The 72089-nt window shown below is 39.9% G+C and overlaps 1 pseudogene; it reads left to right on the top strand.

Annotated features, from left to right (window-relative positions):
* Window positions 1–42729: 42729 nt before the first annotated feature.
* LOC147438302 (uncharacterized) lies at window positions 42730–44969 on the top strand (annotated as a pseudogene).
* The last annotated feature ends 27120 nt before the right edge of the window (window positions 44970–72089 follow it).

The following is a 72089-nucleotide window of genomic DNA, read 5'->3' as shown; positions in this document are numbered from 1 at the left end:
TGGGGAAGAAAAGCACTTACAAAAATAAGAATGAAAGTGCAACTTGCAAAAGGGTACGTAGAGAGACTAGTGGGTATGCTAGAACAAATTATAGTCTCCTCGTGTGGAATAGAGTAGGAGCATACATTTGCAATAGTGGATTTTAAAAAAAACGACAACTTTGGTTTCATATTGGGGAGACCATTTATACATCAACTTAAGATGGTGCAAGATTGGGGCTATGACCATATTGAGTTTTACCAAACACCGAGCAAGTTTTTTTTATCAAAACAAAATCCAAGCGAATTCCACCAAAAGAAAGGCACGCAGCCAAAAGAATTACAAATAAAAGAAACATCTTAAAATGTCAACATCTTGAGCAATGTTCTTGTTGAAAATAATAAGATAGAAGATTTTCTACATGAATAATATAAATCTACTACTTATCCAATATGCTGCAATTTGCACATACCACCCAAAACATCAATGCTATGTGTTGCTCGCTTTACTTTACCATTGACTAGGACCTCTTAGTTAAATTTCATTGGACATCTTTGTGTGACAGTGTTATTTTACCTTCAATGTGTATCAATGCTTACAAGACACTAATCTATAGGATATTTTGACTAATTTAAAATCCAAATATTGTGCCAGATTACAATGTTGCCTTGAAAAAAAATCGGTAGAAAAAAATGCCCATGGGTTTCACTATATTAAGAGCCCTTCTGTAGATAGCATGTATTTGAATGGAATAAAAGATTGAAAAATATTAACAAAAGAGTATCAAAGATTTCAAATTTTTTGATGCCCTTTTCCTCGATAGTTGAAAGGTAGTGGTACTACATATTTGTGTATCAGTCAAAGAAAACTTCTCTCTCTCCCTCTCTCTCTCTCTCTCTCTCTCTCTCTCTCTCTCTCTCTCTCGTTGCTCTTTCTCTTGATATTTGAAAAATAATGGTGCTACATATTTGTGTATCAATCAAAACAAGCTTCTCTCTATCTCTCTCTCTTTCTATGTGTGTGTGTGTGTGTGTGTGTGTGTGTGTGTGTGTGTGTGTGTGTGTGTATATATATATATATATATATATATATATGGGAAAATTATCAAAATACCCCTCTAATTTGTTGAAATTCCCAAAATACCCCTCGAATTTCAAAAATTCCCAAAATACCCTTGTATCTATTTTGGTTGGATTGTTCAAGATTTTTTAATCTTTATTCCTTTTTGACAATTGAGATATGTTTTTGCGTGCTTAGCATGTAATTTGTCACAAATTACCTTGCAAAAAAAGGCAATTATGTCTAAAGATAATGAAGCAATTAATCTCCAAAGCCTACATAATCAACTCAAATTCTGGATTTAGTATCTTATATTGATAAGCAATGAGTCTCCTTATGAAAAGCTACAAACTTTTTAATCTTTGGAGAAATTTAATTTCACAGCTAGGGGTATTTTGGGAATTTTGGAAAATTTGAAGGGCATTTTGGGAATTTATGACAAAATATTTGGGGTATTCTTGGAATTTTTGAAATTTGAGGGGTATTTTGGGAATTTCCACAAATTAGAGGGGTATTTTGGTAATTTTCCCTATATATATATATATAGATAGATAGATAGATAGATAGATAGATAGATAGATATATGTCATGAGCTATCAAGACCAGAGATATCTTGGATTGTATCTACTTGACTTACATAGACACACAGATAGTTTTCTCACAAGATATCTATCGAGACAATCCAGAGACAGATTACAAATTTCTTCACACCCGACCCTGGATAGGTAGTGGAGCATCCACCACTATAAAACTCAGCTGATACTCACACCCATGGTACTCTCATTGACCAAGTATTGGAGCTAGGGGCATCAAGACGCCCACAACGAGCTTCACAGCATTGACGAACAATACAATAGAGGATTTGAGCCATACTATTCTTACATCTAGAGTACATCTGAGGATGGATTAATCACCCGGAGTATAAAATTCTAAAAATTTTCCAAACAAGGGTGGATGCTCTTAGTTTTAGCTTATTGAACTAAAAGGAGAATGTAGTTTGGACACGACAAAAATGTCGGAGCAAGGGCAACCATGCTAGACTGCTACGTGGGTGCCTTGCCTTCGGGACGACAAACTGAGGTAATGCGAGAGTGTGTGGGTGTCTATGATTGAGGATCCATAGTCCAAAAGCATGTAGAGTATGAACAATTGAGAGGTGCACACACAACATAGAGTTATTTTTTTCTCTTTGTAAAGATGTCCATGCTCATTGACATACACTTTTTGAGTGGGTGAGATACATTACCGGACAAGAATTCAACTGCTATGTGAGCACACGTATTTTATATGGTTGCAACGATGGGAAGTTGGTGAGATCTGATGAGATTCCACCTAACGAGCAAAGTTTTGGATCCCAAGCATCTTTTCATATGGCCTCTTAAGTCAAATCTCAAAATGGATCTAAACAGTCCGCGGCGCCATGGATTGTTTTGATGAGATTTTGGAACCCAAAGCGCCTTCCAGATGGTGGCCTTTTGGAAACTCCTCCACATAAGAACATTGACCCTGCTGCTACTCGTCTCTTAGTTACCCGATAGTGCAGGTTTTGTTTTGACCTGCCAACGGCAAGGCCCTATTTTCTCTTATGGAGACTTATTATTATTGCTCATTGGCTATGGTGTGGTGCATGGTGAGAGAGCCACCATCCCTGGCACCCATATTGCACATCCATCGCCAAGTTTCTGAAGCAGCTGGTACAGGTGCAGGAGAGGAGGATTGTGGCAGTGCTACATTACTACAATTTGGCATGCAATCTGGTTTTCGTCGATGCTGTAGCCTTTCTCTCTCCATTGTTCAAAAAATTGGCAGACCCAACAAGTCTGCTGAGAGATGTGCTGAGTCACACTGAGTATGAGATGCCAAACATTTCATGGCTCGCTCATCTAGCGCCCATGATGGCTTCACTAAGAGACTCTTTGGTTTACCTCATCCTAGGTGTACCATGGATTCAAACTTACAAAGCAGTTCTGGTTGGAAAGAGGACACATTAAATCTTACACTTAATAACACCTCCTATGTCACTCCTTTGGTACAAAGTCATCATATTTGGGAAGTGCATCCCATTTCCATATAACCAAAGTTGGTAATAAATCCTAAGCCTACATAACAATACAATGGACAAAGCACAAGGAAGGTCTAGGTAAAGAAATCCATCATGGAAAACAAACCAAAGTAGGTATGGTTACCCAAGCCAACCAATCCAATCGTGGTTAACCAAACAAAGTAGTAGAAGCCACCACCCAAATCTCAAAAACCTCAATGTAGTTATACTTGGAAATGGCAGCCAAAACATTTGCCAACACCTGAAACATGGAAACCCAGGTATCAATTGATACAAAGCACCTACAGTTTGATCAATCAAGAGAACCTGTCAATGGAGACCAATGCAACCACCTAAACAATCAACAGATGTCAAATTATAAATGGGTACCAAGGACAACACCAACCATAAAAGTCAAGCTTATGGTACTCACCTAACCAACAATCAAAGAAAGAGCGTGCCATCTTCAAACGATTTTGTTTGTTCCACGTAGTATAGATGGAGCCTCGCCAACAAAAGCCACTAAAGAATCTGTTCAGTACTCGTCTCTTGCACAACATATTGTTACCCCATGCATCTCTTCCATTGACATAATAGGTCCACATTACATGGTCTTGCATAGACACGATGTTCCGCCCATACATGTTGCATGAACCTTCATTTGGGATGCCTCAAAATGGAAAGAGGGGAGTAGCAATAATTGTAGCAGTCTATTGCAAGATCATAACCTACAAGATACTTAAGAAATCATGTGTATAGTGTATAAAATGTAATTTTTTGCTTAAATTTTTTCTTTTTATTTGTTTTAATAAGGTTTTACCTCTTATCACGCATAATAATAAGCCTTATTGAAGAGTTTTTGACAAACATGATGCCTAAAGTGAGAGTATGTATATATGAGCAAGTGGAATAATTCTTGCTAATTTTTAGTAATTTTTTAAATTTTTATCTAATAGTGATAAAAAATTTAAGAAAATGATCAAGAAAGCAATCAAGTTTTGAAAGAAAATACCAGATTAACAAAGCAAGAGCTTCAAGCATGTCATGTTTGGAAAGATTTGGCACAAGTCAAATTTTGGGCCAACTAACGATGAGCCAAAATTCTAAAATTGAGGGTGATCAGTGAGATTGAGCATCCAAATAAAGATCCATCTAAGCTACAAGTGATATACCATGGGAAATCAGGCCAATCAAGGTAAATATGCACTTGGGACTTTGGGTAAGTCGAGCACATACATGAAAATTATGGAAACACTAGGCTCATTTTTACTTACTAGAGAGAGAGAGAGAGAGAGAGAGAGAGAGAGAGAGAGAGAGAGAGAGAGAGAGAGAGAGAGAGGGGCTTCTATGTGACCTAGAGCATGTTGTTGTGTTTTTTCTTGCTATGGGAATTCAAAGCTGCCACAAACCACCAAATTTGACAGGTATGCTCCTAACCAATGTAAGTAGATCATGCTACACAAAAACAACAAAATGACTACATGAATCAAGTCAATGATTGGGATTGAGTAAACTATTAGAGGCCATGAGGGGGTGTAAATCAAGCCAAAATCCAAAACATTTTCTCTACTAGGCTCTCCAAGCAAGATGAAACCAGCCATGGAATCAAATTCATGTTTGAGGGTGGGACATGATTGAAATTCATGTTCCCCCACCTCAAACTCGAGAAATATTTCACTTGCTTACTCCACTCCACAATGTTTATCCACTGTAGTGATCACACCTAAAAAATGTTGCTAAACATGGATCAAAATCCATGTACCCAACTATGTCAGACTCTTACTTACAGTTAGGTCACATCATAGGGGAGATACATTGCAAATTCTAGTAAAAAAAGTTACTTCTCTACACCTAAAATTCCTTTAATCTTGAGATTTTAGTCTATAAGTGGTCATGTTGACTCATGCAATGAAAATATAATCCAAACATCAAAAGATTGTGGCCAATAGATTACGAGACTTGTTTAGAACCTTCCCCTCAAGTTTGGTGCAATTTGGACCCAAAAAAAGGATTGTGATCCATGTACCCTGGGAGTATATTTGGCCAGTTTAAAGTCCACAATGTGTATAGGTGAAAAAGTCAACAACAACTGGTCACAAAAATGATGCAAAATTGTTAGAATTTCATGAGTTGGGAAATTTCAGAGACTTAAAGTGCAAGTTAGGGTTTTTCAAAGAGCAAAGGCTTCAAGTGAAAAAGTGAACTAATGATGTGCGTAAACGTTTTAATGAGAAGCCAAACATTGCTTACCAAAAGTGAAAATCTTGTTAGGTACACCAAGGTCAATCATACTCATATTGAAGAGGAATTTGATAGACAGGTAGACATCTGGGTGAAAACCAGTCTCAAAGTACCAGATCAACAAAAATCAACACACATTAGCCATAGGGTAGAATCAAACTAAGATCCAAAAACCAACATGGCAGAACTCAGAAAAACTGGGCCATAAATTGAGAATTTGGGTAAACGTAGGAAAATGAGATCCAAATTTTAAAAGATTCCACCAGTGTGCTAGGATAAGCTATAAGAAATGTTTCCCAAGTTTTATCTCAAACGATCCATGTACCTTTTCACATGTTAGGATCAAACCTTGCCATCAGGTCCCATATGCTATCTAAATCCTAGGCCTGAAGTTTCCAGTCGTTTGAAAACCAAAACACTTGTGAAAGTACCAAAATTCCCTAAGTCTACGGAAAATTTCCAAATTTTCTCTTAGATCCCAAACCAAAGATCCAAATTCCAAGAGTCTTCACCCATATCATCTCTATAGCATGCTAAATAAAATGGTGAAGATAGCACCTCAAACTGTTTTCCAACACGGATCGTGATCTATTTATCTTTGACCCAAAATTGACATGAATAAGTTTGACCAAGTGGTTGTATTGTCCTTGTCACACTGGTGAAGTTTGCTCAAATTTGGAGTTGTTTTGCTCAAGTTATGCTCATTTTCATTTTATAGTCAAGCTTGTACTATTTTGACTTTTCGACAACTTTTGAACCAATTTTTGGGCCTTTGGTAGCAAGATGTCACGCCAACAAGCTCAAAAGGTTTGAGAAGCCAAACCCTACAATGTTTTAGACATCTCCTCCAACGAGAAAGATCATGTGAAAAATGAGGAGCTTACCTAGATCCCATAAAACATTTTCATTGGAAATTTCCAAGAGAGAGACGGCCCGAACAAAGATCGAAGTAACTTTTTTTGTAAAGGAGATTTGGAAATTTCCTCAAAGATGGAGCCATGGTTAGAATGAAGATCACAGGTGAGCTCATAAACAAAGCTCTCCATTTTCTTTCAAGAAGCCATAACATTCTCCGCAAAACAAAGGCTATCAATAGTGATAAGGCATTTATCAAACAATAGGGGCATAAAGTCAATTACAAAGACCTTATCTACTCCAAGACAAGATTGCCCCTAGGATTAATTTCTCAGCACTTAAAGGTCCAAAACCCATAACATTCTCCGTAAAACAAAGGCTATCAATAGTGATAAGGCATTTATAAAACAGCAGGGGCATAAAATCAATTATAAAGACCTTATCTACTCCAAGACAAGATTTCCCCTAAGATTAATCTTGGCACTTAAAGGTTCAGAAGCCACCAAGGTACACCGAGCCCATCCTCCATGTTGTAGTAGTGATGGCCATCCATTTGGTAGAGAGAAGAGTAAAAAATGTGATCTATGAAGCTACATCATAGAAAACCTAGTGGAAGCTAGCTTGAAGGGCAAGGACCGTAACAAGATATACATAAGTGCATGGTCAATGCTAACAAGGATTGGATACCAATCATTGGGGATTATTGAAGATTTTCCTCATGCGGATTCTCACCTTAACCTATTACATAAAGCCACTCATGCAATGAGGATGGTGGGAATATCATCCACCACTACTACAAAAAGAATAACAAGGGGCCAAAGCTCATGAGCACGCACATCATATAGTGAAGCTTTCCAACTCTGACTTTGATTTAGGTGGGGAGATCAAGAAAAAGGAAGATATCCCCTTAGAGTACGTGTTAACAAAAGAGGAAAGACTAGTTAAGATAGTTAAGGTACCACTCAACAAAAAGAGCACAACCAATTGACCAAATCCCCAAGTCTCAAGCACAATGGTCCATAAAAGAAGCACAGAGGCTCCAAAATGAGAGACTAGCCAAGGTAGTGAAAGAAGAGAAGAAGATGAAGCTAAACAAAATCCAACTTCCTCCAAGGAGGATGAAGTTGATGTTGAGCTTGTTAGGAAACTAGAGAAGATCAAAAAAGAAAGATTCCAAAAAGCGACAACAGATGTTAAATTGGTGGGGTCTTTTTACCAAAAAATCCACGAGGTTCTAAAAAGAAGTACTGGTCAAAGGGAGGAGGAGGACAAAGGAAGACATAAGACGATGGAACTTGAATTCCACACTCACTCTCCTTGAAGCCAAAAGTACGTTCAAGAAGAAATTGAGAAGGATATGACTACACCAACAAAGGATGAGAAAAATAGAAACAAATGGACCACATGTCTCTCCTAGATAGCCATCCCCTCCCCTGGTAGACCAAAATCAAGAGAAGACTAGAGATAAAGTGAAGAAGAAAGAGTCTGAGATTGGAAAAAAAAATCAAGACTACATTGAAGTTAACCAAGGACAACCTACGAAGAAAGGTAAAGAAGAACATCCCAAAATTAGTCAAGCAATTGAGACCTCACAACAACACGTGTCACAAGTACAATGAGAGGTACCACCTCTCTCACAAGAGAATGCAGCTACAGAAAAAGGAATCCTTTTGGATTTTGATCTTAAGGAGCACCTCAAAATCATTGAGATCCCATTTTGGATGCCAAAAGGTGATCTCCCAACTATGAGAATAAGATGAAAAGGATGCCAAGTCCGAGACACTAAAACACAATCAAGAGATAGAGAGACTTAAGCAATAGGTAGATACTCTGCAAGTAGACAAGATACTGCTAGAAGTAGATCTAAAGAGAAAAAGAAAAAAATTTCCAACATCTAATGTGATCCTAAAAGAAAAATAAAGTATAGCATCGAGATGCAAGTGAAACAAGAAGCCCTAGAAGAGGCTTCAAAGGGGGAGAAAAGAAAGTACTCCAAGAGGTGGTAAAGCACACCCTCTTCACCGTCTTAGAAATCCAATAAGTGCCTTCACTTGCATCTACCTCTCAAGCACATACTACAACTACATAAGAAATCAAATTCTTGAAGATGGATCTAGAGAAGGAGAAGTTGCAACAAAAACTTGTAATGATAGGATGCTAGCAACTAAGTCACATAGAGAAGAAAAGATCAAAGATCTCAAAGAATAGTTGGGCATAGCACAAGCTGGTCTCACAATCCAAGAAGAGATTCACGCAAAGGAACTACAAGCAAAAGATTTGGAATTTGGTGTTTTGCAGTCAAAATCTATTATTCCCATCACTAAAACATAGAACTTGGTGGAGTTTGAAAGCAAAGACTTAAACTAGTGGACCTTCGAAGTTTTGTATCTAGGGGAGATATGTACGATGTTGAAGAAGAATGAGAATCTATTGATGTGAGAGATGAGATTTTGAGGGGTTTACTATGATCAAAAAATTTATACCACGTGGGTTCAACATTAGGGGATTACTTTACATTTTATCACATCTTTACATACAAAAGGGTGTTTAAAAGTGGATCTTGGAAAAAAATTACAAATTGAATAAGAAAGGGTCCCTTCTATTGGTGAAAACTTCATAGCTAAGGGGTTTTATAAATACTCCTTGAATGCACATGATATAAATATTTTACATATATTAATTCCCCCATCCCCCGAGGATGAGATCAAGAGTTGGATCTAAGACATGCCATAGCATTTCTCCTAATGGGAGTAAAACATTTTTTTTTTTTGACATTCTCATCCTTTGTTCCAGGGTTTTTTGTGGCACGAAATCCCATTCAGCTAGAGAATTTTTAGTCTGACAAGCTATTTGACATTTTTTCTTTTAGCATGACATCTGATTCGGCTAGAGATTTTATAGCTTGACAACCACATCACTTAAGGTCTTAACATTTTATGGCTACTTAACCTAATTAATGTGAATTAACATGGTCATATCTCATTTGGCTAGAGGATAAATAGCTAGACATCTCATTTGGCTAGAGAAGAAATGTCTTGTTGCTCTTTCTACTAGAGAATAAACAATGGGAAACGTTTTAAAAATGATTACTATTAACTATGGGTTACTCTTATTCTTTTATCCCAAAGGATTTTTATATTAAGAGGTTTAAACGCTACAACTACTACTACTATTACTATTAATATTACTATTGCTATTACAGTTGTATTGAATCACGGCCCATTTATCAACACTTTCTTTGTTGATTTTTCATAGCTATTTCCTACATCTTACTGAAACATATTACTCTAACTCTAACTTAAGTGTTTTTAAAGCTTATAATTGTTCAAAAATACATAAAATAAATAAAATAAAAGTGTTTACTAACGATTTTATATAGATTCAATCTCGGAGTAAAACATATGATATTCAATATGATCATAAATTACCTATTTATTCAATAAACAATATGGTAAGATTGACAAGCATTCCTTCAAGATTTTAAAGAGCCACGATCAAGGGCAAGAAAAGGGATTTTTGGGAGAAAGCCCAAGCAATCAAAGCCAATACAAGTAAACCAACTAAAGTTATCAACACACTCAACATTATAAAGTAAAGTCATAAAACCGGTTGTTTGCATGGTAATATATGGTGCTTAAATGACTTTTCTTTCTTTCTTTCTATTCGTGTTTGGCAAGCCAGTCTTTCCAATTTGAAGCTCTATAGGTTGCTTTTTCATTATTTCACTAAAGTTTTTAGAGTTAGTGCATTCTTTTGTTAAGTGCCCTTGGTCTTCTTTGTTAGGCAAGTGCTTGCCTTCTTTTAACTTACTAGTTTGAAGCCTAAGCTCTATAGATTTAAGACTTTGATTAAGATTTTCACGTGATTTTAGTTCAATTTGTAGCTATTTTTTTGGGAATCGTTTGAAGGTTAGGGTGACAGGGAGTTTATTACAGAGATGGAAACAACTATATCAAGGCATACTAACCTTATTCCTTCCCTTGTTGGGACACTCTAATGCAAGGCAGCTAATGAGAGATTTCTCATTTATGAATACATGGAGGATGGAAGCTTGGACCATTGGCTTCATTCTATAGCAGCAAGATAAACCATCATAGTCACAATGAGCAACCTATAGCTACCTATGATGGAGCTTAGTCAGGAAATTCAAAAGCTATCTACTTTTAACACAACCAATCCAAGGGTTTGTGATTCTTACGGAAGTGTTTTCCCAAATTTTCTATCAGAACCTTAAAACATCAAATGTGCAATGAGAAGCTATCCATAGAGATAGAAGATGTAAAACGGTATAATGTCTGCATAAAAATGCATACAATTACACATCTACTCTAGAAGTTTGGAATTCTGCTTAGATTTGAGGGGTGTACTTCTCATGGTAAGCATCGAACCCAAGCCATACTATGTGAATGCATTTCTACTTAGGTATTTGACCTTTAACCTACTAGAGTTATTATGCACCTGCTCTTTTATATACATGCCACTAGTTCTCCCTCAAGCATTGTGAAGTGGTTTTCTTGTATCCAACATTTCTCCCACCTTGCCTTCTATTACATGTTTCTTCACCCATCCAACTAAATCCACTCTGTAACATTTAATGGCCTAAATACTTGTGTGTAGCGGAAATTAACATGAACATAGTGGGCATTTCATAAAAATAGATTCCTAATGAGAATTACAAGAGTGCTTGGGTGGAGAGAGCAACAAAAAGCATAACACCTAGTTAGATAGCATGAACAATACTTTCAAAAGAGAGAGAAATTAAGCTATTGACAACAGTTGAGGACCGGATTTACATGGAGCCGACCCCCCTTCAAAAATATTTGTATTATGGTTTCTCCCATCAAGAGGAGAGACATTGTACAATACAATTCTTTGTGTTCCTTCAAGACTAGCTAGTGCAATGAAGATGAAAGCTTCATGCACTAAGCAAAACACTTATCAAACACAACATCAATTATCTCCGGTCTCAGACCCAAGACCTCACACACCTTCGAAGATGGTGAGAGCTAGCGGGGTATGAGAGTAGATTGAGAGGAAGAAGGAGTATTCTTACGAGAAAGATGTACATCTCCTCACATAATCACTCATATTAGCATAGATTAGCTTAGTAATTAGCATGGTAGAGGAGATGAGAATGCATTGAAGCTTGGCTCTTGGTTGGATTTGCATCACAAAGCCAAGAGTTGTTGGTGTAGGCCTCCCTTCTCACAAGCTTGGAGTAGGTGATAAGCTTTCCATTAAAGCTTGAGAAGGAGAGAGAGTCTTCTTTACTTCACACATGAGATTGTGTGAGTGTGTGTGTGATAATGCCTTGCAAAAATCAGCCCCCTCTCTCTTGGTCTACCCCTCTTGCTAGTTGCTCATGCTACTGTCTCATGGGACCTCCCTAGGGCTAGCCAATGACAATTAAGCAACATAAGTGATAGCCTTCTGACATGTGTCCGTTCTTTTATTAAGTGTTTTTAAATTAATTAAACTAGATTTACTCTAGCCTAATTCTCATTGGTCCACCTCCAAGGCCATCCAATAGGAATTGGGTACACCTTGTGGGCATCTAGGCTAGGGAGCTGACATGTGTCCCTCATTCCCTTTGTGTAAAAGGGAGCTTGTGTGTGTGTGTGTGTGTGAGTTTATCTCTCATCCCCTACTCCCACGGCTCACCCCCTCCTATGTGGGGATTTGTAAAGACTTTTGGGACACACACACAAAGCATCCAATTCCCTCCATGGCTGACCTTTGGACACAACCTTTAAATTTTGGAACCTTAGCATTTTGGAAGTCTTAATGGGCTGAACCTTAGGGTCTTTTTAGCCCATTGTTGCACATGGCTCTTTTGTAGATAGCCCCCCCTTTGGATCCCTACTATGGCCAATATTCTAGCTTTTTCTCCCCTGGCAGTTCCCCATATTAAATGATCAGTTTAATATGAGAAAATAATTTAGGAGAATTAGATATTGATTATTATGACACACTCCCTCTTCCCCCTCATATCGCCCGTTAGCATTTCCATTATAGGTTTCTCCTATCGACCATGTAGCCTGCCCTTCAATCATCACCATCATCAAGTAGACCATTCCAAAGCTAAAGACATCACCTGACCTTGTACATTGGAAGTTTTGGTATTACATACCCCGGTGTCCCCACCAATGCGCTCACAATAATATGTGTGTGTCATATGCACTTACTAACCGCGTCATCTTGAAGTTGGCAACACCTCTAGCGCCTCGTCAAGAAGCACATTTGCTCTCTTGAGGCCTTGCTGTAGTATGTTTAGATGACAAGCATTACAAAAGAATAAAAAACATTTAGATGTGCCCAGAGAAATCCTCTTATGACTCTCCCAGCTAAGCCCCATTATAGTAGCGGCCTGCCTATTGGAATGATCTTGCTTCTTGCTGCCATGAAGCCACATGTCCAAGCTGCCATTTTCCATATATTCATGGATAAGCAACCTCCCAATTGTTATCTTATAGTAACCCACCAACAACAAGACAGGGTTATATTGCAGAGTGGCGTGATCTTCTATGTTGTGAGGTTGATGTTGAGTGGCTCGCCTATTGATTTTCTTCCAAAAGATTTATGAGATATGGTGCTTGATAAACTGATGGGTAGCTTTTCCATGGAATCTTCAAGTACCAGCTCCTTTGTATTTCTCCACCTTTTAATTAGAATCTGTAAACACTAACATAGACCTACAAGGAAAGGGATGGATGCAAACATGGAGCCAAACAGATAAGGGTTGTTGGAAAAGCTAGAAGGTGGAAAGGTAGGGTGCTTGCCAGAGTTGGGAATGTAGTCGGATAGGTTGTTGTTTGATAAATTAAATTGATTTATGATCCCCAGCTTTGATAGCCCAGAGGGGATAGGGTAGATAAGGGTTGTTGGAAAAGCTAGAAGGTGGAAAGGTATGGTGCTTGCCAGAGTTGGGAATGTAGTCGGATAGGTTGTTGTTTGATAAATTAAATTGATTTATGATCCCCAGCTTTGATAGCCTAGAGGGGATAGGGTATTAAAGGTGGTTATGGTCCAGGTGGAGAATGCAACATTGGATTAGGTTGCCTAGGCTGAATGAGATAGTGATTGTAAGCTTGTTTTGGCCAATGTCAAAGAATGTTAGGCTAGATTCACTAGATCCTGGAGGGTTCAAAGGGATGTAGTATGGTGCAATGTCTTTATAGAAATGCAACCTTAGCATTTCTATGCAATGTCTGCATAGAAATGCTAAGGTTGCATCTCTAGAAGTTTGGAATTTTTCTTAGCCTTAAGGGGTGAACTCTTCTCATGATGGTAAACATTGAACCCAAGCCATACTCTGTACATAGATCTCCATATAGACACTTAAAATACCCAAGTCTCAAACTGTTTGAGTGTTCCTTTTATCACCTCCCTACTTGCTCGGTCAGCTCGTAGGGGATGATTCCTCTAGCTCATTATTGCTAAGATCCAACCACACCAGATACATGTTGTTTCCAAGTGTGGGTGGAGTTGTGCCTGATAAAAAATGGTTGCCAAGGTGTAGAAAATTGATTCTCGGCATAAGCTCCAACTTTTATGGAATGTAACTTGTGAGACAATTGCTTGAAATAGTTAGCCACTCTAGGTTGCTACAGTTTGGGAGGGTGGGTGGGATGGTGCTAGACAAGGGCCCAGATGCAAGTAATTGATTTGATAGCATGAGACAATTGAAGGAATGCTTCCTATGATGTAAAGAGGTTTCTTATGAGGAGAGAAAGCTACTCTAAGTGTTGCAGTTTGCCAAGGTGGGTAGAATTGTGTTGTGCCATTGAAAAGGTAAGAACTCAAGGGGTTCACTATGTGTAAAACTACCATATCACGTGTGTTCAAGACATGCTTGTAAAACCACTTACCTGTGAATTTTGCTAGGAATATAATGTACCCTTTTCTTCTAAAATCTGTAAGTTTTTTTTCAAATTTGAAAAAATGATGCCCTATTCCTATAAGTTTCAAGAACTTTAAATACCCTTCTGCTGAACTCACGTGATAGGTTACATTTTTATTAGGTGACCTCCCCTGGGGTAAGAACTAGCAACCACATTTGGCTTGTCGCTGAGGAGATGTCGGTCTTCTCCCTCAATGAAATGAGATTGTCCCACTACTTCTTCATGTCAAGAAAGACGGGCAATGACTTTGAAGTTCACAAAATTATGATATCTAATGTGACAAGGTTAAACCATCCCAGGGCACTGCCCCATAAAATTCCTTATTTGTAAGAAGGAAATTCTTGAGAGAAGGACCACACAGGCAAGGCAAGATACTTCCTCTGGTATGGGATAAAGATTAGTGTTTCTTTTAGTCTAACAGGAGATAAGAGAGCATCTCCCTTCCATCCAAATTAACATGATAAGATATCAATGAAAGAGCTCCATTTAGTCCAAAGTAACATGATAAGACATTAAAATCTCCCTTTAGTCCAAATTAACATAATAAGACATCAACGAAGAGCTCCATTCAATCCAAAGTAACATGATAAGACATTAAGAGCTCTCTTCAGTCCAAAGGAAATATTTCTTACAAGCTTCCTTCAGCCAAATCGGATACTAAATAGCGTAGCTTCCTTCAATTTAAGGTGAGGTGGATTCCTAGCCTAGGGTAGTTCTCTCTTGTCCAAGGATAAAGAATTCCCTTTAGTCCAAAGTTTCTTTTAGTTCAAATCTCCGTTCAATCTCAAGAAAGTATAATGAAATATTTTGTTTACCACAAAAAGATTTTGATGTCGCATAATCACCTTAACGACAATGTTCTAGCTTAATGCCATTGAGATCAAACCACAACAAATACCTGGAGTTCTCAAGTGTAGGTGGTATTGTGCCCGTCAATGAATTTTTGTTTAGATATAGAAAATTGATTCTTGACATAAGACCTAGTACAAGAGCAACAACCATTTCAAGCTGGCAAGGGTAGGAGGGAGGGATGGTGTTGTTGATGAGATTCATATTGAGAACCAGTAGACACAATTGGATCATTGCACTGCAGATGTTGATGGGGATATCCTATAGTGGTGCTCTCCCTTTCAGAGGGGATAGCATCCGACCAACAGAAAATCAAGATCAAGTCTTTCTGTCTCGCCTGGTGCATATTCAAGACGTTTTTCACTATGTTGTTAGCATGCCCATTGATCTGCAAACAAAGGGCATGGGAGGTAAATTAAAACAAAAAGGGGGAATTGGGACACTTAAGGTGACACAAACTAGTGGAAAATGCTAGGGTGGAGGGGAAGAAGGGGAGGCAGAGCTCCCAAGGGGAAATAACTAATGTTGTTTTAGTCTCCAGTGAACAAAAGAGAAGATTCACTTGGAAATAATGCAATATATAAAATGTATTCACCATTGTAGGAATTCCAGGGGTGAATGTATTGTTTCATTGAATTGAATCTAGGCGGAGTTCACTTTAGCTGATAGCAATTCCCCTTAGTTTAAGGTTTTGCCGAATCTTCCCCATTCCAAAAGTAGATACGTTTGAGATCTTCAATGGATGTATAATCATAAGGATAATTCCAGCAAATGTTGCCTATCTGGGAGATAATTCCCTACCATTAATTGTATCACTATAGAGAGGAATAGTCCTATAAATATACCAAGCTTGATATTTTTAGAGCATGATGGTGGCTAGTCCGACATGGGTTTTGGTTTTGTCTCTGAGTCAAACTCGGAGGCTTTTTTTTTGAAGTGAATCGTGATAACGTGCAAAATATAAACTCATGTCTTATGTTCTATCGGAATATTTTGAATTGTTTTGGGTTTCTAACATGTTTTGGTAGATCTGGACAATTTTATTAGGAGTTGCTTTTTTTAATTGCATTTTACACAAGTAAACATAGCATTTTACTGTCAAAATGATTATCAACCTAAATAAATATAATCTTGCATAATTTTTTGAAGTCTTTAAGTCAGGGTATTGTTTGTTTGACCTACTGTGAGAGTGCAATGTGCAAAATATAAGTAGCATTCACAATATGCTAAAATGTTTTAGGTTTTTGACCTGTATTATTTGATATGGATGAAGTTCTTAAAAGCTTCTTGTTTGTTTTGCATTTTACACGGGTAAACATTGCATTTTAAAGTGAAAATTGTTTCCAATGTGTATCAATACAACCGTGCATATTTTTTAAAGTCTTTAAGTCATGGTTGTGGTTGTTTGAACTAGTGTGAGAGTGTCAATGCACTGTGAACCAGTTAAATTGTATTTGATATGTTGTTTTTTATTGTCCAGTGCAAAAATGATGCCAGATCAAAAGAAAATTATTATCTGTGCCATTCGAAAAGAATGTATTTTGGCAACATCATCATGTGAAAATGGTCACATACAGCGGATTAGTGAAAGTGATGTCTTCATTAAAGACCTCACTAGTGCTATATGGGAGAATGCAGAGTGTAGGTTACAAGGTGAAGGCCAATATGAGTTGATGATTCCAACAGGGATTCAAGAATTTCCCCTCCACCACAAGGTTAGGATAGTGTTGGGAAATATGAAAGTCTTTTGCAAAGACTTAAAGGAAGATATCCCTCCCACCTGCAATATGACAAAATTAGAGCTTTGGCATAAATTGTAGGAGGAATAGAAGGTTAAAGATGAAGTGGTTGAAAGCTTAGGACCAAGATTCCTCATCCAAGAGATTGAAGATGGCCCAAGATGCGCACGTGGCTGTGGGTGGCCGATCAGATGCCAACAGCACTGGCACAATCATGCGCACGACATTGAATACCAAGTGCCCTCATTTGATCGGCATTCCCCATGAGGCCCTAGTGGAAGGTACAAGGGTTGGAGCAGGCTCTTTTTGTGTGTGCACATTATACACCATTAAAGGCATCTCTTTCTTTCCAAAGCACATTACATATGTAGGAAAATGCTACAAGGGAGGGAGGGAGGCAAAGTTTGATAGCTTTCAGACAGAGCAAGGAATGCAAACACTTCATCCCTCCATTTTAAGATGCATTGGATTTACCACAGAGGCTCCTTGGATCACAATCTTTTCATACTACAATGGGAGCACCTTGGGGGACATGATGTGCCGCTTGTCATTCGCCCATGGAGCGTTTGTGTTTTGGCAAGTGTAGTTTGTGCTTCTTCTAGAGACTGCATCCAAAAGCTTTGATGCAATGATTTTTGATGCATTTTCCCAAGGCCACCTTCATTTCTATGCTTAAAAGGAACCCTACTTGACATTTTCTCTCCCTGCGTAAGTTGTTTTGCAAGGTTAGTTGGTGTCACCACATTATCAATAGAGTTAATATTTGGATGTCACTACTCTTCACTTGCATACATAACTAGAGCTATGTATCCGTTGTCTCTTGCCACCCTTTTTGGCAAGCTCTTCTGTCAAACGCTTTGCAATTGTAGGTGCTTGAGGATGTTCACATTTCTTACAATTGTTTTTAATGCTACCCAAAAAATGGTCCCTAATACGTGGTGCACCGCCTGATTTTTTTGTGAAGCAAAATTTATATTGCCACTCCATATATCCACCGCATATATTGTGAGCATAATCCCACTCTTTGCTAGGGCCTTTTTTATTCTTTGTTTTCTCCGTACCACTTGTGCCAACATTTTTCTCCATTGTTTTCAATTTAAAACTGAAGGCATAAGAGCTAGATGTTGAGTTTTTAAAACACCTTTCCTCTTTTCAATGTATATTAGAAAACCAATCACTAAGAAAGTAATAAAATCTTTGGAATATGAGATTTTCAATGCACTCTAGTCAATCCACATATTGATCACATATGTCTCTCTACACCGCCTTATAAATACAACAATGCTATGAGTTTCTCAATGCAATTATTATTATGATGATGATTTTTACATCCTCTTCAATTTGCAAACAATCAGACACATCTATTTTCAAATGCTACATATAATAATCAACTTCTACACTAAAACGCCATCAATAATTTGCAAAACACACACGAAAGAAATAATATCTATATGATTGGTCATGTCACAAACTAACAATCTTTCATAATACATAATGAACTCCCTATATAAACCAATGCATGAAACAACGCAAAGAAATATTCAATACAATCACACAATTGAGGACTACTTGTACCCAGACAAGGATTGTAGCCCCCTTATGCATCCGATTCAATATATGAAAGCTATTTTCACCCAATTAAGGATTATAGCTCGTATTGTGCAGTGAAAATGTATATCAAATCAAATTATGATGGTGAAAAATGCAAGACTTTAGGATATTTATATACCCAATACACTAGTACATGGCATTTGACCCTTGACTATTGACTCGTCATTTACATATGCTCATCTTCTAAAACCAACTTCAACCCTCATATGGACCAATGGCTTTGTCACCAATGAGCATGACTCTCCAGATTGTCAATTGTTTTGGTTTTGTACCTTTATGTTCGGTGAAGGATTTAAATATTTTCAGAAGTGGTTACTGAATTAAGAATCACATTTGGCCCAAAAAATGACTTGTGACTTTGTAAACTTAGGTCAATTCACAAGGAGATGACTATACCCGACGCTTGGATACTCTCCCCAAGGATTTTCCTAGTCAAAGCACCATGGTAAGCATGGGTTTTACTATATATAATTACACCCGCCAGGTTTTTTCATTTTCTTGGAGGGCCTGCCAGGCAATGTCTTTTCCTGGTGGGCCCATCAGGGAAATAGAAAACCCGACGGGCCCTGAGGGAATATGCTTATACCCAGTGGGCTAACTGGCTCTATTGGTTTTTGTAGGTCATCATTAGGACACATTAGCAATTAACGTGATCATGTCTTTTTCTTGTGTAATTACTGGTGTTATTAATGTAATCACACGACCATGATCACGTCAATGAAATCCTTGGCCATTTGAACATCTTACATCAAGACCTCAAGATAGAAAAGGTGCTTTTTAATGAGGTGCTAGAGGCATTTCCAACTTCAAGATGGTGTAGTTAGAAGTACACATGACACACATCTTACTATGAGTGCATTTGTGGGGACACTTGGGTATGTACCACCAGAGTACTGCTAGACCTTCCACTGTACAAGACCAACCAATGTCTTCACCTTTGGGGTGGTGTTCTTGAAGTTGGTGATTGAAGGGTAGGCTACATGGTCAATAAGAGCAACCAATAATGATAGTTCTAATAGGTGATATGAGGGGGAAGAGGGAGTGGATTTAGTTGTATGGATGAAGAGGCATGTAGTACAAGGTAGGGTGCGAGAAATGATGGATTCAAGAAAACCACTTCAAAATGCTTGACGGAGAACCGGTGGCATGTATATAGAAGAGTAGGTGCATGACAATTCTAGTAGCTTAAAGGTCAAATACCTTAGTAGAAATGCATTCACATAGTATGGATTGGATTTAGTGCTTACATGAGGGAAGTTTACCTCTCAAATCTAAGCCAAATTCCAAACTTCCAAAGTAGAGGTGTAACTGTATGCATTTCTATGCAGACATTATGACGTATTACATCATCTACCTCTATGGATAGCTTGTCATTCCACATTTTTTGTTTAAAGATTTTGATAGAAAATGTCGGGAAACACTTTCGTAAGAATAGCAAACCCTTGGGCTTAGTTCTGTCAAAAGCAGATAGGTTTTGACTTTACTGAAGTAAGATCCATCAGAGGAAGGTATAGGCTGCTCATTGTGACTATTCTGCTTTATGTTATTTCCATAGAGTGAAGCCAATAATCCAAGCTTCCATCCTCCATGTATTCATAATGAGAAATCTCTCATTAGCTGCCTCTCATTACGGTTGCCCAATAAGGGAAAGAACGAGGTTAGTGTGCCTTGATCCAGTGTTTCCATCTTTGCCATAAACTCCCTGTCACCCTAACCTCCAAACAAATCCAAATAAAACAACTATGAGTTGAAAGTCTTCAAACTATAGAGCTTAGGCTTCAAAGTAGTGAGTTAAAAGAAAGCAAACACTTGCCTAAAAAAGAATACCAAGGACACTTAACAAAAGAATGCACACTAACTCCTAAGACTTTAGTGAAAGTATGAAAAAGAAACCTATAGAGCTTCAGAATGGAAAGAATGACTTGCCAAGCCTAGATAAAAATAAAGAAGAAAGTTCATTTTAGAACCATATATTACCACACGAACCACTGATTTTATATCTCTACTTTATAATGTTGAGTGTGTTGATAACTTTAGTTGGTTTACTTGTATTGGCTTGATCGCTTGGGGTTTCCCCCCAAAATCCCTTTTCTTGCCCTTGACAGTGGCTCTTTAGAATCTTGAATGTATGCTCCTCAATCCTACCATATTGTTTGTTGAACAGGGATTTTATGATCGTATTGAATATCATATGTTTTAATGCAAAATTGAATCCGTATAAAACCGTTAGTAAACAATAATAGTTCTTAATTTTATGTACTTTTAAACAATTATAAGCTTTAAAAACACTTAGATTAGAGCGTATAGTTAGAGTGAAATGTCTTAGTAAGATGCAAGAATTAGCTATGAAAAAGCGACGAATGAAATGAAATAGCTATGAAAGTGCCGGAGGATAAATGGGCCATGATTCAATACAATTGTAGCAAGAATAGTAATAGTAATAATTGCATCATTTAAACTGCATAATATAAGAAGCATTTGGGATAAAAAAAGAACAGTAAGTCATAGTTAATAGTAATCATTTTTTCAAGTTTTCCACTCTTTATTCCCTCGTAGAAACAACAACAAGCCATTTCTTCTCTAGACGAATGAGATATCTAGCTATTTATCCTCTAGCCAAATGAGATATGACCATGTTTAACATTTAGGTTAAGTAGCCGTAAAACCATAAGACCTTAAGTGATGTGGTTGTCAAGCTTTAATCTCTAGCTGAATGAGATTTCATGCCACAAAAAACCCTGATAGAAAGGGTGGGAATATCAAAATAGAAAATTGTTCTACTCCCATAAAGAATACATGAAATATGAACTCAAGGTGCTCAAGTCCATAGCCCTTCTCATGAACAAGCCTGACAAGAATGTCAAGAACTTTATACATGAAATGGTGGCCCTCCCACTAATGAATCAAGAAGCATTTCTATGAAAAAGGAAGCTACTACCAACATTGGAGGCAAATGCCAAAGGAAACTATGAAGATGATCTAGTCACTCTCCTGAGCAAGTATTCCTCATCTTGGAGAGCCAGCCATTATGGAGGAATAACTGGTTTCAAAAAAGGCCCCAAGCTCAAAATTTTCCCCAACACATGAGGAGCAACCCTACATAATGCCCAATCCCAAGATGGTGATTGTGGGATACATACTACACATGGAGGAGTAGGCACCCTTCGATTTTGAACTATCAAGTCATTGCTATGCTTGTGAACAACAGACCAACACAGGCATATATGGTCCACACACTAAAGGGAGTGATAACTATGAGGAGAGATGTGCCATATCTCACCTACCAGATGCTATGATAATTTCAAAAATGATACTCACATGCATTGAACCTTTGAAGATATTGGCAAGGCTTAACTCCCTTCAGGGGAGGTGTTCCTAGAAGGCAAAGAGGGCATCAACAAGAATCTAGAAACCAAATCCCGCTTAAGGAATATTATCATGCATATGTATTCCAAGATAATGTTCCTCCCATATCATTACATGCAAACTTTTAAGGAAGCCTTCATGATAGGGTTCTTCGAGATGGATTCCACCATCTTCAACCCTCTTACAAAGGATCTACAGGCTAGGAACATAGCATACCAATTTAGTACATTACTGAACAACCCATTCAAATATTTTTGTGAGGTCCCCACCCCGTCGTCTCAAACAACGGATCTGATGGTAAACCTGGTGGCCACTAGATCTACAGCGGAAACAAACAAAGTGGTTTATGGTTCATCTAGCGGTTTGTGACGATCTCTCATCACAAAGTGAGTTGAGTTCGAGCCTACTAGCATCGAGAACTAGTTCCACCCCGCAGGGGAAGCGTGATTAACTTATCTAGCGATCCTAAGACCCACCTTTCAAGAGGAGAGAAATCCCGAGTGCCTTTTTTCCTATGTTTCAAGGGCACGTACACTTGAGGCTTCGTCGCTCTTGGGGCAATGAGTAGTACTAGTGTCGATTTATAACACTATGGGGATGGAGAGTTCCCGACCAATCGGGACCACCTTTCTCATAGGCATTGGCAACCCGAGCCAAGCCCCCACTTTCCACCCCATACTCACACTTCCTTTGTTACCTAGTTTTACTACCACAATGGTTGTTCAACATATAAGTTCTTTGTTTATTTTTTTGATTCACAAGTTCTTTAGTACAACGATTCAACCAGTCTTGCAAAGCGGCACCAAGACAGTAATTCTAGTATAAATTCACTCAAAAACTCATTCATTTAAAGTTCCAATGCTATGGAGGCACGAAATCCCCCAGCGAGTGTTTACTCCACCCCTTGTTTCCTAGTTGCCCATACAACTAGGTTGTCCACTGCTTAACCAGCAGTCGTGGACTTCCACCACTTAACCAGGAGTCGTGGTTATCCACCGCTTAACCAGCAGTCGTGGATTCAAGAGCCCTTAACTAGGAACTCTAGCTCCTGCGAATAACTTCGGGAGCTGCCCCCTGTGATGAAAAGGGGGTTTAGACTAGATCAACATTGGAATTGAAAATGAACTAGGTGAGCTAAATTTTCCCTAGCAACGAATCTTTCCTACTTCAGACAATATATTCCGAAAGAATTCTTTCCTACTTGAATATAAAATACAATTAATTTAAATGCCGTGGTTTCTGTTGATTTAAATGCCGTGGTTTCTGTTGATTTCCAACATGTTGGGAAATGTGTTTCTCATCCTACCTTATCGAATGCAATGTTCCTTTAACAAACTTGAATTAAAACTTGACCTACCTCCACAATTTCCTCGTCATTGCTCTGTGAGATGGCCGGTACTTGGTTGACCATGGGAGCTTCTCCCTTTCCATTAGTGTTGCTTGTCCCCGCCTCGCTGTCGTGGGAACCACCGAAACGAGTTCTCTTTACCGGGGCCGTTTTATACTCACTACTTAATTGACAACTTGGAAAAACGGAGCTAACATTAGAGAGTAACATACAACCATGATGACGGATTAGTTTCAATAAGCAAATCCCCTTGTACGAGAGGTTAGACTTACTTCAAGACATAGAGAATCCCGATAGCACCATACTTGTTCTATGGGAATAGGCCCTAAGGTTAATTACTTGGCCTAGATAATTATGAAATTCATATTTTTACTTAATCAATTCTACTAGAGATGAAATAGACGTGCTTAATCACTTCTTAATGCAAGTAGAGAATTGTAGATTTACTGTATGCATAGATGAGAGGATTTCTTCCTTCCTAATGATTAATGATGGATTAATTTCCCCTAATTAAATCCTAATCCATGAGCAATTGATTCTAATTTAATTATTTGCACATTATGGAGTAATAGAATGCAATGGACCATTCCTACGTCAAAGCTGACTTGATTTTTTTAAATCACAACGGTGACTAGTGGATGATTCCTTAAACATGCATTAAACTATGATTAAGAGTGACTAATTGCTTGTATGATTACTAATTAGATTAAGATTTATGCAATAGATCATGGATACGGAGAATTAGAGAGTATCTAAAGAATATTTTGACTATGATTATGCATACTAGATGCGGAATTAAGAGAATATTAGAGAGGGAATTATAACAAGCATGAATTAAATAAAAAATTTCCGGGGTTACGGTTGAATTCCTCTCGAAATTTTGATTCAAGGGCCTCCTTGAGACGAGAAACGGGCAGCACCTTACCTCCTAGCTCCTCTTCCAAAGACTATGTCTGCCGGCAGCACCTTCTCAAGGTGTGTGTGTGTGTGTGTGTGTGTGTGTGTAGGAGTGTGTGTGTGTGTACTTAGTGTGTGTGTGTCTGAGCATATATGTGTGATTGTGTGTGTGTGAGCATGCTCTTATATACATTCACAAGCTGAAAAATTGGAATTTGCCTGCTATATGCATCTGGAGGAGTACTCACTTCATGCATGGCAGCTCTAGTTGCATACTTACCAAGTGTCCGAACCTGCTCAAGAGCTCACTTAGTCTCTCTCTCTCTCTCTCTCTCTCTCTCTCTCTCTCTCTCTCTCTCTCTCTCTCTCTCTCTCTCTCTCTCTCTCTCTCTCTCTCTCTCTTGCATGGAAAGTAGCCCACGAGCCCTGTGAGTGTGTGAGGGCACCCTCTTACTGCCAAACTCAGTCTGCAGTGGAGTGGATCTAGTTCCCACACAGCCCCCGAGTCCCGGTGCCTCCCCGCACAACTTTAGGAAAATTTAATTTTAACCTAAGACGGGCAATACCAATCAGAATTTAATGCTGAAACTTGCTATACTAAGATCTAACTAAGGTGTATTAACGTGGGTACGTGCCATATTTAGCAGCCCTCGACGTCCGTAAATGCATTTTTTTCAAATTTAGGGTACGGGTGCAGCTTTTTGAGACGATCAAAACTGACAGCTCGGTTGACCAAAAACTTATTATTTTTGGAAAATTTTCATAAAAATTATTTTAGTTCACTTTTGGAAGCTTTATGACATTCTAAACATCATGGCATCGACAGATTTTGGACAACTGCTAAAAATAGTAACTTTTTCCATTATGATTGTGTTGAGAGAGAGAGCAGGAAATAGAACCCCAAAGTGTGTAGAATACACACATGAGACGATGTATATATAGAGGGGACCTGGGTGCCATATATTGAGTAGCTTCACATATAAGCTCAACACCCCCGCTCAAATAAGGGTCCCTAACTGTGGATGAAAAAACCCTTGGAGGATCAAGGGAAAAACCCACAGCTCTATATACACCCACCGTTATATTATAAAAATCATTGAATGTACAAATGTTCATGAGGAGCTACATCACTCCTTTTACAATGAATATTTTATGAGGATCTACATCACTCCTTTTACAGTGAATGTTTTATGAGGAGTTACATTAGTCCTATCCTATCAAATACAAAGGTTCAATAAAGAGGTGTAAAGGCTATCGATTAGCTCGTAATTAGAAGTGTCTTTGTGAATCTGTTGTGTAGCTTGTCATCAATATGCATCACCAAACATGTCTTCATAAATCTTTTATGGTCACCAAGTTTGTCTTCATGAAATCAATTCTTTGATCAATCCTACATAGATCATAGACTCAAAAAACATAGTCATGAAAATTATTAGCATCATTAGTGAAATAATTACATTCATAATGCCATAAGAAATGGTTTGCGACGCCACTCTTTTGATGACATATATACGCATGATAGCATATAAGTATGAACGTAAAAGTACAAGACGCGTGATTATGTGATGAAAATGACATGTGTATATACTACATAAAATGACATTTATCAACGTAGGGATATCAATGAGTATGATCAAAGTATTAACAAAATATCATCATTGTATCAATAAAAATGAATAAATCATCATGGTATCAACAAAAAGCATCATAGAAGAATCATTGTATCAACGAAACAACGTCATGGTATCACCGAGAATAACCATGGTATCAACGAAACAACATCATGATATCACGAGAATAATCATTGTACCAACGAAAAAACATCATGGTATCACCGAGAATAACCATGGTATCAACGAAACAACACCATGATATCACCGAGAATAATCATTGTATTAACGAAACAACATCATGGTATCACCAAGAATAACCATGGTATCAACGAAACAACATTATGTTGAGCTTATATGTGAAGCTACTCAATATATGGCTTCTCTATATATGGCACCCAGGTCCCCTCTATATATACATCATCTCATGTGTGTATTCTACACACTTTGGGGTTCTATTTCTGTGCTCTCTCTCTCTCTCAACAGATTGTTTCATGGTACAATGGTGTTCTTTTAGCTCGGGGTCGGAGACCTTACATCCTCCCCAACGTGAAAAATTTGAGATGTCCTCATCTCCAGAATACATCTGGATAAAATCTATGCTAACTACTTAGGTATATATATCCTTTGTCTAAAGTAAAGACATCCTTTAATAATAGAATAGTCTTTAGCTTTATGCGTCTTATTCTGCTGAACTTTGATGAGATCCTGGTGCTTGAATTATTGCTCACTAGGATTAGCAGTTGTTGCAGCATACATAGCTGCTCTCTCATCAGCTTCGTCACCCATAGTTGGTTGTCTCACTGCGGAATTAGCGAAATCTCCTCTTCCTTGTCCTATGTTTCCTCTTCCTTGGCCTCCTCTTCCGTTTGGTTGACCTCGCTCGTTGATGTTCAGAGGTACATTATTAGCACCGGATGTTTGGGAAATCCTTTTTGGACATCGGATTTTGTAATGTCCATACTCTTGGCACTCAAAGCATCTTATAGTGGAAAACTCGGTAGGTGCCAATATAGTAGCTACTACCGGACGATGGTCGTATGCAGGGTTGATTGGTCTGCTACTCCAGTTGTCTGGCCTGGCCCTCTTTGACAAATAGTATTGACTATCTTGGGTAGTCCTCTGAATCTCTTTAGCTAACGGTTTGGCCCTTAGCAAGGCATCTTGCAGAGTTGCTGGCCTGAGAGCTTCTAGTCGTTTGTTCAAGGGGTCGATGAGTCCTTGGCAGAACCGCGCTATTTGCTGTTCCAATGTCATCCTAGGAGCATATCTCCGAAGTGTGATGAACTTCGAGTAGTATTCTTCGACGGAAGAAGTCAGCTTGTCGAAGTGAGAAAAACTCATTCATCTTCAGGGTTTTGTGAGCAGGTGGTAAGTATCGCTCCATCACAGCATCCTTGATGTCTTTCCATGATTGGGAAGATCCCTTGATATCCAAGTGCCTGCAATGTTGCTTCCACCATATCTTGGCATCGCCAAACAAGCGGAACATCGCAAGCATGGTTTGATTCACGGGTTGGGTTCCCGCAACTTTGAAATAGTCGTCCATAGCCTCCATCCATACTTCTGCATCTCTTTCCACATTTTCCCCCTCACCCTTAAAGAGTGGAGGTTGGGCTTGCTTAAGAAGGAGCTTCTTTTCTTGCGCCGTCGAGTAGAGAGCAGCAGGCGGTGCCTACATGGGTTACACGAGATTCTTGATACGATTACTTGGATTTCAAATAGACACGAGACTTAAATAAAATTCAAGATCCCACTTATCAAGAGATAGAGACTCAGAGACAAAAACACTTTATTGATGAAGATTTTTTACAATCGAAACCCCTGGTTTAGGATAACTCATGATCAATTTATTACATGGATTTTGGAATTCTTATAAGATATGCTTAGCAAGTTGCGTTATCAGGTTCACATGATACTCTACTTCATTCGTGAAGTAGTTCCTATATTCATCTTTGAGTGGATAGTAAACTATGGTGTCGAGTTGGAATAATTCTTTTGGTACTCCAAAAGTTATAACTCTGTTTTGCTAGGATTACATTAGTGACCTTCTCCAAAAGCCACTCGTTGAGGGTTTGATTGGTGTCGTCAGAGACAGTCATGTCTGTACGGGCAGGCAGCAAGTAGAATATCTCCACCACCCTCAATTCTTCTCCCCAACGTATTTTCTTCAAATCGGCAGCCAGGCATCCTAGCTTCCGAGCGTTGATGTAGTAAATCCCTCCTTCATGTGTCCAATTGAGCCCCCATCCTCTATCGATGCGAGTGGAGTGAGGTGTATGAACCTTCAGTAGCATCTCCATGACATCTCGCCTGAATTTCTAAGCTGGGGATCATCGAGCTTGTTCATAAATAAGCTCAAACACTTGGAACTTCTGATATTCTAGCACGGGGTCTTCCTCCAACACCAATGCAAGGAATTCGGATCAGCTACCTATATACCCTTAGTTCCTTTTAAATATTCAAACAATACGACTTTATTTCCCAGTCTAACCTGAACTTAGCTCTGATACTAGGTGTGAGGTCCCCACCCCGTTGTCTCAAACGATGGATTTGATGGTAAACCTGGTGGCCACTAGATCTACATCGGAAGCAAACAAAGTGGTTTATGGTTCATCTAGTGACGATCTCTCATCACAAAGTGAGTCGAATTCGAGCCTACTAGCATCGAGATCTAGTTCCACCCCGGAGGGGAAGCGTGATTAACTTATCTAGCAATCCTAACCCACCTTCCAAGAGGAGAGAAGTCCTGAGAGCCTTTTTCCCCATGTTTCAGAGACACGTACACTTGAGGCTTCGCCGATCTTGGGGAAATGAGTAATACTAGCGTCTATTTATAACACTATGGGGACGGAGAGTTCCCGACCAATCGAGACCACCCTTCTCATAGGCATTGGCAACCCGAGCCAAGCCCCCACTTTCCACCCCATACTCACACTTCCTTTGTTACCTAATTACTACCACAATGGTTGTTCAACATATAAGTTCTTTGTTTATCTTTTCGATTCACAAGTTCTTTAGTACAACGATTCAACCAGTCTTGCAAAGCGGCACCAAGACAGTAATTCTAGTAAAAATTCACTCAAAAAATTATTCATTTAAAGTTCCAATGCTCTGGAGGCACGAAATCCCCCAGCGAGTGTTTACTCCACCCGTTGTCACCTAGTTGCCCATACAACTAGGTTGTCCACCGCTTAACCGGCAGTCGTGGACTTCCCCTGCTTAACCAGCAGTCGTGGATATCCACCACTTAACTAGCAATCGTGGATTCAAGAGCCCTTAACTAGGAACTCTAGCTCCTGCGAATAAATTCGCGAGCTGCCGCCTGTGATCAAGAGGTGGTTTGGACTACATCAACATTGGAATTGAAAATGAACTAGGTGAGCTAAATTTTTCCTAGCAACCAATCTTTCCTACTTCAGACAGTATATTCCGAAAGCATTCTTTCCTACTTGAATACAAAATACAAATAATTTAAATGCCGTGGTTTCTATTGATTTCCAACATGTTGGGAAATGTGTTTTTCATCCTACCTTATCGAATGCAATGTTGCTTTAACAAACTTGAATTAAAACTTGACCTACCTCCACAATTTTCTCGTCATTGCTCCGTGACATGGCTAGTACTTGGTTGACCATGGGAGCTTTTGCCTTTCCATTAGTGTTGCTTGTCCCCGCCTCGCAGTCGTGGGAACCACCGAAATGAGTTCTCTTTACCGGGGCCATTTTATACTCACTACTTAATTGACAACTTGAAAAAAGAGAGCTAACATTCGAGAGTAACATACAACCATGATGACAGATTAGTTTCAATAAGCAAATCCCCTTGTATGAGAGGTTAGATTTACTTCAAGACATAGAGAATCCCGATAGCACCGTACTTGTTCTATGGGAATAGGCCCTAAGGTTAATTACTTGGCCTAGATAATTATGAAATTCATATTTTTACTTAATCAATTCTACTAGAGATGAAATAGACATGCTTAATAACTTCTTAATGCAAGTAGAGAATTGTAGATTTACAGTATGCATAGATGAAAGGATTTCTCCCTTCCTAATGATTAATGATGGAGTAATTTCCCCTAATTAAATCCTAATCCATGAGCAATTGATTCTAATTTAATTATTTACACATTATGGAGTAATAGAATGCAATGGACCATTCCCACCTCAAAGATGACTTGATTTTTTCCAATCACAACGGTAACTAGTGGATGATTCCTTAAACATGCATTAAAATATGATTGAGAGTGACTAATTGCTTGCATGATTACTAATTAGATTAACATTTATGCAATAGATCATGGATACGGAGAATTAGAGAGTATCTAATGAGTATTTTGACTATGATTATGCATACTAGATGCGGAATTAAGAGAATATTAGAGAGGGAATTATAACAAGCATGAATTAAATAAAAAATTACCGAGGTTATGGATAAATTCCTCTCGATATTCTGATTCAAGGGCCTCCTTGAGACGAGAAACGGGCAGCACCTTCCCTCCTAGCTCCTCTTCCAAAGACTATGTCTGCCGGCAGCACCTCCTCAAGGTGTGTGTGAGAATATATGTGTGCTTGTGTGTGTGTGAGCATGCTCTTATATAGGCTCACAAGCTGAAAAATTCGAATTTGCCTGCTATATGCATCTGGAGGAGTACTCACTTCATGCATGGCAGCTCTAGTTGCATACTTACCAAGTGTCCCAACCTGCTCAAGAGCTCACTTAGTCTCTCTCTCTCTCTCTTGCATGGAAAGTAGCCCATGAGACCTGTGAGTGTGTGAGGGCTCCCTCTTACTGCCAAACTCAGTCTGCAGTGGCCAGGAGCTAGTTCCCACATAGCCCCAAAGTCCTGGTGCCTCCCCGCACAACTTTAGGAAAATTTAATTTTAACATAAGACGGGCAATACGAATCAGAATTTAATGCCGAAACTTGCTATAGTAAGCTCTAACTAAGGTGTATTAACCTAGGTACCTGCCATATTTAGCAGTCCTCGACGTCCAAAAATGCATTTTTTCAAATTTGGGGTACGGGTGCAGCTTTTCGAGACGGTCAAAACTGACGGGTCGGGTGACCAAAAACTTATTATTTTTGGAAAATTTCCATAGAAATTATTTTTAATTCACTTTTGGAAGCTTTATGACATTCTAAACATCATGGCACTGACAGATTTTGGAAAACTGCTAAAAATAGTAACTTTTTCCATTATGATTGTTTCATGGTACAATGGTGTTCTTTTAGCTCGGGGTCGGAGACCTTACAATTTTTCAGTCAAGGCTGACATCATTTCTAGAGCCACCAAATTCAAAAGGATTACAAAGACCCTCAAAAAATGGCAATTTGATTGTTGCTAAAGAGTAGTAAAGACTTTTTTTTATAAAAAGAGTCCTTATGATTTTGAGTCAAATGATGTACACTACGATTTGTGTTATTTTGTCATGAGCCCAAATCAATCTGAGCCATCAATAGGCCGTTTTAAAATCCTTAGGTATAAATCTCAATAGATTTAGTTTAAACACACTCTTTGTAAAATTATCTTTAAGTTTTTGAGGAGCTTTGTATGTCTGACTGTGAGTGGCTACTCAACAACAACTTGTTATCAATTTTTCTCATGATCTGGTAATCCAAATTTGATTCAAATAGTTGGATTGTGCTCCTTGTCTCTTGCTATTTCATTTCAATATAATCATTTCAAGTTTTATTGTGATTTTTGACTGCGTATCTGTGAGTCTTATCTTTAGATTTTAGTGCCTAAGTGATTGATTTTGGACATTTTGACCATAGGAGAGTGTTGTTAGACCTTTTGGAAACCTACATATCTAGATTATTCTCATGAATTTTTTTTTTTTACTTGGACCATGATGGATTTGGATTTTGGTATGGCCACTAGACTTTGTATATTAGTGTCACAGATACCAGACGACACATTTCCAGCTAGTGGCACTTCTGGATTCATTTTCATCTCTCTTTTTTGGTACCCAGACATGGTATCAGATTCACCAGTTTGTAATAAATTTGTTTGAGAGGTCATTTCATTTCATCTCTCTCTCTCTCTCTCTCTCTCTCTCTCTCTCTCTCTCTCTCTCTCTCTCTCTCTCTCTTTCTCTCTTTGTGTGTGTGTGTGTGTGTGCGTGCAAAGAAAGGAGGTTGATTCTATTGCTTGAAAATGTTCGAGAGCACCCAAATGGTGCCTATTTTGTGAGCAAGTACATCGCTATTTACACAGTAGGCCTGTAGTTATCAAGCTAAAAAATGAAACCTGGATATAACTAGGCACATGGACAAACAAAAAATATTGAGGCCACGGTGCAAACCTCTCAAAAAAGAAATCCTTATTATGTTGGAATATTCAGATAATATTGTTGATGCTACTTTGCTATGCACCATTCACCATCCTTCACAAAAGGGAATCTCAATGGTGCCAACTATACTATACAAAAATTTGAGTTTTTTGTGATTTTGGATTTGTATGAATTTATGGATATAGTGTTGGGGAAAAATGGTCTTGCCAGAGAGCCTAATACAACAGTGGATCCAAAAAGTCCAAGCGTGGTAATATCTCTAGATGCTATTGCTCTATGTATCTAGCTGGAAGAGAAAAAATGCAAATGCATTGTTTGGCATTTTCATGTGTGTAAGTGATTCTATTTTCACTTTGATTTAACATACCACTAAAGCACATAAAGCTTGAAGAATATTTGAAACATTAGCTTGCTATTGAGAAACTTGCTGATAAAGAGAAAGTGGAGGACTTTATCAAGCAATTAAGAATCTCTAAAATCAATTAGTTGTTGTTGGTCTACCATTTCTCCAAAATACTTAGCTCGATGTTCCATGTGCATACTTCTATCTAGATATGATGGTTTTGTTATGCCGATCAATACTAAGGTTTCTCCAACCTCTCCTACATTTAAACAACTGGTTGAAATGTTTCTTCATTAGGGAAATTTTGAACTCTTAAATGGTCCCAATAAGGACTTTAACTTTCTCCCTCTTGTTCAAAACGAGTGCATGGTAACAATTTTACAAATAAAACAAATTTTTTTCGAACCTTTTGGATTTAGAATGTACTCATTAATATTTATCCATTGATATATAGCATGTCATTGTATTCCTTATATTCTAAAAGATTCCATTTATTGATGTGACAACTCCGTTTATAAAGAAATCTCTCCCCACATTTCAGCTTCAGTGGGGAGGCCATAACTTCTACAAATCAACTCCAAATTTGTCAGAGTTTTTGGATTTAGAGCCAACTTTCCAATGATATGTTGGTTGATAGGGTTTTAGCTAAGCCTTTATGTACTTCATCGGGTTTCCCAATTTGGACAAGAGGGGCAAATTCAAATATCCTTATAAAGGCCCCTTTGTAATGAAAATGGCCTATAAACTTTGAGAGTAGTGGAATTATGAAAATTAGAGAAAGCATTTTTGTGAGATTACTTTGTGAGGATAGAGGGTGAACTTAATTGATGGTAGAAACACAAAAATAGTACTTAGTTAACTTGACATGAAAAATACTTTTGCAAGAGAGAGGGTTTAGAGAACATGACAATAGTTTAGGACCAGATTTATGTGGATCCGGTCCCCCCTCCAATAGGCATTTGTATTATAGATTCTCCCATTAAGAGAGACTTGGTACCATACAATCTTTGTGTCCCTTGTGACCTAGGTGATGCAATGAAGATGGAAAGCATCACGAACATAATATAAACTTTGTGAAAAGAACTAACTATCCCAAGCCTCAGTCCCAAGGCCTCAAAAACCTTTGAAGGTGGAGAGAGCTAGCGAGGAATGAGGGTAGGGAAGAGGAAGAAGAAACATTCAATAGGAGAAAGAAATAGTTCCTCACTTATCATCATTCTTCTTGCTAGCATACATAATAGCATAGTAATGAAGATGGAGAAGATGGCAAGCTTAAGCATTGAAGCATGGCTCTTAGTTGGATTTGCATTCCATAGCCAAGAGTATTGGTGTAGGCTATCAACTTCTATACTAGCTTGGAGAAGGAGATGGAAATCTTGCACTTTGCACTTCACACAATGAGAGTGTTTCCCTCAAGCACCTTAGTCAGCAAGTATGACAAAGAACCTCAAGGTTGGGTAGTGTTCCCACAAGCACCTCAAGCTCCCTAGTCTACAAGCACGACAATCACCTCAAGCATCTTAATCAGAAAGTACAACAAGCACCTCAAGCTTGGGACGGGTTCATCACCTCAAGCTCAACCCTATCTTACCTAAGGTCAAAGTACTTTTAACACTAACCCTTGGAGGTCTTTATTGAAGCTAACCCTAATGACTTTAAGCTCCATTAGCTAACCTTGCTCTTTGACATAGCATCTCTCATTTGGGCCCCTTTACCATTGGCCCAATGTCGAGATAGACCCAAAATCACATGTCTATATTCTAAACCTTATTCCCGTCTACTCTCCCACATCTTAATGATCTATGGTTAGATACTATATTTTTATGACATTACCTCTCTCTTGAAATCATAGTTGTCCTTGACTATGAGGTAGAAGAGATAAAGCCTTAGTCATTAGTCAATGTTTCTTAGCAGGTAGAGGATCCCTTTTTACCCTACGACATCATTCCAAGATGGATGACTAATCCATTTGGTGCTTGGGAGACAGAGATGCTGCAAGCATGTCATCACTTTAGTCCATTTCATTCTCCCAAGTAGATTGACAATTCTAATTGATGTTTGAGAGACATCATCATCACAAACATGATTCTAAGTATGCATACTACTTAAATTTGTGCACAATAAAACTAGTCTTAAAAGACAAGAATATTGGTCATTCAAAATAAATTTGTACATTTGCTTACTCTAATGTAGCATCGACAAGGTTCATAGTATCCTTAAGATGTATTACTTGCATCCATCTAGCATCTTCAAAAGGACTAATTTTGAGCTTAATAAGATACCGTCGAATAATCTTACCATGTTGTAGTACCTTGTCTTCATGCTGAAGGATAACTTCGGGTTGTAGCCCCTTTTCTTGGTCTTCAATTTTGGGATGGTCTTCAATAATTGGTTCACTTGGTGGCTCTTCTTTTTGTAGGTCCTAAGTAGGCTCACATGAAAAGAATTGTGTATCAGCCAATGGTTGGGCAACTTGAGTTGATAAGCCATCATTTGATTGGCTTCAAGATTTGAAAAGGACCATAGTATCTTTTTGCTAATTTAGCATAATACTTTTGATGGCCCGTAGGATTTTTTCGTCATTTGCCTCAATTGATCCTAGGGAAACTTAAGTAAGACCCAATAATTTTCTTTGAATGCTAAGGCCCTTCTGTGCTTGTCAGCATCACATATTTGCCTTTGTTGAGAGATGGATATAGCCTCCTTAATCTTTTGAAAATATTATTGTAGGTCACGACTATACTCTTGAAAGTGAATATCTTCCCATGTACTTTAAGTAGCAAGGGTCTTTTAGGTCTTCCCTCAATGATTTCAGAAGGTGCTTTTTGTGTAGAAGTATGCACAATATTATTGTACACATACTCTACAAGAGGTAAGTAATTTTCCCATTGTGAGCATTGTTCTACTTTGGTAACATAAGTCTTTAGTAGATCAAGTATCATAAGATTGGCTATCTCACTTTGGCCATCTGCTTGTGGGTGGTAGGCTGAAGAGAATATAATCTTGTACGTAGATTTTCAAAGAGACCTTTCTAGAAATTACTAGTTATCCTAGGATCTCTATCTGACACAATGGATGTTGGCAATTCATGGTGTTTGAAAATTTGTGATATGAAGAGTGTTGTAATTTGGTGTGCCTTAATGGTCTTTTTGACAAGAATAAAGTGTGCTTGCATGCTAAACCTATTGATTATTGTCCATATGCTCGTATTCCCATGGATAGACTTGGTTAATCCAAAGATGAAATCCATGGATATACTCTCCCTTGGTGAATTTGGAATAGGCAATGGCTGGAGTAATACAGGTTGCTTTCCTCTATCATATTTGGTCTTTTGGCATACCACACATTTTGAAACATACTCTTGTATGTCCACTTTCATGGTAGGCCAATAGAAATACGTCTCTACTCCTCGGAGTGTAGGTTGAATGCCTCTATGTCCGGTACAGGGAGGAGTATGAGATTCATACATAACTTCTCACGAAAGGAGTGGGTAACACGTAGCCTATTGCCGCGGAGAAGATAACCATCCTACAAGGTGAATGGTTCCTCTTTCTTCCCCAAAGCAAGGACATAAATTATGTCTCTAAAGTTAGGGTCAGTAGCATACTCATCTATCATAGAAGATACATCATTGTGAGTTTCTATAGACACCGCATTAACTTTTGGTTGTCTCGTGAAAGTGCATCGGCCACTTGATTGAGCTTACCAGCAATGTGAGAAATATGAAAATTAAATTGCAAAAGAAAATTTTCCCACCTCATTTATTTGTCGAAAAGATTTGTTTGTGTCATGAAGTACTTGAGACTTAGATGGTGTGTTTGTAAAATGAATGGAGTCCCTAATAAGTAGTGCTTCTATGTGTCTAGGGCATGTAGAACAACTAGAAGACCTGTTTATCCATATTGAGCCTTCGCCTCTCATATGCTATGGCATACCCTTCTTGAAGCAAGACTGCTCCAAGGCAATCACCACTAGCATCACATTGGACCTCAAATGGCTTTGAGAGATCCAGAAGCATGAGGGACTGGTTGGGAGGTAAGCTTCTCTTTGAGCTTGTCAAAAGAATTTTTCTCCTTACCAATCCAAGAATACTTAAAGTTATTCTTTGTTAAGTCGTGTAATGGTCCTGCTCTTTGAGAAAAAAATTTCTATGAAGCGTCTATATGCACATATACCAATAAAGCTTCTTAGCTCATGTAGATTCCTTGGATTAGGCCATTCTTTTATTACTTCTAACTTCAATGGATCCATACGGATACCATCTTGAGAGATAGTATGACTTAAGTATTGACTCTCTTGAAGGAAAATTTCACTTTTCTTTTGGTTGAGAAAAAGTTTGTTCTCCCTTAATGCTTGAAAAATCACTTGGAGATGTCGCTTGTTTTCCTCCAAGGACTTGGAGTAGATGATGATATCATCAAAGAACACTCCAGTGAATTTGTGGTGGGGTCTAAATATTTTCTCCATTAGAGGGTTGAATGTGACTGGTTTGTTAGTCAAGCCAAAAGTCATGACTACATATTCATAAAGAACAAATGTTGTACGAAATGTGGTCTTTAGGATATCTTCATCCACTATCCTTATTTGATGATATCCACTTTTAAGGTCAATCCTACTGAAGTAGGTAGATCTTATCAAAGAGATCTTCTACTTGAGGCATGGGAAATCTATTTTTGATAGTGATATGGTTTAATGCTCGATAGTCCACACACATACGGTATGTACCATCTTTCTTTTGCACTAAAAGGACTGGAGAACAAAAGGGAGAGGAGCTAGGCCTCACCATCCCTTTGTCAACCAATTATTGTACTTGCCTCATGATATCCTCATATTGAGCTTGGGAAACTCTATAAGAAGGCTAACTAGGTGGTGAGCTTTGTGGTAGGAGCTCAATTCAACGGTCATCATCCCCTTGTTTTGGAGGTAAGTCCATAGGGATATCATTAGACAATTCTAACTCTTCTTGATTTCTACCATTTACATTTGGTGAAACATTAAGATCATTTAGGGACTCTTTGTGACAAAAATCATGTATGCAAAAACTGAGCTCTTCATTGATTTATCAAAAGTAGGAGGATTTACAAGTGGTATAGTATGACGACACTCACTAGCATCTATATACATGTTCTTTTCCCTGTACATGAAGTAGATTCTCCTTTTAGGGAACTTCATGTTGACAGCCATGTGATCAAACCAGGGAGTCTCTAGGATAGTATCCACATGTTAGAGAGGAGAGATGAAAAAGTTTTCTTGGCATAGCTTTGGACATGAAGCCTCAGCTTCCCAATCAAGGGAGTAGCGGAGGCTTGCTGTCCCTTGAAAGCTGTATTGACAGTTACAACATCTCCCATCTCAAAATCTTGAATGTCCAACTTGGTGGCCAAATTTGTTGATATGAAGTTGTGAGTAGAACTAGGGTCAAACAAGATGAATGCATCATGCTCCCTTACCTTTCCCCAAGCACAGGAGAGAGGTGATCCTTTGCAATGAGCATCCTCTTTTGGAGTTTTGATGGTGGAAGCTCTAGGAGTCTCATTACGAGCATTTATCTTGGGACAAGAATAATAGCCATGTCTTGATCCCCACACTTAAAACATTCATGGTCCTTGCAAAAAGATTCAATCTCTTTAGGAGAGAGTTTGTTTTTACCTTTGTGAACTCCCTTCTTCTAGGACCAAATGCTGTTGTTTTTGTTGTTGTTGAAATTGCCTTGGGAAGAATTTTGGGAATTGGTTTTCCCCTTTACATCACTCTTGTATTTGTTTTCCATGGACTTGACATTCCGTCTAGCCCCTTGTTGAAAATTTTTACATGAAGCAACCATGGTGTGGTGGATTACATCGGTGATAGAACTAGACCATTGAGAGTTGACGTACTCGGCCATGTCTTCAGGTAATCCCACACACAATTGCTACTTTTGCTTGGTGAGGTCTATATTTTGAAAGACAGTAACCTTGAGATGTAAATCCCAAAACTTGTCTACATATTTGTGGATAGACTCATGGTAGAGAAGCTTCAAACTGCACCATTTGGTAAGCACTTTGTCCTTTGCATTTCTTGCAAGGAATTGATTCATGATGGAAACTAGTAGAGTTTTCCATGTCTTTGGGGCTTTGTTGTTTCCACGAGGACTAGCCCACCATTGACGAGCAAATTTCTAAAAGTGCATAGCTACATGGTGTAGCGTGGAGGACTCCATGAAGCCCTCGTCTCCAAAGGCCGCATCAAATTACTAGATGAAGGCCAATACTTTGTCGGTGGCACCAAAGGTTCCATCATAGGTGAGAAAAGAGATACTCTCTCCTCCCTCACTGCACTTATTGAGATTTTCTAACCTTTACCATGAAAGGTAATATTTGAGATGTCCTCCCCTTCTTTATCCTCTAGGAGAATAGCCATAGCTTTCGTCGGAAGAGGAGGAAGGTGAAGAAGAAGGAGAAGAGGTTGACCTCTTTTTTGCCCCTTTCTTCCTTTGTTTCCTCTCTTCCCTTTTGGAGCGACGAGGACAACGACTGTGGGTTGACCGTTTCCTCTTTGGAGGAGTTTGTGCCCTTAGAAGAGCCGCATCTTCAGAGAAACTTAGGGATTCATCACTTTCCCGTTCTTTGGAGTCCTCCTCTTGTATGGGAGAGAGTCTTCTTTTAGGGGTTTCATCAAGAGGCCTCCTAAGCTCTCTTTCCTCTTGGAGAGGAAGGGAAATCCCATAAGCGCATCGTTGTGCTGAGTAGCTTCGGCTTGCAAAGCAGGGTTGCCCATAGCTTGTTGCAACCTAGTAACAAGATGATTGACAAACATGGGGACATCATCTTTAGAACCTTCATGTGAAAAATCAACGTTATCAATGTGCATTCTAATCTCTTGGTTATTGTTAGCCATGTCAATTAAACATATGTGTTTACTTGGTGTATTCTTTGGCAGTTCAAAACCTTAGTTGCTACTCCTCTTCGCCTTTGAAAATTAACACTTAAGTATCTACACCCATGGCTCAAATTGGTTAATTATAGAGAGTAGTGGAGTGGGTCTAATATTGCAGAGTTGCCAAGGGCTAGCTCCTTTTGGACTTCTTATGGATCAATAATGGTAAAGCCGTAGGTAAGTCTAAAACGAACCCATTATTAAGGCCAAAGCTCCCAAGGTGTGCACCATATCCCACATAGCGGGCTCAACAAAACCGATAATAGATCCCAGTCCCACTTACCCTAATATAATTAATAAAATCAATCATTAATTGGATACTTAAGGACCTCTCTTCTTAAGCAAGAAAAGAGAAACCAAATGCTCTGATACCAATGTAATGGAAATGGCCTATGAGCTTTGAGAGTAGCAGAATTAGGAAAATTAGAGAAAGTATTTTTGTGAGACTACTTTGTGAGCGAGGGTGAACCTAATTGATGGTAGAAACATAAACACAGTACTTAGTTAACTTGGCATGAACAATACTTTTGAAAGAGAGAGAGTTTTGAGAACATGACAACAGTTGAGGACCGGATTTATGTGGAGCCGGTGGTCCCCCCTCGAATAGGCATCTGCATTATAGATTCTCTTATTAAGAGAGACTTGGTACAATACAATCTTTGTGCTCCTTGTGACCTAGGTGATTCAATGAAGATGGAAAGATTCATGCATCATGAGCATAACATAAACTTTGTAAAAAGCATTGAATATCCCAAGCCTCAGTCCCAAGGCCTCAAACACATTCGAAGGTGGAGAGAGCTAGCGAGGAATGAGGGTAGGGAAGAGGAAGAAGAACATTGCATAGGAGTAATAAATAGTTCCTCACTTATCATCACGCTTCTTACTAGCATACATAATAGCATAGTAATGAAGATGGATAAGGTGGCAAGCTTAAGCATTGAAGCATGGCTCTTGGTTGGATTTGCATTCCATAGCCAAGAGTGTTGGTGTAGGCTCTCAACTTCTCTACTAGCTTGGAGAAGGAGATGGAGCTCTTGCACTTTGCGCTTCACACAATGAGAATGTGTGTGAGTGTTTGTGGGAGAGTATACCCCCCAGGTAGCCCTCCTTGTTGCTTTGATCACCCCTCCCCGCTTGTAGCTCATGCATTAGACCTTCCCAGGCCTATCCAATCACATACAAGAAGCATATCAAGCAATAAGGGTAGGCTTGGGACAAGTGTCCTCCTTTTCCCTTTGAGAGAGAGAAGAGAGTATACCCCCCAAGCAGCCCCCCTTCTTGCTTTGGTCAACCCCTCTTGTAGCTCATGCTTCTTGAAGCTCATTGGACCTTCTCAGGCCTAGCCAATCACATACAAGAAGCATATCAAGCAATAAGGGTAGGCTTGGGATAAGTCTCCACCTTTCCCCTTTGATAAATGCTAAAAAATATAATTAAATTAACTAATTGATCATTGGACCCCTTGGAAGGCCAAAGGCTTTAGGCACACCATTAGGAGGAGCTTGACAAGTGTCTTATTTTCTTTTTTTTTACCAATCTTGCCTAATGTGAGGGTGTGTGTGTGTTCTCTCTCTAGACTCTTCTTGTAGGGCTCGCCCCCTCCTTGTAGGGTCTATGTTGACTTTGTGGAACACCTTACCTTCAAGCACCTTAGTCAGTAAGCGTGACAAAGCACCTCAAGCTTGGGTAGTGTTTCCACAAGCACCTCAAGCTGCCTAGTCATCAAGCACGACAAGCACCTCATGCATCTAAGTTAGAAATCATGACAAGCACCTCCAGCACCTTAGTTGGCAAGCATGATAAGCACCTCAAGCTTGGGTCAGGTTCCCACCTCAAGCTCAACCCTAGCTTACCTAAGGTCAAAGGACTTTTAGCACTAACCCTTGGAGGTCTTTAATGAAGCTAACCCTAAGGCCTTTAGGCTCCATTAGCTAACCTTGTTCTTTGCAGATCATCTCTCATTTGGCCCCCTTTACCATTGACCCCCATGGGTAGATCGACCCAAAAGCACATGTCTATATTCGAATACTTCTTACCATCTACTCTCCCACAATAAATGATCAATTTAATATGAGAAAATCATTTGGGTTGGTTAGATATTAGATTTTTATGACACCCTTTAAGAGTCCAAATTTTTCCTGTTGGAAGACGAGCTACAAACACAAGACTAGGGATGGTGGGTGTGATGCAGCTTTCACGGCCAACACAAAAGGGTGAAAGCATGAAATGGTGGTCAGTTTTAAGGGCTTTTCTAGGTGGTTTTTGAAGTACTTCTCAAGTTTTATTTGTTTCCTTCAAATAATTTATCGGGGACGTGGAAAGTTGCAAGAAATGGAAAATGCCGCTACTTCAAGAATGCCATCATTTTTTGAACATTGTTTACAGGTAGAAGGTGACTGTGACTTCTCTTGCATGCCATTCTACACAGCAAGAAGCTACCCACGCGCTACTGCATCTTCATGCACCCTGCGTGAACAGAGCGAGGAAGAAGTGCGGACGCCTACCCTCTTTGTGCGACCTCAATCTTCACCGGGTACTGTAATCCCCCCCCCCCCCCTCTCTCTCTCTCTTGTTGTAGTTGAGCAATGTGTTTGTTTGAGGACATTGTGAATCATGGATTGTGTTTTTTTGTTTGTACAATAATATGAAGACTCCACCGCGAAAGTGCACCATGGCAGCAGCAGCTAATGGTGGTTCAGCTAGCATGCTTTCATCCAGTAGCAAGCCTAGGAGCTCCACAACATTGGGCATAAAGTCTGAAACTATCCGGCGAAAAAAGCATTGGTACATATCAACTCTGTCTCTTCAATTGTAGAAATGTTCTTTTCAATGTTTGTTTATGTTTGTTTACTATGTCAAATGTGGTTTGCAGCAAGATCTTCCTGGAGGATTCAATACCCTAAGCGAACTTGATTTTGCTACACACGAGAGGAGTTGCATGAGGAGTATGTCTTAAGCTTGGAGGGCAAGCTCTACCAGCACCTCAGTGAGGTTGATGTCACAGATCAGGATTGTTTGTCGGTCTTCATGAAGAAAAGGGAGAAGGGCTCTAAAATCTTTCTGCATATGATGCGACCTGAGTTTGTAGACGAATGCAAGTTACTGTTTCACAAAGTCTACCAAAGCATGATAGCCAACAAAGAGATCACACACAATTTTGCAACGTTGTTTGTGTACGAGTGATGCCCAGCTGCTTGGCAAGATCCTGCAGGTTGAAAGGTTGCATGGGCTGCTTTTGGTGAACAGGTTTTGGACCATTGCAAGAAGCTTCCGGGTGGCATTGACAAGAAAGTAAAGATTTGGCTGGAGAATAATGAGGGGACATCACTTCAGTCCCTTCGTCTTGACAATGTCGGGGCAAGTCCTAAAAGTGGGCAAAATGCTCTCTTATATGGCAGCACTTCTCTCGTTAGTGCCTCCTTTATAAGCCAACAAGTAAAAGCACAGGTGGAGAAGATTTTGGATGCAAAAAGGGATGCATTAAAGGTTTTGAACACAACATTGGATAATGTGAGAGTAGAGCGACAAGACAGGAACCAAAATATGTGGAAGATACAAGGGACATCTTCAGCCACGGCAGTGATTCAGGGGCAATTGCAAGAGCTCTAGATATTGCGGTCCAGCATGAAGGGAGTTGTCGGTACTGACCCTGATTTTTTGGTGATTGAAGGCAAGATGGCTGCTCTAACTAGTGCACTCACAGCTCTTGGGGCCGATGCAAGCAGCTCGAACATAAGAGATGAGGTGGATCGTCTCTAGGTATCAGGATTTTTGTTTATGTGGTAATGCCCTAGGTACTTGACATGGTACTCTCTTCTATTTAGGTGGTTTTGTTTGCCATGCCAGTTATTTCTATTTATGTGGTAATGCCCTAGGTACTTGACATGGTACTCTTTTCTATTTAGATGGTTGTTTTTGTCATGCCAGCTATTTTTGTTATGGTGCTAAGTGCCCAACATACCTGACATGGTAGTTTTTTCTATTGTGGGATTCTATCATGGTAATAGTGCCCAAGGTACTTGGCATGGTAGTTTCTTTTTACATTCTTTTTATTACGGTGACATGGACCAAGTACTTTTCCATGGTGGTTTTTTTTGCTATGAGTATTTGTTTTTTCCATGGAAGTTTGTCTATTATTGTGGTACTTGTCATGGTAGTTTTTTCTACCATGACAGGTGCAGGGGTCATGGCTATTTTTCTAGGTATCATGTAATGGCCAGAATGCCTGTCATGGTACTTCGTTTGATCATGCTGGTGTTTTTTTCATGGCAGCATTTCCTGCTATGGTACTTTTCTTTTGCTATTGTTGTAGTGCTCAAGGTACTTTTCTACTATCCATGGTATATGTCATTACCTTAGAGGTTTTTTGGAAAGCCATCTCTGTTATGGTGGCAGTGCCCAATGTACTTTTTCATGGTTTTTTTTTCTATGGTTGATTGTTTCTTTAAGGAAGTTTGTTGCTATTGTGGTACTGCCCGAGGTACTTGTAAAGGTAGTTTTTTCTATTAAGGTGGTTGTACGGTCATTGCTTATTAGTGTGTAGTGTCCAAGAAACTTGTCATTGTACTTTGTTTTTGGTCATGGTGGCTTTTTTATCATGATAGTCTTTCCTGTTATGGTAGTAGCTTTTGCCTTCATGTTTTTAATGGAATGGCAGTTTTCTGTTATGGTGGTAGTGTCCAAGGTACTTTTCTACTTGCCATGGTATTTTTAATTGCCTTGGCGGTTTTTTGGAGTGTCCAAAGTACTTTTTTATGGTATTTTTTTTTGTTAAAGGTACTTGCCATGGTACTTTGTGTTGTAATGGTGGTTCTCATATCTAATCCCTGTGGACCTTTTGTTCTTCATTTGTCATGCAGAAAGAACTGACTGACTTGGAAGCATCAGTGAGTACGTGTGTGCAACAGATCAACTTTTGTGAGAGCATGTTGGAGCAGGTGAAGGCTGGTGACACAATGTTACTGCTTCCGACAGCTGGCCAGCACTTGAGCCACTTGCAGGCTACATTCTCTGTTCGAGGACTATGTGTTGCATGTGGTCTTGCATTCATGGCTTCCCATGTGGTTTGTGTATACACGCTAGCATGTGGTCATGCATACCATGCTCTGTGTTTTGCTGCCTGGCTTGGATCAGAGACGGTATGTGCGGACGTCTCTTGCAAGAGTAGTATTCCAGATTCACTTAAATCAATGCTCCTGCATACAGGCTGGTTACCATTGCTTCCAATCTCATATAAATCCAAGAACAGTTCAGGTTTCCTTCAAGTATCTGCTGATTGCACAATCCTGAACTTCACTGATGTGCTTGCAGGTTCTGGCCATATTCCTTGTGTGGCACCGATACAGGATGACGTGCCAAAGGTTGTGCTACAAGCTACTCCTGAAGCCCATAGTGTGTACTCCAGTGAGGGCACTCCAGTTGTGAAGGTAGACCCCCCCATGCAAGCACAGTAGCAGTTGAGCCACAACCAAGCGAAAGCAGTCCAAAGGATGATGCAACAGTTGAAGATGCGGAGGCAATAGCGCAAGAGGGAGTGGATGCAGTGCAGCGCATGGTAGCTGGTGATGAGAATCCAGATTCTCCCATCTTTCTGAGTGACATGGTGAAGGTGTCAAAGAAGCGCAAGAAAAATAGTGATGGTAAGTGGTAATGGTATTGGACTTGTCAACTTCTATGCAATGTCTGTATGGGCTGATGTGTTGTTTTATGACATAGGTGGATCTTCCAAAAAGAATAGACCTTCGGAGTCCACACGTTTAAATCACCATGCTCATCATGCAGATGGAGATATGGGAGAGAGGGAAGCACCCAGATCACCTCTTGCCGTGAAGAAGACTCCCAGAAAGAGTACTCCCCTCCGCAATCCTTCTAGTGTTTCCCACCCCCCCAAGCCTCGAGTTTGCAAGAAATTGTGACTCTTCAATTGTAATACAAGAATCTGTGATTCTTGATTTTGAATGCAAAAGAAACTTTTTTGTCGGCCTCTATGTTTTTGTCGCTTTTATGTTTCATAAGCACAATGTCTATGTTTTTGTCGGCCTCTATGTTTTTGTGGCTTTTATGTCAAATATTGCCTCGTGTTTATTTTTCAATGTTGAATGATGTTGTCTTTTACAGAGTGTCCGAAGGAAAAGGGGACCCTCAAGCTGCCCGTAGAGGAAATCATCATCATCAGAGATCCCCCAAAGTACATTCCCCCATCTATCTCCTCCTTGCAGTATGATGATCCAACCCGATCAGCCCTCATATTAGATCTTAATGGTGTACTTTGTCTTACATGTACACCTAATAAGCATGACCCTTCGTCTCTCCCCGATATTGAAGCTACATCATTTGTCAAGCATGAGGAGGCAGATGGCAGGTACCTGTTTGTTCCGAAAGATGCACAGGATTTTATTGCATGGGCTGTGACATGGGCAAATGTCTACATATGGAGCAGTGCAATGCTCAGCAAAGTGGGCTCAAGAATTTGAAGATGTTTTCCCTAGGTTCACAGTTAAATTAGTGGATGGGCTGGACAACAGTTATGTGATGTGGGTAGTTACTGTTTTGGTGGTGGAAGGCGAGCATTTTTCAAGGTATTGCAAAAAATTTTGGCGAAGCTGCAGCGGTATGATACCAGCAATGTCCTTTTAATTGACAACAGTTCCTATAAATGTCATTATAATCCCTGTGGTACTTACATCATAGTGCTTGGTATTGAGCACCGCTCCAGCCAATACTTGTCAAAAGATCTAAAGGCCTGGCTAAAAGGGTGGCAGCATGCTACAGATCGTCGTGCCTAGGCGAACACATTCAGCAAACCAAAACCTACTGATGACGACAAGTATGTATTCACAGCAATTGCAAAAGGGTTTAAAAATACATTGTATGATGCGTACTTATGTGGGACACAGCTCATGCCCATAGAGTGCAAGCGACGATGACGTCCCTTGATTTTTTTAGGATGACAGATCCTCTATGTACCTTTTGTAGCTAAACTAAACCCGTGCCAGAACCTTATATATTTATATGCTACTTTCCATGTGGAAACCAATTTTATGGCTTCCTTTTGATTGCCATTATAACTCATGTAATGACTTGATAAGTCAAATTGTTGAAGATGTAATATATTCCAATTGATTGGATGCGTTGTCTTTGTGTCCCAGCATTGAAGTGTTATTTTTCTGATTCAAGTAGTTTAAGACTGTTTAAGTTTCCAAGCATTGAAGTGTTATTTTTCTGATTTTGTTATTGTTTCCCAATTTAAAACAGTTACAATGTAAGGTACTTTGGGTTGGCATACCAAAACTTAATAGATTGTTGTGTACAAAAACCACTCAGGGACTACCTATAAGGTACTTTGTACTAGCATACAACAACTTTTACAAGTCCTTGTTTCCTACATAGTTTAATACAGTTTCCACCTGTGAACTACTTGTAAGGTACTTTTGGTTGTCATGCCTGTAAAGAACCTATAAGGTACTTTGTGCTGGCATACAAATTTTACAAGTCCTTGTTTCCTACATAGTTTAAGATAGTTTCCACCTGTGAACTACCTGTAAGGTACTTTTGGTTGTCAGACCTGTAAAGAACCTATAAGGTACTTTGGGCTGGCATACAATAACTTTTAAAAGTCCTTCTATCCTACATAGTTTAATACAGTTGCCACCTGTGAACTACCTGTAAGGTACTTTTGGTTGTCAGACTTGTAAAGAACCTATAGGGTACTTTGGGATGGCCTACAAAAGGTTTTACAAGTGCTTGTTACTTACATATCTTAACATACAGAAACCACTTGAGGACTACCTTAAAGGTAATTTGGGCTGGTAGATAAACTTTTAGAAGTGCTTGTGAACTACCTGTAAGGTACTTTAGGCTGACAGACAGGTACTTTGTGTTCCAGAATTGAAATGCTATTTTTGTTACTCAAGTAGACAAAAGAGTTGACAAGTACTTGTTTGGACTGGCCTGCAAGAGGTTTTGAACCATATGATAGGATCTTACAAAAACCACCTGTGGAATAGTTGCATGGTACTTTGAAGCTAATTACCAGTACTTCTACAAGTTACTTGGGCAACAACCTATATCACTATTGGCATACTGTTGTACACATTTTCCTATATTTCTGCAACGAGTTTGAACTTATGTGGCTCTCCTTCTAAGGGTTCCAAGGGTATCTTAATCGATCTAACCAAGTGTGATGCAAGAAGCACTTTTGGTTGACTAGCAGGCATGTAATAGATATGCTCGGCACCTTCCACTAGCTCGTAATAGTACCCCTCAACCAAATAGCTCCCTGCAAAAAGTATGTTTCCCCAGGAATCACTCAAGGCTCTTGCTATTTTGTATTTCTCCTGTGAGCACCTCAAAAGGTAGAAGTCAGCTCCATCTTCATTGGCATTGGTGGCAAGGGCATAACCGACGCATAGAGCATCACTAATTGCGTCATGATGCCCACCATACATCGGCAGATCTGATCCTTCGTCATCGCTAAAATATTCACTTTGTGCATTGTCAACATCCAATGCCTTAAGGGTTAGATACTCCCAGTACTCAACACCGTGTGCTCTTCAAGCATCGCCTCCAACGCTGGAACATACAAAATTCACAAAAACAAGCGAGAAGTCTGGAACGGAGTGCACACTTGTCGCTCTTGGAGTATCCATTGACATAGTGTATTGATCATGAGCCTTCAACTCGCTTGCAATTCCACTTCTTCTCCCTTGGCACCTCAGTTGCTTGGACCTCCCCAAAAATCCTATTCACCCCTGTGTGACCACTTTCATCATTAAATTTATGCTTCAAGAAGCCAACAACATCCTTGGCACACTTCATGTGCCATGCATCAGCCTTTAACTGCTCATGTGTTAAAGCCCTCTTAACAACTGCCCCTACCCCATCATGCTCCTCTTTGCCGTGGCCTGAGGCAATGAAACTCCACAGCATTTCAATGCCATTCAAACCATAGTACCTAAAACAATGACCCACCTTCAATGCTGTGCAGAAACAAATTTCTGGAAACTTTTCATGAGAGGTGGAATAAAACCTGGCGTACCTTGACACGAAGAATAGATGACTTGAATTGAACAGCACATCCATCTGACCACACCCAGTGCCGCTTCAAGAAGTTGAATCCCTGATTTTGAAGCCAAACACTATGCAATTGCAAGCAATGCTACACAAAGAGCGTGTCATGATCTTTGTCATCATAAATGTAAAGATGTGTATATTTTAACACCTGGTCTTTCTCGTCTTGAATGTATGTAATGTGCACCAAGATGGTGACTTGTGAAGAGTACCAATGCATTGACTGGATTTCATTTTGCTCCTTAAATGAGTAGTTTTCCTCAAAGTCAATAACAGAGACCACTATATCTCTAGGAAACCTATGAATGCAATCTTTGAACTGCTGAGATTGCCACCGAGCAATAAAATTGTGTTGGATGTAAGTGGTCAGATGCTTTTGAAGAAAAGTTGTGAAATCCTTGCATCCCATTTCCTTCACCAGAAGATCCTTGCGCTTCTTGCCTTGAGAATGGGTTGAGGCAATGTCTTCAAACACCTTAACAGAAATTTGGGCTGCACTTTCAAGTGTTTTGTTTGGACAAAGCAATAATCTCTTCGACCCACATTGAGGAAATTCTCCTTTCAAGCAAGTCAACTTATGAAATGCGGAGTCCATTGGTTTTTCACATAGCACACTTTCAATCAATGTGCTTACACTGGTGTATGTGTACGTGGCAGCTTCACACTTACTTGGAGCCTCTTTTGGCAAGCATATAGCACACATGCAACCACACCCATCGCCGTGCATGCCTGTCTTACTGTGTCTCATGTGTTTGAATGCTTCCTTGAGATATATCATATGAATATGAGCAATACAGCAGCACGTGTAACGGTCCTTCAACTTACGAACAAACCAAGGTTTCAATCCCTCAAAACATCTGAGTGAGATCTTGATGTGTGGATATTGAATTTGGAACCTCATGTAAAGTTCACCTTGTGCAAGAAAAAATAAAACCCATCGAAGGCTCAGACTTTTTTCAAAGTAAAAACCATCAAAGTAAAAGCTCTGTGAGGTATTCAATGATTTTTTCTACCTCCAAAGTACCTAGAGCACCTCTTACTATCATGGTACTTCCATGACTACCTTTGAAATTAACTCTATGGTACTTTCAAGACTACCGTTGTGAGGTATTTTAGACTCTTTCAGAGATCCAGAGTACCTAACGATCATCTTTACTGTCATGGTACTTCCATGACTACCTTTCAAAGGAACTCTATGAACTTTTTCTATCTCCAAAGTACCTAGAGAACCCATTTAAACTCACATGGTACTTTCAAGACTACCTTTGCGAGGTATTCTAGACTCTTTCAAAGATCCAGAGTACCTAAAGAGCCTTTATACTATCATGGTACTTCCATGACTACCTTTGAAAGGAACTATGTGACTTTTCTCTGCCTCCAAAGTTTCTAGAGAACCTCTTCACTCTCATGGTAAATAACTACCTTTGAAAAGAACTCTATGGTAGTTTCAAGACTATCTTTGCGAGGTATTCTAGACTCTTTCAAAGGTCTAGAGTACCTAAAGAGCCTCTTTACTGTCATGGTACTTCCATGACTACCTTTGAAAGGAACTCTATGAGCTTTTTCTACCTCCAAAGTACCTAGAGGACCCATTTAGACTCGCATGGTACTTTCAAGACTACCTTTGCAAGGTATTCTAAAATCTTTCAAAGATCCAGAGTACCTAAACAGCCTTTTATACTATCATGGTACTTCCATGACTACCTTTGAAAGGAACTCTATGACTTTTCTCTACATCCAAAGTTCATACCTATAAAACTTTAGGAGCATACCTGTGAATCATCAAGCAAATGTATTGGATGCTTTATGTAAGATTTTCTGCCCAATCGTTTTCGACACACATCTTTTTTGTTTGGCGACACTCTTGTCTCTGTCTGCCAAAAGGAAAAAACAAGGTCTTTGGTCGCTTGTGTGATGGTGGAACTTTGAGGTACTTGACGACTACATAATTGCAAAGGAAATGCGCCAACCTCAGCCTGTTTTAACCTTGAATTGGTTGCTGCAAAGTTTTGCCAATGCAATCCAGTAAATCTAGCCATCTTGGAGTTGCTAATAGACCTTGATGGATCTCCTTCACTATTCACCAACATCATGCAAACAGCATCTTCCGCTCCTCTTCAGACATGGATTCTTTGACTTTAGTAATTGTGCCTTGAATATTGGATAGTATTGACTTCTCAGATGCATGATGCACACGTCTAAAAGCTGGTAGTCCTAGAAGACATTGAAAGGCAGTTTTCTTAGCATCACAAGTCATGCCTTTTGTTGCTTCCTGCCAGCATTTTGAGACTTTCATGCAAACCTGATTCACATCTTTTGTTGACCTGAACCTGATGCATCACTTTCTCGTTGTCTCCTACGGATCTCTCTTTTCATCATAGAACAATATTCTTGCATCCGATGGTTACCTTCATGGAGAATTGTGACTGTGAGTCATCCCTGTGGTAATTGTGAGTCATGTCATCATGAAGTGGATTGTATTGCTCATGCTGCTGAAAGTACTCAGATCCCTGCAGTGCACTTGGAGGTGGCTCATTTTTCACAATCCTCTCTTCAAAACATCTGACACCACAAGCAATGGTCGGCCATCCAACATGGAAATTGTGTGGAGGTTGTTTTGCTGGTGCAGAACGTGCTCTCCCAAGCTGCTGAAATCAACATTCCACAAAAGGTGACAATCGAGTGGAGGCTGCTGCCCGGGCACATCTTGTTGGCCAATCTCCTACTGCAACATCTCCATCCCGATCTCCTGGACCTTTAGTCTCCACACCTTATGACAATTCTCCACAAGTTCCTACTGCAATTTTCCTTCTTCTTGTGAGAGAGAGAGAGAGAGAGAGAGAGAGAGAGAGAGAGAGAGGGAGCTCGTAGACTACTGAAAGGGTAGGTAGAGAGTCTTGCATTCGACTAAATCAAGAACCGTTAAAGTTGTTGGCACAACGCCTTTAGAAATATTAAATATTTATCTTTTGGCTTTTGAAAACTACCAAGAAAACACCATCCAAGAGTGCCTCACAAGAGGTGTCAAGGACACTACTTTTTGCACCACCAATCCATGCTTTCACCCAAAAGTAAAAGGGACTACATAGAATAGTTATAAGGTGAAGCTCTAGAATACATGACTAGTCAAAATATTTGCATAGTTGGAACCCATTAGTGTAATTTTTGGGAATAATTCAAAATGTCTAGCAAAAGGGTCTAGAAAAATTTCTTTTCTAGTAGCTATAGGTCATACTAAGTAGTTCTCTCATGTGTTATATGTACCACAAATCAAGAAGAATCTACTCTCAATTGCTACAATTATCGATCCTGGACTTGACGTTTGTTTCAAGACAATTACAAGAAAAACCTTAGATTCTCAAGGCACTACAGTGGAAAAGTAAGGCACAACAATCTTTACAAGCTTTTAGTACTTAAGGTAGCTACAAAAAAATGTATAACTCAATTATGGCATGAGATATTTGGTCACCTAAGTATTGATACGCTAAAATAGATGTAGAGATTTGGTTTGATTGCACATATGCTTCAAATCTCAGATATGAATGAAGTATGTGAGGATTTCATGATGGACAAGAATAAAAGAAAGGCATTTCCATGAGATACTAGTGATTGAGCACATTCTACTTCTACTTTGGGTTCATATTTCTATTTTTTGTTGTTAGTCAATGATTTTAGTAGGAAGACGTGGTTGTATTTCATTGGTGATAATTTTAAAGTTTTTGGAAAAATTAAAGTTTGGAACAAGCTTGTAACAAATGAGACAAGGAAGAAGGTCAAGAAACTTTGCACAAATAGAGGAGAAGGATTCATTTCAAATGAATTTAATGTCTATTACAATGAGGATGGCATCAAGATTCACCTTACTATTTCTTACACACCACAACAAAAGGAATGTGGAGCATCATAATCGGACTATGGTATACATGTCTTGTGAAGGTCAAGGAGAAAAGAGGAGCAAAAATGAGGCTCTAAATATATCCTCAACATGCATCTAATGGCTAACATTTTGGGATCTATAAAGGACCTAGACTCCATTGAAGAGAACATGGTTGAACCAAAATGGAAAGATGTGATGGAGTCAGAGTATGATAGTATAGCAAAAAAAAAACACACGAGAAATAGTGGATCATATGCCAAATAATAAATTTATAGGAACCAAATGGGTTTAAAAAGTTCAAGTCAAACACAAGGCCAATGGCTCATATGAAAAGTAAAAAGCAAGGTTGGTAGCATAAGGAATTGAAGGGCTTGATGTGAATGAAACCTTTGTTCCCACAACACTATTTTCCTTGTACTTTCTCTTGGATCTATCTTTTGTTGGGGTTTTTCTAAAATGGATGTAGTATCTATCTTTTTGAATGGACATCTCAAGGAGGAGGTTTATGTAGAGCAGCCACCAAGTTTTGAGTCTCTCCATTCAAAAACAAAGGTTTGCATTTTGAAAAGGGCTTTACAAGGTCACCAAGAGCACATGGCATGTCAAGAGAGGTAGTTTTTACAAAGATCTTGGCCTTAAAAGGAGGGATTTTATGGTGCAAATTTTTATGTGATAACATAAAACAAAAAGAAAGTCATTGTTATCTTTCGTCCCTCAATGGATCACTCCTACCTACCTCTAAGTCAATGGCATGGTCACTAGAAATCTCAAGTGAGCTATGGCTGGTGTCAAAGGATGGTGTGATAGGTGGTCGAAATCCCTTTCCCTTGTGCCAAGTGCAAAAGAGCAATACCTTGCTTGCTGCCCATTGCCTTGGAGCATGTGGAGAACAAGGAGCTTTGGATCCCTCAAAAAAGGACTTAGTTAGATGGGATCACCATTCCTCCCCTGCCATTGTGCCAAGTGCAAAGGAGCAATACCTCGCTTGCGGCACATTTCCTTGAAGCATGTGGAGAACAAGGGGCTTTGGATCCCTCAAAAAAGCACTCAATTAGATGGGAGCACAATTCCTCCACTCACTTGAGGATGCTCTCCACTGGTATGTGTTTGGTGGTACTCCTCCGACATGCAAGAATGAAAGACAACAACAAGAGAAAGTGAGCAAAGAAAATTAATGATTGTGGTACTATATCTACTTTGATGTCTCTTGCACCACAGGTCTCTTAGGGACACTTTAAACTTGAGGATGAGCACATGTTCAACATATTGATGAGTTGTTGATTGAAGGATATGCATTGGTCGATATGTACATGCAAATGTGGTGCTTTTATGAAAGAAACACATATGCTTTTATGTACACAAATGTGGTGCTTTTATAAAATCACAAATATTTTTCTTTGAACTTACTATCTAAAATGTGTTGGAATGCATTCATTGCAGCATGTGCTTAACATGGATGTGGCAAGCAAGCTCTATGATATTTTCATTGTATGCAAAGGCAAGGCTTATCCTTAGGTGAAGTCACCTATGTTTGCACCTTGAAGGATAGTACCTTGTGGAACATTGGGTATTACCATGACCTAAAAAGGCTCCGGGCTAGTTTCAATACATGTGAAATGAAGGTTAATTTCTAGATTAATCACCACTCCTTGGGCCTTGAAGGCCTGTGACATTGCATGAAACATTGTTCATGATTACTGTCACTTGGAGCATATTGAGTGAAGTACATGACTAGCCCCGGGGGATTCACCATGGAAAGATTACTACACTACGTAAGTGCAGGGGAGGGTTTTGTTTTTTGAAAGTTACATAAGCATATAAGTTAGGGGAAGGGCCCAAATAAATTTTCTCCCAAAATAAGGGATAGCGTATAATATTTAGGGGGGGGGGGGGGGGGGGGGGGAGAGAGAAGTGAGAGAAGGGGAAAATGGTATGAAGTTTTTGTGTTTCAAAATCATGGCTTCCCAAAAGACTCTTCCCTTGAACTTGTGAGTCTATCACTACAAAGATACATGTAAGAACTAGCAGTGCTTTGTACCATTGCTTGTTTTGTGATTATAGTTCATTTGTTGATGAATGAAATCTATAAAGAGTTTGTATAGATGCAAATTTACACGGAGAACATAACAAAACTTTATAACCATGTTTTTTGAGTAATTTAGATGGGTCAAAATTGGACGAGTAGCTAGAGTGCAGGCTGAACGGGCACATAGTTTGAAAGTCAAACTAAGACACATTGAGGGTACATCTAGTTATCAACAGAAGTGGTTCCTTAGTACGTTGCCAGTCACTATGCTACACTCTCTTTGACTAGTTTTACTCAGTTAGATCATGTGAGACCTAAATTTTTTACGTAAGATAGGGTTATGATAGTTTTTTTGCATTGATTGTCGTATAAGCGTAGAAAGAGGGGTCATATCCCCTAATATGAGTCGTATATAGGGGTTTTATCAAAGTTATTTCTCGTAGGTGGCGTCCCATTTTGTATATAGAGTGAATCCTTCGGGCGACTAGCAAACTTTGAAATGTTCTCACCAAATGGAAAGTGTTTCTCTACTCCATTATGACACATCTGAAATACATCAGACTAGAAACCTTTAACTTGCAGTGACATCACACTTCCTACATAGAATCGTTTTCCACCCTTGCTTATCAAAACCACTTCACTCTAGTATTTTGCATTGAATGTTGGGTGCTCATGGAAAACAAATCTATAATGCCACTTGGAATGTATTGATTGTAGGATATTTCCCAACATGGTTGTTGTAAAGAAGCTATGTTCTACTTTAATAAGATGTGAAAGGAAGTTTTTTCTCCAAATGTATTAACACATGCTTTCACTTGATTGCATGTGGCCTTATGCAGCACCTTCGTATTGGTGAGAGAATTCATGGTGAGATCCATCTGATTTTTCTTAATCTCTGTTCTGTTCTATGCCAACATACATTCCAAGGGGCCATCATCTGTCTAATCCCCCACCAACATATCAAATCAGGAAAAAAATCCTACTATGGGCTCTCAAAATGACAAGCCAAATCTCAAAAGACACAATGATACTGACAAAAAATTTTGGTTGTCCATAGCCTAGTGACATTCATCACATGAGATGTCGAAGCCACGCTAGTATACTCCCAATGAGAACCAAGATTTCATGATTACTTCAGTGTGGTGGTCCCAAAAACTTGCATCCTTGTTGGCAGCCCGAGCCCCTTTTCATAGGTCCACACAAGGTTTTTAACGCATCAGCCTATCCAGAAAATGGTGTTTAAATAAATCTCTTCTCCACTTCAAAAACCTTAGATGCATGCATCATCATAACCTGGCATAATGTCACTGTCACTACACCTCCCTTGAGGAGGGAGACATGCCCATTATTGTCATCACAAACAGGATCAAACACAGTCAAAAACTCGATTCTAGCATACACTTCACTTCATACACTACATGGAAACCACCCTTTGAACATATTCAAAACACTCACACACTTGGGCATATTTGCAAATAGTATTGGAATATAGCTATTGATCATGTTTACCTCTGAAAAAAAATCAAATTCCCAGATTAAGTGCATTAGCGAGGCCTCACCCAAAATAATGGACACCATTCCAATAGAAGCTCTCTTTTTGTATCCATCGCAAACCCATAGCCACTAAACTCTAGATGTCTCAAGAGAGGACGGGTGCACTTGAGGGTGTAGATGTCCTTGAATTGTCGTTGTTCCATTCTGGGACCACACACAAAAGACTACCATCTCTAGTTTTCTCAATTCATCACACCCTTGAAAAACTTTGAGCTTCATACACCACGTTATGTCGAGCATCTCATTTCATGTAGAGCATGCAAGGAAGGTAGCTCTTCCAGCATCTGACAATCATACAATTATAACCGTTGGAGATGGATGAGACACTTGATGCCAACCAACAACCTGTGGTGGTGGAGTTGCTCCACCCATAAAGTTGTGAGTTGTTTTTTTGGAAAAATGTCCAAGTGGACGGTACCCTCATGCTGTAGACAAGTAGGATACTTCATATATGATGTGTCTACATAGTTGGACCCTGAAAAGTAGAGACTCGCTAAGAAGCTCTTGGCTATTCCCATCAAATGTTTTTAAATGTATCCTTTTGTATGATAGTGATTGCATAGGTATGCCAGTTAGGGGAAGCATCAAGAAGCAGTGTGCTATTTTCATCAATTACATAGTGAGTATTTTCCTTATCAAGAATTTCCATATTCCACCCCTGGTCTTCATATCCTATAATCATGCATTTAGCTAAACATAGATATTGCGAGTGTCTAGTTGCCCATTTTTGCACACGTCTTTCAAGAAGATTGGGGATGAAAAGAGGATTTTCATTTCAAAATTGAGATATTTTGATATACCATTGCTTCTCAGTTGTTGAAAAGTTCCCAAGGGTGCCTAGCCTTACATCTACATGATGCATCTTGAGCACGATGTGAGTCTTGAGGACAGGGCTCTTGCATACCCTGAGCATGATGCATCTCTTGACAACAGGGCTCCATCCTTACCATGCTTTTGTGCTCGTGCAAAAAAATGCTCAATTGTTTGCAAGGTGTATGCTAGGGACATGTTGGCTATCATGAGCAGTGGCCGTCCAAAGGTTCACAATACCCGCCGCAAACGGTCGAATGATAATCTTGTGACATGTGGAGCATCCAATTTTTTCTATGTTGCCACCATACATGCTATGTAGTAACCAGCATGACATGATTTCTCTGCACCCAATGTGGTTATGGTAATGAAGTTGTGTGTTGGTTCATCAAATGCAATCACCTAGTGACCTTGCAGCTAGGCATGTGGTCCCAGCATGGCTATGGCAAGAAAGCTATTTTTCTTCCTCTAGATACAATTATCATGGATATGCCTTCCTTATAATTATTGTAGAGAGAACTACTGTTTTGAGAATGATGTTTCAACAACCCTTACATCAAAATATCATCATAGACTTACCTTTCCTTGTCCATGATTTTGATTGTTTTTTATAGATGTAAGAGGAGGCATCCCCCTAAAGAAGACGTCATGCTTGGCAATGCCTTGGTCGCATAAATGCCTATGGAGATCAGGGCGGTTTCCAACTGATGTGGAGCACTGGCCCCACACCATAGATGGTCAAGTATTCTTGCATGTTTAAAGCATACGGCATTATGAAAAATGTTGAGATAGACAAACTAATTCAAGATGAAATTGATACTCACGGCCACCAAGCCCTGACTGAACATCATCTCAAAGCCTTTAGTCTTTTACTCATCGATGATGCACGTATCTTCCTTGGGGCATACACAAGTATTAGATGGACGAGCCAAAACTCCTGCCTCTTCTTCCATAACCTTGGCCGACTGGGGCCGCATACATGAATCAGCCAATAGGTGGTTCTTCAACCTTGTCACCTTGCTTTGAATTACCACTACATGCATACACTGACCAAGAGACATCTTGTCTAAAATATACCTATGAAAGGGCCTATGCTGGCCAGCATCATCCTCATTTGCGATACCTTCTGATTCATTCGTACTCACATCTAACTCCATTTGCGATAACTTCTGATTCGTCCGTACTCACATCTAACTCCATTTGTGATACCTTCGGATTCATTCGTACTAACATCTAACTCCATTTGAAGACTGTCAAGGTTCTTGATTAAATAGCTTACTCTCTACATCTGTAGCACTAGTAGCCTATTCTCTACATATACAAGCTTTGGTGGTTGGTGGAGGTCTTCGTAGCAAGGTGGGTGACGGTTTCACAACAAGTAGCATATAGAAGTATTGGGTCTATAGAACTATAAGGTGGTTTTCTTATTTGCTTCATGTCATGAGTACCCTGCCAAAGCTAAATTCTTGACTTGCAAAGTCTACCCCGTTGCAGTAGTACTCAGAGCAGTAGTAGTCCCTTTTCCCCTCCTCTCTAAGTATTACATAGCAATGCCATTGTGCAACCTAACGACTATATAGCAATGCCATTTTTCAATCTACTAGTACTCAGAGCAATAGTAGGCTTTTTGCCCCTCCTCTCTACAACCTAAGGATTGCCTTAAACACTTCTAACTTTAACTACAGACGCCATCATTCAGGTCATTGCCAAAGTCTCAAACATTTCAAGCAAGCCGACTACAAATAGAATGTTGAAGCATAAATCAAGAAACTCCAAATCAGAGAGAGAGAGAGAGAGAGAGAGAGAGAGAGAGAGAGAGAGAGAGAGAGAGAGAGAGAGAGAGAGAGAGAGAGAGAGAGAGAGAACTTGCAATTGTCTTTTTGTAGCTTGCACACGCCACCAAAACTTGACGCTACGATAGAGAGAGTGAAAGGTTGCATAAGTACATAAATAAAAATATGAATCGGCATTAGATACGACTTACATACATGCTGCCATCCTAAAAAACAAAAAACAAAAAAAATTGCAAAAATAAAATCACAAAAATAAAAAAACCACCAAATATAAAAATCCACCAAATATAAAAATCCACCAAATATAAAAAAACTAAAAACTAAAACAAAAACAAAAAGAATCACCAAAAATTGGAAAAAAAACCAAAATATTTTAAAGAAATTCCAAAAAATAGAAAATAAAATAAAATAATACACAATTAAAAAAAATTTAAGAAACAACACAAATTAAAAAGTTGAGGCAAACTCAAAAAGAATTTAAAAATCACATAAACTCAAGGAAAAGAAAAAAACTTCAAAAATACTTTTTCTTTGTTCTTTTTGTTTTATTTATTTAATTTTTTTTGTTTTTTGTGTATTTTTTAAAAAACAAAACTAAATTTTAGAAACTCGATTTTTTTTTGCATTTTTATCACTCTCGTTTTTTCTCCTTGCTTCTCACACGCATCACACCTCATGTAAATGTTACCATATACACGTGGTAGTAATATTTGTGAACACGCTTAGGATCACCGGGCATTTTTTCTCTCACTACGAGGTTTTTTCCCCCATGCATTGTATATACGTCCATTCATTCTAGGGCTATCTATCTTTCCATTGCACACTAAGTAATACACTCTTTCTTGGGTACGTTGAGCTTCCTTCATCTTCTTCAAGCTGTGTGTTTTTTCTCCAACCCTAATTCCAACAATCGGTATCAGAGTAGGTTGCGTCCTCTCGGGCTTAGTCGCCAACAGCTCCAGCACACTCCTGCTCATTTTCTCTGATTTCAGTGAGCTTTCGCTAGCGTTCGTAGGTTGACAAAAATTTTGGGGGCGCTCTTAAAGGTTAGTCTGCTCAAATTTTTTATTCGAGCTCATTTCGGCCTCCGTTTCCACTACAAGCAGTATTGCACAAGCTATTGAGTCATTTTGTGCACAATTTTTGTGAGTGTCCTTTTCTGCATAATAGGTCCCTTATAGTCTTCTACGGTTTGTGCTATATAGCACGTGTTGTTACCGCTACATTTCTCCTCTTTTTGGGAAGTTTTCACATTAGTTGCAACATTTACCATGGTTGACAACAACACAGATGTGTTCAAGATGTTTTTTGTTGAGGACAGATTGGATGGGGACAATTACCCTATGTGGGCTTACATGATGCAACATGTTCTTGTGTCAAAGGGCATCTTGAATATTGTGCAGGGCATTGATGTACGTTTCTAGTTTTGAGGATGTAGGCGATGTTGAGGATGTTGTAGGCCTTGCTGCAAGGATTGCTGAGTTGTTTTGCCTACTATAGAACGAGCTTGTTGGGATGTAAAAGATGTGCAAGCTCATGCATTGATTGTGTTAGCTATGAAACACACCATTACTCCTCACATTTGTCCTCAGCAAAATTTGCAAAATAGGCTTGGGATATTCTAGTTTGTCTTTATGCAAGCCGCAGTGAGGCAAAAATTGCATTGCTTCATAAAGAGCTGGAGTCAAAGATTATGCATAAGGAAGATGATATGGACACTTTCCTTGCTGGTGTCAAGGATATCAATGAGAAACTTATTTCTGCAGGTGAAGTCATTTCAGATAGTTACCTCGTGTAGACTGTTCTTGATGCCTTGCCAGACTTTTGCTAGTACTTGGAGACTCATGCCCCAAGGAAATCCTGAAGTTGTCAAGTTGGATGCATTGCGCACATTGTTGTTGCAAGATTCACTTTCCAAAAAATAGGTGCAGGTGAACAGACTTTTATTGCTGCTCAAAGAAAGGCTAGTAATAGAAATGTAAGCACTTCTTATGGTTCTTCTGCAAGTGGAAATCACCTATTTCTAATGCTTCTGCTGGAAATTTTGGTGATAAGGGCAAAAAGAAGATGCGTTGCCATTATTGTAAAGCTAATGATCACTTGATCAAGCAATGTCCTAAGTTGAAGGCCAAAGAGGCTAAGAAGAAAGAGGGTGGTTCCACTACAAATGATGGTTCCACTACAAATGCAGATATTGTTAAGTCTTCTGTGAAAGGAGAATGGGATGCTGATGTTGATGCAAAATGATCTTTTAGTGCAGAGTGTACCTATAATCCTGATGTTCATGATGCATGCATGTCAGTTGCTGCATATTCACATGTGGTATTTTGACAATGGTTCTACATAGCACATTACCTCACATCACATCGTGATTTGTCCACCTCTCTTGAGTTTGTCCCTCATGGGAATTCAGTTACTTGTGCCAACAATGCCTCTTATCTAGTTTAGGAAGTTGGAAAGATTGTGCTTACTGTTGCAAATGAAATTTCTTACACACTTGTTGATGCACTTTATGTACCTAGGATTAAGAAGAATATTTTGTCTGTATCTGCACTTGCTAGACTTGGTCTTGTAGTCAAATTTATGGATGACAAATGTACAATACATGATCTCAGTTTCGGTGATGAAATTGTTGCATCTGGCATTTTATGTCGTGAGCTCTATAAGCTCACCTTGTATGACAAGTGTGGGCAGAATTTTGCAAATGGAGTTCTATATTCAAAGGCTATTCCAGATGAAAAACTTTGGCATGCACGTTTTGGTCATCTGAATTTTGCCAGTTTGCTGTGTTTGCAAAAATCTGATATGGTTGCTTCTTTGCCGCCTGTTGAAGCACCTGTCAAACATGTTTGTGATGGCTCTATTTTGGGTAAGATGCAACACTCTAAGTTTCCAAAGGATGGTTCAGTTAGGGCCACATGCAGGTTGCAACTTGTACATAGTGATGTTTGTGGACCCATGCAAACTCTGGCCTTGGGAAATTACCCTTTACTTCATGACTTTCATTGTTGATTATTGTAGACATGCATGAGTATTTCCACTTAAAGCAAAAGTTTGAAGTATCTACGTGCTTCAAACAATTTCTGCGTATGGCTGAAAATGTCTTGAAATGTACTACGGGCACCCTCCATTCCGATCGAGGGGGGGAGTATATGTCTCATGAATTTAATGCATTTTTGCTAGTTGTGGGATAAAACACCAATGTACAATGTCTCATACGCCTCAGCAAAATGGTGTTACTGAGAGGAAAAACAGGTCACTTAAAAAAATGGCACGATGTATGGTTAAAAGTCAATCTTTGCCGCATTCTTTTTGGCTTGAGGCAATCATGTGTGCCACTTATGTACTAAACAGGTGTCCTACAAAAGCTTTGTTGTCTTTTACTCCATATGAAGCATGGGATGATAGAAAGCCTTTTATTGAGCACATGTGTGTTTTTGGTTGTTTGGCATATGCTTTGCACAAACACAACGCATGAAAATTTCCATGATAAGCCTGTCAAATGTATTTTTGTTGGTTAGTGTTGAAAGAAAAGGTTACATGTTGTATCATCCACAATCAAAGCGTATTCTGGTTTCACGGGATGTTGTGCTTGTGGAATTTTCTATTCAGCCCTTGTTGCCGTGTACTAGAGACAGTAATGTAAGGTCACACGACATTTATGATAGTTTGGTACCTCTTTTCAGTGGTGGAAGTAGGGATGTAAATTGCGATGAGGCAAATGTACAACCTATGGGGGTTTTTAAAAATGTTACAGATCAGCCTATTACTGATGTAAATATACATGATGTGATTGATGAGGAAAGGGCTGAAAATGGGTAGGCTAAAGGTATGCCAAAATGGTTGGTGCATACATTGTGTGACAGTAAATTGGATGCACCTTTGTCTAGTCGCACTCTTTCAGGCTTTTTCCATGCATCTTATACATCAGACTGTTATGCTTTGACTGTGTCTAGCTCACATGATGTTGAAAAACCTCTGTCTTTTGATGAATCACAGAATTCAAAAAATTGGATGGCTACCATGCAATTAGAATATGATGCACTCAAAAAACTGGATGGCTCCCATGTGATCAGAATATGATGCACTTATAGAAAATGACACATGGACTTTATGTGATTTTCCTCTTGGCAAAAATGCCACTGGTTACAAAGTGGGTTTACAAGTTGAAACGGAAGCCGAATGGTGAGATTGATCGCTATAAGGCTCGACTTGTTGCAAAGGGTTATGCACGGTAAAAAGCCATAGATTATGAAGAGACTTTTTCTCCCACTTTTTGTATGACTACTATGCGTTTTCTATGTGCGTTGGTAGATCATTTTGGTTGGGATGTCATTAGTCAGACATTATTACATATTTAAGGAAGTTTATGTAACACAATCTCGTGGTTTTGTGAAAAAAGGACAAGAGGATAAGGTGTGCAAATGTAACAAAGCTTTCTATGGGTTGAAGCAATCTCCTCGTGCTTGGGTATGAGAAGGCTGACACTCATTTGGTCAAATGATGCTTTCATAACAGTCCAACAGAAAGCACATTGTATGTAAAGTGTGAGGGTGATGTACTTCTCATTGTGGTTCTATATGTGGATGATTTGCTGATCATCACTGGACCAAATGAGAGACATATTGTTGAATTTAAAGCTGATTTTAATGCCACTTTCAAGATGAAAGATTTGGGTTGTTGCATCATTACTTGGGTATACAATTTAAGCAGTGTGATGGTGGTATTGTCTTGTGTCAAAAAAGATACATAGAGACATTGTTATGTAAGTTTGGACTTGAGGATTGCAAATCTATTTCCACTCCCATGGAAACAGGTTTGAAATTGATTCTTCATGATGTTGGTGATCTTGCAGATGTCACTCTTTACCAAACTCTTGTTGGATGCCTCATTTATGTATGCAACACGAGGTCAAATATTCAGTTTGCAGTCTCACAAGTCAACAAATTTATGCATGGCCCAGGGTCAAAGCATCGGTAGGCTGTCAAGAGGAATTTTTGCTACTTGAGTGGCACTCTACACCTTGGCTTGTTTTATCCCAAGGGGGGATCATTGCCGCCATACTTACATGCTTTTTTGGACTCATATTGGATTGGTAGTTTTGACATGCGAGTGTCCACAAGTGGTTTTTGTTTCATACTTGGCAGTTCATGTATATCATGGTTGAGCAAGAAGCAACCTACTTTGGACACTTCAAGTTGTGAGGCTGAGTACATGGCAGTCTTCACAGCTACGGTTGAGTGTGTATGGCTAAGACACCTTATGGCTGATTTGGGTGTTGGACACAACACTGGCAACACTATCTACACTGATAGGCAGAGCGCATTGGCAATTGCGAGGAACCCAATTTTTCATGCTTGCACAAAGCACATTGATGTGTATTACCACTATATCAGGGAGAGGCTCTCAATAGGAGAGATTAGCTTCGCTTATGTGCCAACACAGGACAACCTTGCAGATCTTTTCACAAAGGCATTGTCTCGTGATAAGTTCAAAGCTTTTCACAAAGCTTTGGTCTTACTCCCCTTTGTGGACTGATTGTGTCCTCAGGGCATGGAAATTCCCTTTGCGCATGTGCTAGCTCTCATTCAGTGCATCACTCTAGGGGGGATTTGTTACCATATACATGTGGTAGTGATGTGTTTGAATACACTTAGGACCTTTCGGGAATTTTTCCCCTCACTAGGATTTTTTCCTCCCGTGCATTGTATATACGCCCATTCATTCTAGGGTTATCTATCTTTCCATTGCACACTAAGTAATGCATTCTCTGTTGTGTGCCTTGAGCTTCCTTCATCTTCTCCAAGCTATGTGTGTTTTTCCTGCAACCCTAATTCCAGCAGTAAACACCGTGTTCGCGTACACATTAGGAAAAAAATGGACTCTCCATGGGCCTTGTAAGAATCCCTAATTTCAAGGAAGCCTGCCAAGATTAAGGGGGACAAAGGCTTTGAATGGGGCTATTTTGGTAGGGTCTCCTCCACCTTTGACCCCTAAAAAGGTAGGGGGGGGGGGGGGGGGGGGGGGGGGGGGGGGTAACCATTTAAAAAGTAGGGAAGGGGGGGGTAAACCATTTGAAAAGTAGGGGGGTATGGGGTCTTCTCTCTCTAGCTTTTTGGCCAACTTGTAAGTGGCCTCTTAACTCTCCCATGCCACCTAATCAAATCCGTGGGTCGAAGAGGTCAAAAAAATGACTTTTTTCAAAAACTTTCAAAAAAACTCTATTCCCCCTAAAAAGTACCCCCAACATATATACATATTAAAAAAAGTATTTTTAAGTTAAATTACTCATAATTCAACATTTTTTACTCCCTCCAAAACTTTTAGAAAATTCTCCCCAAAATTGAAACTTTCCCTCCTAATCTAAGCTCCTCTCCTACACCCATCCCCCTTGCACCTGCACCTGCACCTGCTGCTGCTGCACCTACACACCCATCTCTCCATCCTTCAAGCTCCATCTCTCCATCTTACAATGCCTCTTGACGACGTGACCAATGTCCCAGCAAGCTCTTCACGCGGTAGGTCTCTAGGGCTTTTCCTACGCCTACCTCAAGAGTATGTTCCGACAAAGAAAACATGCTTGGGTACATTACCTTCAGCCAATTACCTTCAGCCAACGAACGCCGCGCTCAAGGGGAGAAGAATGTGGATCTCTGGACAGACGGATGCTTGTATCCAAAGGATCCTTCTCTCAATGTTCATCTGTCTTTTACAAACATTCCATCACTGTTGCAATACATTGAAAATGGAGAGCAAGGTTTTTTGGGCTACTACAAGAGACTCAACAAACACGAGATTGCGCGGTCCGAGATCTACTTGCGTCATTGATAGTTGCTCAATGGGAGTTTCCACAATCTTCAAGATCAGATGCAAACAACTACTAGTGCGCTTGAGGAGGCAAAGAGAACCATCACAACTAAGGAAAGTGTAATTAAAAAGCTTGAGGATACTCTTTCACACATGAAGAGTACTGCCATGGGAGGTAGGGTGAGGAAACAAGAGTTGTCCAAAATTCAGACTCTTGCACCACGTGGAGGTGCAAGAAAACGAAGGGTGATAGCTATAAGGTAACATGTTCTGTCCCTCATGTTGTTTAAGTCTAATACCGCTCATCATTGTTGTTTTAGGCAATAGGAACTTCATCCAAGAAACGTGCGGCAGCGAGAATGCGTCAGCTAGGGCTACTTTACTTCGTTCTTGTTTCAACAAAGAGGATTTTATTGGGGTGCTTGATGCTCCAGAGGCAAAACACTTGAAAGACGCAATCACTAAGAGAGTTCTTAGTGATTTTTCTAATATTGTCACTGATCTAGATATTCAAGATATTTGTGATGCTGTTGGGATTAGTACGAAGGGCTATCAAGCAATACATCAAGTGTTAAAAGATGCATTAAGAATTTGAGGAGTCACGGAAAACCTATTCCCACTTCCTCACAGAGTGGCGATTGCCAAGAAGGCGTCAAATGAAGATGTTGTTCACCGATTAGGGGACTACTTGTATATTGAAGACACGATGCCTCTTCAGCCGCTCCGTAGCAAATCACAAGGAAGGAAGGGCCGCGGGAAGGGTGTTGGGATTAGTACGAAGGGCTATCAAGCAATACATCAAGTGTTAAAAGATGCATTAAGAAGTCGAGGAGTCACGGAAAACCTATTCCCACTTCCTCACAGAGTGGCAATTGCCAAGAAGGTGTCAAATGAAGATGTTGTTCACCGATTAGGGGACTACTTGTATATTGAAGAAACGATGTCTCTTCAGCCGCTCCGTAGCAAATCACAAGGAAGGAAGGGCCGCAGGAAGGGAAGCGGTGATGTTTCTAATAGTGTGTTGCGGACCGAAGGGTTTGTTTACACCAAATTCAACAATATCTTTGTGGACTTGATATGATTGCAGCAGTCCATGGTTGTTTTCTACAATTTGAGTGATGCATGTTAGTTTAGAGTCTCCTACATGCTCTATGATGTGTCATAACATGCATTCTGAGGCTTTCTATTGTTGGCAGTTCTTGAAGGCAAGCTTGTGTTCGTGCTAAAGTTGGATGAGCGTGTAATTGTTAAAGGGAGAAAGTTGGAGAGAATGAGCATCACGTTTATGAATGAAGCCCTAGCTTATGCCAAGAAATCTTGCAGTTCGAGTGAAGCGACAAAGCCCTCTTTTAGTGTGCAATCAGAGAAGGATATATGGTGGCTTGGTGCAATTGAAGTTCCGAAAGAGACACATGAAGTCCTTGCATGGATTTTCAGCAGAATCCCATGGGTCACAGAGGTCATTAAAGCTCAAATAAACGGTGAGAAGCTCATGGTTCCATGACGTGGGGAGTTTGATGTTGAATGGCATTTAGGTGGTGATCTAAAGACCATAAAGTGCATGCTTGGATGCAAACAAGGTGCAAATTCTTTACTTCCCTGTCCATTCTGTACGAAAGGGCACAAGACAAGTCGAGCAACTCAAGTGGAAGGTCTGGACGAAGATAATGATGACCATATAAATAGGGAGTGGAAAACTTCGGTTCTTTCATGATATGTTGCAGGTGCCCAATAGGGATAGCAAAGATCCCGGGTGGAACCCCATAATTCCCTTCTCCCTCAACAATGTTCACTTTTGTACATTGCATGCGTTTATGTGAATATTTGATAAGATCCTAAAGCATCACATTGATTATGCTTTCACAATGAAGCCCCTTCAACGGTCACAAGACTCCTTGTAGGAGGTGGAGACGCTCCTTAATGAGATTGGATGTCACCGATCAAGGGTGAACATTGTAGCAGAGACTTGTAGGGAGAAGACATATGAGGTGGCACAGAAGGTTTCCATGAATGGAGCCAAGGCACGTCGATTTTTCAAGAAGATGTCAAAGTCTCCAATGCAGGTATCCAAGGCAAGTGTCGATCTAGCAAGTGAGAAGCGGTGGGAGTTGTGGAAAGATTTGTGTTCATGCACGACGGACAAAGATCCCAATGTGGAGGTTGCTAACCAACGCAAGCTAGTATGGTCATCCTTTCAAAAGGTTGTGTAATTGATGAATCTTTCAAGCACCACCGTTGAGCAGTGAGAGGAGTTCAAGAAGGTGCTTTATGAATTCACAAAGGCCGCTAAGGACGGATGGTCTGAAAGCAAGATTACACACTACATGGTTTGTTTTAACGGACTTAATACATATGCAATGTTTGAAAATGCAACTTTTCTATTGTCTTATCTCCTTTTTGGTTGTTTTAGCACATTCTCTATGCGCATGGTGCATACTTCATGGACCGCTATGGTTCGCTTAATATATGGAGTACACAAGGCATGGAGAAGTCCCACTATCGAGCAAAAGGAGTCTACTTCAAGAATACTCGGCATGGTGGTGGTAGTTCCCACTCCAACTACCTCCAAGAGATGTTTAACTGGTTTTTTAGGCACACCTTTGGGAGAACTCGTACTATTGAGAAAGCAAGAGAGTCGATGTTAGCAAAGCAGTTATGCAACGCCTCCCGTACTGCAGCATCCGAGAAGTGGAAACGCTCGCGAGCGTCCCTGGGCCATGAAGCTTGGAGTGAAACTAAGTATCGAAAAGGCAGCGTTTGGGCGTCGCGTCAGCTGTCCGCATGATCCAGGTTTAGTTGTTAAATTCAATTGGTTTATTTGAGCTTCACTCAATTGGCCGCATAGTGTGAAAGGGCCCAAATCTTAAAAAAAACTATTGAAAGGTTGAAGGCGCTCATTTGTCATTTTCCCTGCTAGGTGCTACCATGGCAAGAACAAAACAAACGGCTAGGATTGCATATCCAGAGGGGCCGGATGGCCAACGACTCAAAGGTACAGCAACAGAAGCTACAACTTCACAAGCTCAAGGTGAAGTCTACACAGAAGAAGATGGAGCTTCAAATCAGCATGGCCAGTCCTCTACAACTGCAAAAGAGAGAAGGAAGCATCGCCTTGTTGTCTATTCATCGGACTCCAACGATTCTGATGGCAACAGGGAGGATGAGAGCGACCAAGGCAAAGAAACAAACAGCCAAAAGCAACCGTCAAAAGGCTCCGAAGAGACGCAGACGGATGAAGATGCCCCATGGGTTGGCGTCCAAATACAAACTTATCAGGCTCACATGTCTATTGGGGGTAAGACACTTCCTAAAGGGAGTGGACCTACACCATCACATCCGCTCAATAGTGAAGAGCACGAATCAGATGGAGAGTGGGTGGAATCAGATTATGAGGTGTTGGAAGTGCCTGTGCAGAAAAAAAAGAGAAAGAGCATTGTCTACAAGAAGAGGAAGCAAGATGCCCCAACTCATGCTAAAAATGCACCTCCACGTCGACCTCAGAAGGTACGAAAGTGCAGCCATGCTTTTGCGGAGATTCGACACTATCAAAAGAGCACCGAGCTCTTGATTCGGAGGGCCCCTTTTGCAAGGCTATGCAGGGAGGTTTTGCAATTGTACAACACTCAGTTTCGGATGCGCTGTGGCCATAGAGGCAGTCCAAGAGGCAGCAAAGCAATATTTAACTAGCATATTCGAGGATTCTAACCTATGTGCCATCCATGCAAAGCGTGTAACCATTATGCCCAAGGATATGCAGCTTGCTCACCGTTTGCGCCATGAGGAGTAGCTTATAATTAGGCATCAAACCTTTTTGTATTTACGGAACTCCAAGATTGGGAAGAATTTGAATACAAGCGTCTTTTGATTGTATACCCCACTTTGTGCATTGTATTGGGAAGAATTTGAATATAAGCGTCTTTTATTGTATACCCCACTGCGCATTGTATTGTTTTAATTCTGTACCATGCGATGTAGCACTGGTCCAAGTTTTGTCTACCTTCTATTGCATGTATGTAGACATTAGCTTGTTATTGTGAAAAATTGCCTACGTTTAGCACCTTGGCTAAGTGGGGCATGCACTTCCTGATGTATCCATGCTATGTGACTCACTATTGCATGGCAAAAGCAGTTACAAAGTGTTGAAAATGGCTTGGAATTCTCCCAAACTGGCTGCCACAAGGGCACGCATTTGGGGCTTCCAGAGGCCTATGGATGGACACGATGCGCGCCCTTGTGGCAGCCTTTTCTAGTGCTTTCCAAACACTTTCCAGTGGTTTCCAGACAATTATGACAAGCAATAAGTATGTTTTGTTTGCTTTAATGCGTCAATTAGTATAGATGCTTCTGGCAATCATCCCCCCTTAGTCCATGTCAGTCCTATACTCCAAAATGGGCTAGATATTGCCACATAGTTTACTCTTGTGGTTTGTTAATACAAATTTAGGTATCTGGGGAAAGATGGGCTTAAGGCTACCTGGGTATGCATGTCTTTCTATTTTGCAACTGGGTATTAATGTATTGTCACTCTGTTTTGCACTTGGCTATGCTCCTAGATGGGTCCAAAATCATCTGCCACAAGGGCACGCATTTGCATACTTCATCTGCTGATGGAAGGCCCCAATGCGCGCCCTTGTGGCAGCATATTTTAGGGACTTCCAAGCCCTTTACTAGGCACATCCATAACTTTGGAAGCCTAGATATAACAAAGTATGCATTTTATTAATTTTAATGCCTGCCAAACCCTTTAGTAGTCATAGCAGAAATTATGGTGCTTCTCATACACAATGGAAGCCCAACATATAAGAAATTCAAAACCTTGCAAGAAAGAGAGTCATAGACAGCAAAAAGTAGTTTCATTAAAGAAATCAATGCTTTACATGATATCCGGCTTTTGCTTTAGGATCTTTCAAATTACAATTTTCTGGCGCTTGGCCTTTTGGGGTGGCTCCCTGTTAAGTAAAGTGGTTGTGATTTCTTGGGTGTCATTAACCCCTACAGCTTGGTTCATGCCGGCATGGGCAATAAGGCTCCCGCGAAAGTTAACACCGAAAGTGGATATTGCAAAATATTTCTTTAGAAGCACTACAAGGTTGGCCGTTGGGCAAGTGTTGTTAAACACAACGCCTTGGAGAGTGAAAGGAGAGCAAAAATGTTGTAGCGACCATTGGGAGAGTAGTTGGCATGGAAAAACACCACGACACTAGTGGGAAGTGTGCCGAGGTAGTGAGCAAGTGCCGCTTGAGGTCCGAACGGCGTCCTCCTCCCCCTTGACCATTGCGCCCAGGCGTCAACCTCCAGAACATCCTGCAAAACATAGGTTTTCTGAGATATGGCACAAAATTATGATATAACATTAACAAAATCATTTGTAACAATCAAATGTAAGTGAGCATCTATACCTCTTGTCTACGATCCTCCTCATCGGCATCCGGGTGCAAGTAAAGATCCACACTTGACTTCCCCTTTGGATCAAGAAAAACAGATGTTGCAGCAGGTGGTGGTGAATCCACTCTTGCGCGTTTAGCCAAACACATGGCTTGCACGGCCACAAGCTCCTCCTCAGAGACCTTGGCCTGCTCGGCCGCTGCCACCTCGGCTTGTGCGATCGCCACTGTGTCCACCAAAGTATTCCCCATGGGCAGTAGGAGATCATCGTCATGGGAGGTGGTGGTATCAACCTCAAACTTGCCATGGGCATCGAGGATGGCGAAACACTCATCCATGCGAAGCTCAAAGGATTTCTCCAGATCGTGCATAAACACAAACTCCTCCCCACTCACCACAATGGAGGAGAAGCGGGTAATCTCTACCTCAGGGATGGCATCGCGAGTGGTGGTTCCTTCTAGCGGTCCCGAGGATGAACCGACAGATGGAGAGGCCTTGAATCCCTATAGGGTAGGTCAAGGCAAGCGTCCTCTCCTCTGCGGATGATTCAATGGCCGCGGGCTTGGGGTCCTTCACATCAGCCAGTAACCCACCGATCTGCAAGTGTGGTAGCACTACGTCACGGCCTGCTGGGCACTCATGAAGGAGGAAGATCATTATGGCCTGAACAGAGAAAAAAGTGTTTTTGATCCTTCCCTTATGCATTGCTCGCACATCATAAGCTTCAAGCCGCACATATTGTCCGGCAGGTTGTGCTATGGTGGCAAAGCGTGCAAGCCACTGATGAAATGGCCTGTCCCCTTCATAGATGTGGTGGAGAAGGCCTTCAGGGACCCATTGCCCTGGCCGGTTTGGTAACTCAACAATGAATCTCCCCATGCACGTGGAAATGTATGAAGTAATGTGCTCAAGAGATTGAGAGTGGAGGGTCAAGGTGGTTTCCAAATCGGGTTGGGTTGTGAAAAATGCTTGAAGCTCAAGGCGATTTGCATGCCCAACCTTAGTAAGGAATGCATCTAAAGCACTAGTAGCAACCATTTCTTCTCTTTGCGTGATTGGGTATGCTAGGTCTCTCTGCAATGCTAGGATGAAAATGGTGAAATGAGGAGGTGGTCCCCCTTATATAGACATATTCCATCTCGAAAAAAGATTAAAAATATGCATTTAAAAAATAAATTTACACCACCTTAAAACTCAAGTACAAAATCAAGTACAACACCTTAAAACTTTTCAAAATCTTTAATAAGATATCCAATATATAAACGATTAAAGTTACAAGCCAATTCACTTAGACAAGATGATTTCGTCTGTAGCCCAATCTTTGTAAACAAGCATAGTGGCCTCCATCCGCCTTCCAATCCATACAACCAAAAAATGGGCAATCAAAATACAAAAACCCACAAAAAATAAGAAAAGGTAGCTAAGCAAGCACAAAGCAGACCTTGCGTTGTTCCAGTTTGAAACTTGCATTACCGACATCCTCGAATCCCATTATGACAAAGTGTTCCCAAAGATTGGCAAGAGTCCAATGCAGATTCAATGCAACCACCTCCACCTCGTTATTGGGCATGCGGACACGAATTTCAAAGGATTGAACCTCTTCGGCTGTCAGCTGCAAGGGTATCCATGTGCCACGTTTGTGCATCCACCTCTCGTAGCTAAACCGTGCATACAAGGTGCACCTTCATTTCAAATACCGAAGGCAAAGCTGTGT

The sequence above is a fragment of the Adiantum capillus-veneris genome, chromosome 17, assembly GCF_014529385.1.
Source record: "Adiantum capillus-veneris isolate H3 chromosome 17, ASM1452938v2, whole genome shotgun sequence".
NCBI lineage: Eukaryota > Viridiplantae > Streptophyta > Polypodiopsida > Polypodiales > Pteridaceae > Adiantum > Adiantum capillus-veneris.
This window is presented reverse-complemented; position numbering and strand designations above follow the sequence as displayed.